This window comes from Xenopus tropicalis, chromosome 7 (genome assembly GCF_000004195.4).
Source record: "Xenopus tropicalis strain Nigerian chromosome 7, UCB_Xtro_10.0, whole genome shotgun sequence".
In the NCBI taxonomy this organism is placed as follows: domain Eukaryota; kingdom Metazoa; phylum Chordata; class Amphibia; order Anura; family Pipidae; genus Xenopus; species Xenopus tropicalis.
This window is the reverse complement of record NC_030683.2, coordinates 36,186,467-36,246,181: the sequence shown is the minus strand read 5'-3', so window position 1 is coordinate 36,246,181 and position 59,715 is coordinate 36,186,467. Positions and strand designations below refer to the sequence as shown.

At 39.9% G+C, this 59,715-nt stretch overlaps 4 protein-coding genes across 4 annotated transcripts; all 4 read right to left on the bottom strand.

Annotated features, from left to right (window-relative positions):
- Nucleotides 1-8,285: 8,285 nt before the first annotated feature.
- On the bottom strand, nucleotides 8,286-10,954 carry LOC100486481 (interferon-induced protein with tetratricopeptide repeats 5). Its single transcript, XM_002937189.5, has 2 exons — nucleotides 10,841-10,954; nucleotides 8,286-10,234 (listed from the first exon to the last, which is right to left on the bottom strand). The coding sequence occupies exons 1-2, from the start codon at nucleotides 10,951-10,953 to the stop codon at nucleotides 8,770-8,772; spliced, it is 1,578 nt and encodes a 525-aa protein (XP_002937235.3). The 5' UTR covers nucleotide 10,954; the 3' UTR covers nucleotides 8,286-8,769.
- A 14,983-nt stretch (nucleotides 10,955-25,937) lies between these two features.
- Nucleotides 25,938-38,772, bottom strand: LOC100489506 (interferon-induced protein with tetratricopeptide repeats 5-like). Its single transcript, XM_031905901.1, has 2 exons — nucleotides 38,725-38,772; nucleotides 25,938-27,681 (listed from the first exon to the last, which is right to left on the bottom strand). The coding sequence occupies exons 1-2, from the start codon at nucleotides 38,727-38,729 to the stop codon at nucleotides 26,217-26,219; spliced, it is 1,470 nt and encodes a 489-aa protein (XP_031761761.1). The 5' UTR covers nucleotides 38,730-38,772; the 3' UTR covers nucleotides 25,938-26,216.
- Nucleotides 38,773-42,995: 4,223 nt separating this feature from the next.
- LOC101735168 (interferon-induced protein with tetratricopeptide repeats 5) lies at nucleotides 42,996-45,674 on the bottom strand. The gene is made up of 2 exons (XM_031906492.1): nucleotides 45,670-45,674; nucleotides 42,996-44,825 (listed from the first exon to the last, which is right to left on the bottom strand). Exons 1-2 carry the CDS (start codon nucleotides 45,672-45,674, stop codon nucleotides 43,349-43,351), a joined length of 1,482 nt encoding a protein of 493 aa, XP_031762352.1. The 3' UTR covers nucleotides 42,996-43,348.
- A 5,679-nt stretch (nucleotides 45,675-51,353) lies between these two features.
- Nucleotides 51,354-58,973, bottom strand: LOC100486954 (interferon-induced protein with tetratricopeptide repeats 5). Its single transcript, XM_031906491.1, is given in 3 exon segments — nucleotides 51,354-52,903; nucleotides 55,794-55,895; nucleotides 58,924-58,973. Coding segments are annotated over 3 exon segments (1,629 nt in total). The 3' UTR covers nucleotides 51,354-51,426.
- Nucleotides 58,974-59,715: the final 742 nt, after the last annotated feature.

Sequence of the window (59,715 nt, the reverse complement as noted above, 5' to 3'; positions counted from 1 at the left end):
TGCCTGTCCACTAATGTGCCTTACCATGCTCCCCCCTCCTTGCCTGTCCACCAATGTGCCATACCATGCTCCTCCCTCCTTGCCTGCCCACCAATGTGCCTTACCATGTTCCCCCCCATTGCCTGGCCACCGCTGTGCCATACCATGCTCCACCCCTTGACTGCCCACCGCTGTGCTGTACCATGCTTCCCCCTCTCCTTGCCTGCCCACAGCTTCGCCGTGCCATGCTTCCCCCCCTGCCTGCCCACCGATGTTCCGTACCATGCTTCCCCCCCTTGCCTGCTCACTGCTGTGCCATGCTATACTTCATCCCCTCATTGCCTGCTCACTGCTGTGCCGTGCCATACTTCACCCCCTCCTTGCCTGCCCACTGCTGTGCCATACCATGCTACCGCCGCTGTCTGCTTACAAGGAATGGCACAGCAGTGGGTAGGCAAGGAGCGGGGGAAGCATGGGTTGGCACAGCAGTAAGCAGGCAAGGAGGGGATGAAGTATGGCACGGAACAGCAGTGAGCAGGCAAGGAGGGGATGAAGTATGGCACGGAACAGCAGTGAGCAGGCAAGGGGGGGGGAAGCATGCCCACTGCTGTGCCATGCAATGCTTCCCCCCCAGAGATGTTCTGTCCTGCTTCCCCCTGAGAGGCAGAAACGAAACTACAGCAGCAAATGTATTCACTTCAGATTGAGCCAGAGCATCGCTGAGAATGCCAATACATGACTTTATTCTTTTGTAACAAAACATGCTGTTTGGAAGGAAATTGAGGGTCAGATAGGGGAAACGGAGAAGCAAGAGAAGAGTTGCTAGCCCAAGGCATGCTGGGAACCCGAGCTATACAGCTGCAGAATCCGCCTTCAGTTCAGCATCTTTAATCAAACTGCATATGGTTTTCCAGGTTTATCCCTGCAATGCAATGTCATGGAATTGTCATACAATCATAGATTAGGGATCATTCTAGCCAGTACCAAGGTACAAACAAACCCGCATTACTGACTACAAGGGGTCGTCTGCACTTACCCATTATTAATATATGTAGGACATTAAGATTTTCTGCATAAAGCTACTACAAAATGCCCTCCCCTTTTTTTAGTCAACTTTTAATTAGTTATAGAATGGACAATTCTAAGCAACTTTTCACTTGTTCTCCATTGTTTATTTGTTTATATATATTTTTTAAACTCTTTCCAGTATTCAAATGGGGGTCACTGACCCCAGCAGCAAAAACTGTTGCAGTTTTACCGCTATTGTAACTTTTATTACTTATTTTTCTATTCAGTCCCTCTCAAATTCATATACCAGTCTGAGGGGAGGGAGGTGCTTTTATTGACATCAGTTGCCAGCCCTGATCACCACCTGCCAGCTTCCGCTGTGTCGTACCATGCTCCCCCCCTTGCCTGTCTACCAATGTGCCATACCATGCTCCCCCCCTTGCCTGTCTACTAATGTGCCATAGCATGCTCCCCCCCTTGCCTGTCTACCAATGTGCCATAGCATGCTCCCCCCCCTTGCCTGTCTACCAATGTGCCATAGCATGCTCCCCCCCTTGCCTGTCTACCAATGTGCCATAGCATGCTCCCCCCCTTGCCTGTCTACCAATGTGCCGTACCATGCTCCCCCCCTTGCCTGTCTACCAATGTGCCATACCATGCTCCCCCCCCTTGCCTGTCTACTAATGTGCCATAGCATGCTCCCCCCCTTGCCTGTCTACCAATGTGCCATACCATGCTCCCCCCCTTGCCTGTCTACCAATGTGCCATAGCATGCTCCCCCCCCTTGCCTGTCTACCAATGTGCCATACCATGCTCCCCCCCCTTGCCTGTCTACCAATGTGCCATACCATGCCCCCCCCCCTTGCCTGTCCACCATGTGCCTTACCATGCTCCCCCCCCTTGCCTGTCTACCAATGTGCCATACCATGCCCCCCCCCCTTGCCTGTCCACCATGTGCCTTACCATGCTCCCCCCCCTTGCCTGTCCACCAATGTGCCTTACCATGCCCCCCCCCTTGCCTGTCCACCATGTGCCTTACCATGCTCCCCCCCCCTTGCCTGTCCACCAATGTGCCATACCATGCCCCCCCCTTGCCTGTCCACCATGTGCCTTACCATGCTCCCCCCTCCTTGCCTGTCTACCAATGTGCCATACCATGCTCCCCCCCCCTTGCCTGTCTACCAATGTGCCTTACCATGCTCCCCCCCCTTGCCTGTCCACCAATGTGCCTTACCATGCTCCCCCCTCCTTGCCTGCCCACCAATGTGCCATACCATGTCTCCCCCCCTTGCCTGACCGCCGCTGTGCCATACCATGTCCTCCCCCCTTGCCTGGCCACTGCTGTGCCATACCATGCTCCCCCCCCTTGCCTGCCCACCAATGTGCCGTACCATGTCCCCCCCCCTTGCCTGGCTGCTGCTGTGCCATACCATGCTCCCCCCCCTTGCCTGCCCACCAATGTGCTGTACCATGTCCCCCCCCCCTTGCCTGGCCGCTGCTGTGCCATACCATGCCCCCCCCCCTTGCCTGCCCACCGCTGTTCTGTACCATGCTTCTCCCTCTCCTTGCCTGCCCACTGCTTCGCCGTGCCATACTTTCCCCCCCGCCTGCCCACCAATATGCCGTACCATGCTTCCCCCTCTCCTTGCCTGCCCACTGTTGTGCCATACCATGCTACCGCCACTGTCTGCTTACAAGGAATGGCACAGCCGTGGGTAGGCAAGGAGCGGGGGAAGCATGGGTTGGCACAGCAGTGAGCAAGCAAGGAGGGGGTGAAGTATGGCACGGAACAGCAGTGAGCAGGCAAGGGGGGGGGGGAAGCATGCCCACTGCTGTGCCATGCAATGCTTCCCCCCCAGAGCTGTTCTGTCCTGCTTCCCCCTGAGAGCTGTTCATAACTTCTGACAGCAGCCGCTGTGCTGCTTATAAGGAATGTTTGGCTCTGTGCTTCTCTATACGAAATGAGGGTGGGAGAGGAATGGAACGGTTCTTGGGGGAGGAGGGGAGGAGGTAACGACAAACTTCTTTCATTTATGGACAAAATGATGAACTGCCATCAGAAAGCTATAGTGTTTATAATAGTTTGCAGGGAGTTTTATATCACTGCTGGTGGCTGAATTGTGCAGCTGTGATAGGGGGCCCTCCAGCAGGCATATGAATGAATCTAAATAGCAAAACTAATACTGAGTTTGTGAAGCAAAATGAATACTGGGGTGGAACTGCTTCTGTTCTGATGCAATATGTCTCCTTTAAATACCTTGAATTAAAAGGAATGCAAAAATATTGCATAGGACAGCTGCCATTGACTTCTACATGACCTCAACAGTGTTTAGATGGCAGTATTCACATTTTTTGAGGTTTATATCTGTACTTGACAAAAGAGCAGAAGTTGTGGTTCTGCCAAACATTTCCTTAATTCTTTGTACTCCTCTTCTCACTCTCACTAGCCAAATTGTTAGAAGCAGAGGGGCTTATTGACACCTGGGCCTACCGGGAGTTTCCTAGTTTCCTGGTGAGCCTGTTGGACACTCCATTTGCGACTGATTAAACAAATTAGTTGTCAAACAAATATACTTGGGACGTTAAATAAACAAAAAATAAAACAAGCTAAAACAGAAATAAATAAGCTAATAGAATACTAAAGTAATATCTGCTGAAAATGATATATGATATTTGAAGTCTCCTTGGAGTACTTTATATAGGCTCACTGCCTGCAGCCATGTGCTTGCGTGGGCCCACCAAGCTAGAATTGTGTATCTATGGCCCCAGCTTATTACCGTTGCCCCTACATTTCTCCCATACCTCTGCATTAGATAGAAATAGGCCAGTCAGTTTAATATGCACCCTGCTGAATCAAGGAGGGCTCTTTTTTTACCCTGTCCAATTTTCCAAGAGTTAAGAATTTTGGGGCAATGAATTAAACTATCTAATGAGGAATATGGACAGGGGTGCCACCTGCAGGGTAAGAATCTCGCCTCAGGCGGCAGTGAGTGGCCAGTTAACAGGGGTGGCACAAAGCTGCTTCTGGTATCTTTAAGATTGCGCACTCTGCACTAGTGATGCGGCCCCCTCTGGACCTGCCCGATTCTAAAATTGTAAGCATGGAGCGGGAGAGAGGGGGTGGCATCAGGCCACACTATGCTCTGGGAACCATTGTTGTAGGCAGAAGAACCTGCCAGGTACCCCGTATCTATTTACGGTAACTGGGTTTTAATTAGATATTTATCTTAGAACCTAATAGGGATATCTGACATATTTTATCACTGGAAATTCTTTTCCTGATATCTAAAAAATAATGTACTAGTTTATAAGGAAACATAGCTGAATCCTCAGTACAACTATGGGATCCTTTGTCCGGACACTTGTTATCCAGAAAGCTCTATGGCAATCTCCCATAGAGTCCATTTTAATCACATAATTCAGACTTTAAAAAAATATATTTTCTTTATCGTTGTAATAATAAAACAGTACATTTTACTTGATTTTAACTAAGAAATAATTAATTATTGTAGAAAAAGAGATCCTGTTGGGTCTATTTGATATTTAAATGTTTTTTTAGTAGGATGAAGATCCAAATTACAGAAAGACCTCTTACCCAGAAAACCCCAGGTCCCACACATTCTGGACAACAGGTCTAGTACCTGTATTACATTTAGTTGTAATACACTGGAAAATGATATTGGCTATATCTTGTGTATTTCAATAAGTAATATACATCTGTGTTGAACACAGGCTTACTGAATAGGACTTGTTTTGCCAGTTGTTTTAATTTAACACTAAAATGTTTTTTTTACTTGTGATAAATAGTGCAGAATAGTACAAATAAAAGTGGTTGCATTTTGCACAAAACACTGTCTTGTGTATATCAAATCAGTTTTTAGGAAGAGAAGCTATTAATCAGGTTCTTCCCATTTTAACTGCCTTAATAAATGCCTTTCTTTTATATATTCATCCTATGGGTGCAGAGTTTATTCTCTATGTCTAAACTAATTGCTCATGTATGGTAAGGCAAAAAAGTAAGTGTTCTGAGTAAGTTAAATTCTGATTTATTATATATATATATATATATATATATATGATTAAATTAATAGGTCAGAAAACATGTTAATCTCTTCTTGAACATCTGTATATTTTACTTCAAATGTTTCTTTTTCTATTAAGGCTTAGCTTAAAAAGCACTCTTCATTATAGAGAGTTGTAACAGAAATATTATATACTGTATATGTGCCTTATGGAACATTACATACACATAACACAGATGACATTAATGCTTTGCAATAACATACATTTACATCGTGGTAACAACCTTTGGTCTCTTTTTAATCCTGTGCTTTTAAAACAATGGATCTGGGTAATTATTATAGCAAGCAGTTAATACCTAAAATATGTAGACAAGCCTATGTCCTAAAGGGTTAAATTTGAGCATTTTAAGGGTCACTAATGGTTAGTCGATAATGGAACTATCCATGTGTAGTAAACAAGAGCTGGCCTGAAAAGCTGTAGGGGGGTGACTGGTCTACACTATGGGGCTGATTTACTAACCCACGAATCCGACCCGAATTGGAAAAGTTCCGACTTGAAAACGAACATTTTGCGACTTTTTCGTATGTTTTGCGATTTTTTCGGATTCTGTACGAATTTTTCGTTACCAATACGATTTTTGCGTAAAAACGCGAGTTTTTCGTATCCATTACGAAAGTTGCGTAAAAAGTTGCGCATTTTTCGTAGCGTTAAAACTTACACGAAAAGTTGCGCATTTTTCGTAGCGTTAAAACTTAACGCTACGAAAAATGCGCAACTTTTCGCGTAAGTTTTAACGCTACGCAAGATGCGCAACTTTTTACGCAACTTTCGTAATGGATAGGAAAACTCGCGTTTTTACGCAAAAATCGTATTGGATCCGAAAAATTCGTAAAGAATCCGAAAAAATCGCAAAACATAAGAAAAAATCGCAAAGTACCGATCATTACGAAAAAAACGCAATCGGACTCCATTCGACCCGTTCGTGGGTAAGTAAATCAGCCCCTATGTGTTTCCTGATGTATTTCAGTGAGGTTTAATCTGTCCTTGAGTAAAAATTTTTTTTTCAGAAAAAACATTTTACTTAAATTAAAAAAAAAGTCACTTTAGTGTTTGGAAAGAGAAGTGTAACAAATGGTTAAGTTTTTTCCTACATACTGTAAGTAGTTCTGTCATGTTTTTTGAGTTTATGTGGACTGAGTTGTCTGAGAATCTATATTAAACCCATTGTTTACATCACCGTAGGGGAAGTTCATGCTATAATTTGCTGAGGTAGAAATTGTAAATTAATGTGGGCTGAAACTCCCTCATCATCCAGCAAACCAGCTGCCTAGGTCCCTTAGTGCTGATGCATGATATCATGGCCACAACTGGGCCAAGTAGTGCAGGCACCCAAGGCAATACTACTCAGGCCAGCACCCTGCTTAAACACCTCCCCACTTATGGAGTGCTTTTCACAAAATGTAAAGTCAAAATGGATAGCTGAAGTGATTTAAATAAGTCTATGTGCTGTGTAAACTCCTGCAGACATATAGAGGCTTTGATACCGAAGGCAACCTAAGGTTAAAAACAAAATGATTTAACCAAAGAAATGAACACAACAGAGATTATATATGTAAGACAAGCAGCAGGCAAAGAAAGTCAGAGTATAGGCAAAGGTCTGGGCAGGCAGCAGGCAAAATGAATTAAGGCTTTTCTTCTTTAAAGGCTCAATATTTGCTTAAGGTCCCCATAACCATTAGCTATTTAACTGTAATTTCAAAAATACCAGAACTGATCATAACAAATCTTAATAAATTACCTTCCAGTTGGACTTCCAGGAGCTTTTAGGAGAGCATATACACAGTCACACCAAATCTCACCTTAACAGATGTTCAGACTGGGTCTAAATCCAATGCTCCAGGATACTGGTACTGGATCTCCATATGGGGGGCAGCCCCATAATTTGGAAACCACTGATAAAAGGCTACTTTGGGGCACATTTACTAACCCACAAATCCGAACCGAATTGGAAAAATTCCGATTAGAAAACGAACATTTTGCGACTTTTTCGTATTTTTTGCGTTTTTTTTCGGCGCCTTTACGACTTTTCGGAAATTGTCGCGAATTTTTCGTTACCAATACGATTTGCGCGAAAAAACGCGAGTTTTTTGTAGCCATTACGATGCGCTCGTATCTTGTCGCGACTTTTTCGTATTGAGCGCTCGTAAGCGGCGGGCGAAACTTTCAGACTTAGCATGATTTTGGAAGCCTCCCATAGGACTCAATGGCACCCTGCAGCTCCAACCTGGCCCAAGAAAAGTCACCATACTGAAGCTTGAATGAATCCGAATGTTTCGTACTCGGCGCGAACGCTACGAAAAAATCGCAACATTTTGCTCAACTTTCGGAATGGCTACGAAAAAGGCGCAACTTTTCGCGCAAGTTTTAACGCTATGAAAAAAATCGCCAGATTTTGCGCAACATTCGGAATGGCAACGAAAAAGTCGCGTCAATTTTCCGAAAAATCGCAAAATACCGATCATTACGAAAAAAACGCAATCGGACGCATTCGGCCCGTTCGTGGGTAAGTAAATGTGCCCCTTAGTGTATTGAAGTTAACAGTAGAGGCTTATAGTTGTGAAAAAGAGGTGGAGGTGTGAGTACTGCAGCCATCTGTAGTCCTGACCCCAAACCGTTCTAATAAATGGGTAAATGGCTTAATTTTCCAGGGCCCACTAGGACTAGCAGGCCTTCCACCAGAACCTTTATCTGGTATAACTTTTGCAAAACCCCATATTTTAAGGAACTGGAAGAGTTTTTCAACTATTTAACTTTTCATTGGAACAAATGTTTCTGAGGGATACTTCTTCAAAATGTTTCTTATTGGAGACTTTGTCTTGTGGTGTCCCACACAGAGGTAGTTTGTGAGGTTCTGCTCCTTTTTCCTCCAGCAAAGAGCACAGTTGATCTCTGGGTTGCCTTCCTTGAGGGTAGTATTACTAAATATTTATTGGGGCAGCTACAGGTGTCCACCATAACTGGATGCCATTATCTTTGCCCTGAGCCCACCAGTACCTTAAAGCAACCCTGCTTGATTAATAATTTTCTGGAGCAAATCTTTCATACAATTTCAGCCTACTTTGTAGGATGGCCAAAAATATAGCAAATATTTGCTACAAATGTCACACATTGTACATTAAGCTCAAACAAATTGACAGTTGTACATTTTCTACTGATTAGAAACATTTGATGCAATTTCATGATGTAATATCTCAAATGATTGCAGTTAGTCAAACCAAATGGATAAATACAGCTTTAATTAGATGTACAATATTCACTACAGCTGATAGACAACAATAAAAATACACAAATCTACTAATTGTTTCTTGTTATGAATATGAATAATTGACAACAATGTAAATAAAATCAAAACACATGAAGAAAGAAAATATTCACATAACTTGCTAATGCCTTGCTAATAAACAGCCCTATTTAACGTGATATTTAAATTGAATTCATTTGTTTTAATACTGTATAGAGCAAATTATATAAGTATTTCCTGTATCAAATTAAGAGTTTGTAGCCTGTTGCTATTATGTTTGTGTTTATAACATGGTTAGTCAAGTTCTTGACAGAAAAAAATAGCATTTATTTTCAACATTATTTTTCCTTCTATAGTTCCATGCAAAGGGCTGTGCCAGAGACATGTGCAAGCTCAGCAAGGCATTTTGCCATTGAAGGAAAAAAAAAACACCTATAAGCAGCTAATCTGTTGAGTTGTTACTCACTGAGTCTCATGCAACACAAAGCACTCAAATAATCCTCATTATCTGGATCGCGTTCCAGTGCTTTCTTATAGTAATCAGTTGCTTGTTTAATCTCTCCATCCTGCTGGTAAATGAACCCTAACAGTCCAAATCCAGTTGCGTCTGATGGTTCAGTGATTATTTTCCTTTCTGCCAACTTTTCCAAATTACTTTTGGAAAAGCGTCTTGCATTTGTGTTATTCAGAATAAGCAAAGCTTCTTTGTAATGCCTTATGGCTTCTGATTCAGATCTCATTTGAAATTGCTTAAAAACTGCATAACTCAAGTGAATCTCTTGTTTCTCTTCACATGTTAGATCTCCCAGATTTAGCGCTTTTTGAAACATGTCATCAGCTTTTTCAAACTGACTTGCTTTACCATAAATGTAACCTAAATCGATGTAGGCATCAACAAATATTTTTTTAAATTCAATAGCTTTTTCAAAATGAAAGATAGCAGAAGAAATTGCATCACTTATGTCCCGTGTATAGGCATTGGTAGGCTGGTTTAATGACTTTGCAATCTTAGCAGATTTTATTAACATATTCATCTTCTTTTTGTAACAAATCCCAATCTGGTGGTGAAGAGAACTTGAAGTGGGAGTTTGGTTTAGGGCTTTTTTCAGAATGGTAATAGCATCACCAGTCTTTCCTACAATTCTGTAAAATTTGGCAGCATATCGTAGTAAATATGGGGAGTCTGGAGTTTGTATGAGAGCCTCCTCCATAATCTTTCCTCCCTCCTCAGCTTGGCCCAAATATACATATTTCAAAGCTAGAAGAGCCTTAATCACAGTATCATTTTCATTTAATGTCACAGCACGTTTCAGCAACTCTAATGATGTACCTTCATCTGTCCCATAATCTCTGTAATGTTGACTTTCTAAGCGATATATCACTATGGCATATCCTGAGCTGAGCTCGGGATTGTCAGGATCTAGCACTAGCGCTTTCTCAAAACACTCTTTAGCTCTTTCACAGTACTTCCCATATAATGTTAACAAAGCCCAGGCCTGTTCTCCATATCTCTCAGTAAGAAGAATATCATGTTCTGGAGAAGACTCACATTTCTTGCAAATGGCTTCTACTTTTTCTAAATAAAACTGAGTTTTGCTAAACTGGTTGGAATGGTAGTACAGCCAGGCATAATTACTGTAGGTCACGGCTCTTTTGATATCCAGATGAGCAGTCTGTGTTCCTTGCAGGTGCTCTTCAGCTTTTTGAAGCTGTCTGATTGCTTCTTGGTTGTCTCCTTTCAAATAACTTGTATAGGCCAATAAATTATGAAGCCTATGTCTGTGTGTAGAAGGTAAAAATGCAATTTGATCATGAAGCCTTTCTTCTATATTGTCAACATCAGCTTCTTCTTTGAAAAAAGCCCATGTGAAGTGGCACTCCAGTTTAAGCAGATGGTTCTTTAATGATTCCACTGACAGGTCACTGGAAAAATATTGATTGTTAATTAAATATATGCATATTTTGTGTATTAATTTGGCAATTGTATTATTACATACAGAAAGTACAACATTGTTAGTGGAGCACTTAATAGCAGGCTAAGTTAATATTAGAATCAGCCCCTATCATTAAGTTCTGTATCTGCTGTATTTATTAACTTTACTAAGTTTGCCCAGGAGCAGTAACCCATAGCAACCAATCAGCAGGAAGCATTTACTGGTCACCTGTTTAAAAGCAAACATCTTATTAGTTACTATAGGTTATTGCTATTAGTATGTTATAACAACTATTCAGATCTCTGCTGTCATAAAGGCTACTTACTGACTGGGTTACTAGAACTAAAGCAAATTAACTCATTTTTCATACATATTGCACCATTTCTCTCAGAATCTGTCAGGTTTGAAAGCATTTAATATGTTGATCTAATAAAGTGAAACAATTCAGCCTAGAGCCCTGCATCCCACTACTTGTTTTCCTAGCTCCATCATTATACTTTATTCCTCTCTTCAAGTACAACATGCACAGTTACATGTTTTTCCAATCAATTAGATACATATGAAATTCCTTAGTTGATTAGCTAAATATATTTACCTCATGGTGCCTGTAAGAATGTTTCTGAGAGATCTCCCTTTCCCACGGCTGTGAGTTCCTATCTCTGGTCCTTTGGCTGCAGCTGCAGCATTATAAGCATGCACTGCCATCATGTGATCTCTCAGTGTCTTAGTAAACAGGGGAAAACGAAACTAGACAATAAAATGTCTTCCAATCGAAACTAAATTGTGGTTTTATTTGGAAAATGCTCAAGGACACTATTAAGAGAAAGCTCATAATTTCTAACTTGCAAAGCAGAATTGAAATGATGCAATGACCATATATGACCATTTCATTATTGAAATACCCTTTAAATAAAACAGGGATAATTTGTCCATATATTAAGTGACTGCAGAGGTTCTGAGGATTTATTCAGCTTACTATTTTTACTTGTGGGACAAGACATAGACTGGCAACATTTCTCAACAATGGTCCCTTGTTCCACAATTGGCAGCCTTGCCTGCTCCCTTGCACGGCACCCCTTCTTAACCAATACATAGGATTAAAGAATGCCATGCACAGACGCCAATCAAAGCATCTGGCCAATGACAAGTTTGCATTTGCTTATGAAAATGAACATCTGAAGGAGAAAATCAACAGACCCCACAAATTAGAAAACATTCGCAAACTGGCACAAAGTGGGAAAATATTTACAAAACTTAGCTAATCATCTAGAATGACCCCATATTCCCATGTTTTCTCCATATACAATAATTTTAATAACAATATTTGTTTAAGAGATTTCTAAATATAAACTGGTTATACCCTACTGGCTAGCCTCAGAATCGCTGGTAGAGTTCTTTTTATTAATATGTCAGTAGTTCATCCTCTCCATAGATTTGTTTTGATGCTACTGAAATCTATGAGTCTTAAATGTTTTCAATGCACAATTTAATTCATATTCTTCTCTAAAGATTTTATATGATATTGCATATAGGTAAAAAAAAACAGGTCTTGTAAAAAGACCTTAAGAAAACAGCTACCATTGTTACTATCCCATTTTTCAACTCTATCTCTAAAAAAATAAAGAATGTTTGCTAATGATACATTTATTATTAAATTTAGATTTAAAAAGTCTAAAAAAAGTTTAGATCTAAAAAAAGTTTAGATTTTAAAAAAAGTAGGCTGGTCACAGGAACCATAAGGAAATCACAATGGTGTATGCAAACAGAAGCAAAGTTGAATTGCACCAATTCTAGCCCTTGGCACCAAAATTATCTTTGCAGGTGATTCTTTTGCCGTAAATCTGCTAAAACTATTAAAGCAATTCGTTGTGGGAACCCTGGATTTACCCCCATAATCAGGGAGGCAGGTAGCTCTAGGGTTCCACAGCACTAATCGGTGCACCTATGCATGATTCAACAGACAAGGCATACATTTTGGATACTGCATAAACAGCACACTACTTGTAAATGCCTGTAAAAGTAAGTTGATCCCAGAAAACCAGATACTTTTGGATTTTTCTGATTCAGAATGGGTAGATGAATCTTTCTAGTCCAAGCTATTAAACTGAAAATCTATGCTAAATGTAACTTTATTTATAGCATTTCTGAAAATGACCTCAAAGCTTACACTGTTCAGAATCACATCACCCACATGTTCAAGGTGGACAAGGTACAAAGATAAAACATTATAAATAGGGGGGCTTATGAACTTATGAACTCCCAATATGGATTATCCAACTATGTGGCATGTAGGCACCCTAAAATATACCTTGCATACACATCTTCATGTTATAATACTATGCCTGTGTTTTATCATAAAGCCAGGGCCCTATTTATATACTGTATAGGCAGCTTTTAGGGGCAGCCCTTAGGGTAGGTGCAGATTTAAAGTGACCCTCTGTTTCCATTATCTTTTCCACAGCCTCCTTTAACACATTCCTCTCAGATATCATCCTTCCCTCTCGTCTGTTTTTATCATCTGCTTACAGTCTCCTTACCAGCTGCAATACCATTATACCATCAGTAACAATACTCCCTTGGGACTTAATGATTGCCTGAGCATACTGTATCTTGTTTTCTTGCCACTCCAGGGCAGTACCAGTAGGGCAGTCCCAAAAGACAGCACTATATTTTGCTGTGTGAAGGTGTTTTCTCTGCAGGGAAAGTGACAATTTATATAATTCTATATTGAGGGCATCTAACTCCTGGTAGCTTTTAGCTTTTTCTGGCAAGCTATTTAAAAACAGACATCTAATTGGTTCTTATGGGCTGGGTAAATGTGTGCCTCTTATTATAGTACCATGATAATCTTCTATAGATTTTTTTATAGATTTATTTTATAAATAAGAAATATAATAAAAACAAAAATTGTAAATAAAATATTATAATATACTTTACTCTTTGGAATAAATTGAATAATATAATATTTTACTGATTAAATACAAACCGGATTCCAAAAAAGTTGGGACACTAAACAAATTGTGAATAAAAACGCAATGATGTGGAGGTGCCAACTTCTAATATTTTATTCAGAATAGAACATAAATCACAGAACAAAAGTTTAAACTGAGAAAATGTACCATTTTAAGGGAAAATATGTTGATTCAGAATTTCATGGTGTCAACAAATCCCAAAAAAGTTGGGACAAGGCCATTTTCACCACTGTGTGGCATCTCCCCTTCTTCTTACAACACTCAACAGACGTCTGGGGACCGAGGAGACCAGTTTCTCAAGTTTAGGAATAGGAATGCTCTCCCATTCTTGTCTAATACAGGCCTCTAACTGTTCAATCCTCTTGGGCCTTCTTTGTCGCACCTTCCTCTTTATGATGCGCCAAATGTTCTCTATAGGTGAAAGATCTGGACTGCAGACTGGCCATTTCAGTACCCGGATCCTTCTCCTATGCAGCCATGATGTTGTGATTGATGCAGAATGTGGTCTGGCATTATCTTGTTGAAAAATGCAGGGTCTTCCCTGAAAGAGATGACGTCTGGATGGGAGCATATGTTGTTCTAGAACAGGGGTGGGCAAACTACGGCCCGCGGGCCACATCCGGCCCCTTGGCCTTTTTAATCCGGCCCGACGACGACGCCAAGTCTCATCACGCGAGACTTGGTGTCATTGGCGGGCCGGAATTAAACAGACTAAGGGGGCGTAACGCTGGCCTGGCCCTGCCCGCCCTGGCCCGCCCTGGCCTGGGGGTAAGTAAATGTGGCCCGTGAGCCAAAAAGTTTGCCCACCCCTGTTCTAGAACCTGAATATATTTTTCTGCATTGATGCTGCCTTTCCAGACATGCAAGCTGCCCATGCCACACGCACTCATGCAACCCCATACCATCAGAGATGCAGGCTTCTGAACTGAGCGTTGATAACAACTTGGGTTGTCCTTGTCCTCTTTGGTCCGGATGACATGGCGTCCCAGATTTCCAAAAAGAACTTCGAATCGTGACTCGTATGACCACAGAACAGTCTTCCATTTTGCCACACTCCATTTTAAATGATCCCTGGCCCAGTGAAAACGCCTGAGCTTGTGGATCTTGCTTAGAAATGGCTTCTTCTTTGCACTGTAGAGTTTCAGCTGGCAACGGTGGATGGCACGGTGGATTGTGTTCACTGACAATGGTTTCTGGAAGTATTCCTGAGCCCATTCTGTGATTTTCTTTAAAGTAGCATTCCTGTTTGTGGTGCAGTGTCGTTTAAGGGCCCGGAGATCACGGGCATCCAGTATGGTTTTACGGCCTTGACCCTTACGCACAGAGATTGTTCCAGATTCTCTGAATCTTCGGATGATGTTATGCACAGTTGATGATGATAGATGCAAAATCTTTGCAATTTTTCGCTGGGTAACACATTTCTGATATTGCTCCACTATCTTTCTGCGCAACATTGAGGGAATTGGTGATCCTCTACCCATCTTGGCTTCTGAGAGACACTGCCACTCTGAGAAGCTCTTTTTATACCCAATCATGTTGCCAATTGACCTAATTAGTGTTATTTGGTCTTCCAGCTCTTCGTTATGCTCAAATTTACTTTTTCCAGCCTCTTATTGCTACTTGTCCCAACTTTTTTGGGATTTGTTGACACCATGAAATTCTGAATCAACATATTTTTCCCTTAAAATTGTACATTTTCTCAGTTTAAACTTTTGTTCCGTGATTTATGTTCTATTCTGAATAAAATATTAGAAGTTGGCACCTCCACATCATTGCGTTCAGTTTTTATTCACAATTTGTTTAGTGTCCCAACTTTTTTGGAATCCGGTTTGTACAATATTAAGGAAAATTGTTTAAAATTGCCTAATCTACAGCATATATTAAAGAGAATATATTCCATACGTTCAACAAGGCAAGCATGTGAATAGAAAGATTCATTCATGTTCAGCAACTCCCCACAGATACTCCCTTCATCCCCTCGTGCCTGCCTACACCTGAACACACCACCATCTGCCTGCCCTGATCGCCACCCACATCTCCCCTATGGCAGCCTATATTGCTGTCTGCCCTGCACTCTTTAGGGGTTGATTTTTTTCTCAAGTTTTTTTCTTTGCTTCACAAACTCGATTTGAAAGCTTGAATGTCTGGTATTTATTAAGTGTGCAAATAACTAAATCCGCGCCTTTAAATAATGTATAAAAAAACCAAATATAGTGAATCCTGTGTATAGAACTAATATAATTAACTTAGAGTTCACAAACCATGATTATATGATTATATATTAAAAACACATATCACTTTATTTTTCATAAAACACATGTATTGCGTTGGTTACGTTCTAGATACAGCATTTATATTTCAACGACATAGATCCTTCTATTCTCCTACATAATAGAGATACACCTCAGACACAGTGTATTTAACCCTTTAGGTGAGAAACCACACAGATATGTATAGATACAAATTTAATTCACCAGGGATATGGGGTTTCTTATTTGGACCGTAGCCTCATGTACACCCAATGAGAGCCCCCGTGGGTCTAGTAACCAGATACCCTTTATCAAGTTACTGGATCCACTTTGGCTCTAACACATATCCTAGTTACCTTAGATCCAAATAGGGTAAAATCAGATAAAATTACGATGGAGATAACTCTAACAAATTTCTAGCAACACCTATTTAAAATTAACAATTATGTCCCGGCCGGGAACTTTCTCGGACTAGGTAGGTCTCCTTCACTTCTACCGCTCCCTCTCCGCGAATGTTCTTTTGGTGTCTGATGTCACAATCCTTCTGGAACTACGAGTGCCTACTCTAGCCACAAAAATTTGACGCATTTCGCTCACATGTGCTTTTTCAGGAACTGCTATCAGGCATTTGATCGCTTCCTTTTATACCCATTACTGATCTCTGTTTCACTAACTCTTTTCATTATTAAAATATGATTTACGTGGTTTCTATCTGTAAATATATACTGTTCTTATATTCACTCAGACTACATATCGGAGGAAAAAAAGGGGGGGTAAAACTATACATAGGAATGGGGATACCTCACATGATTTACTACCACCATCCACCCAAAAGGCGGATAGTGTGTTATCCTATACATTCATAGCTCTTATTCTGTACATATCACCTTTTAATGAATAGTTTGATGTTCCAATTTTCATTAAACCCATTGGGGTCAATGGTATTCAGGGTGAACATACAGAATGTTTCCCTTTTATCCAATGTTTCTATACTGTTTCTATTTGTTCAATCGCCCATGCCATCAGATGTGTCACATCCGAACCAGGGGTAATGTCTATATAACATCTCATTTGAACGCAATCTGATCTTACGTAAGTGTTCATAAAGCCTAGTGCGAAATGACCGTGAGGCCTATATACCTCCCTCCACAACTGCATTCAATCACGTATATTACATATTGTGACCTGCATGAGATATGATTACTAATATTGTACTTGTTCTGGTTGTCGCCAATTTCCATTGATAGAATCTTTTTTGGGCAAAAATTGCACTGAGAGCACTTCCCACATGTGTGCCAGCCTTTAGATATTCCTCTTTTCCTCTTTGTATTATTATTACACAAATTGATTATACTATTTTTATGTTTCTATTTTTATTCCTATGTTGTTTCAAAACTGTAGGTGCTAGTATCTCTTTTACTATTCTATTCTTTTTGTATATTCTTGGTAATTTTCCCAGTACTATGCTTTTTAAGTGGGGGTCGTGGAGTACTTTTGGCCAAAATGTTTCTATTATTCTAAATACCTCCTCTGATCTGTAGTGATATCTCACAACCATACCAACTTGCCATGCTCAAAGGACAGTTCATTGGCAGTGGCCTGTCTAATTTCTATTACCCCAAGTCTATTAATGTAATATCTTTTGTAGTTTGACTTGTTTCTATTCTTCTCTAAACTATTTCCTTCTTTTTTATAGTTTGTCCTTTTTCTCATCCTATATATTTTCTTAATACCCCCTTTTAATCTCTAGAGACAAACACTGGTTTTCAACTCATTTTCTTCATTCAGGAAATTGGCTAGACAATCATCTCCCAACATTTCTTGGCCTAATAACTGTGAAACCATACCAATCTGGTTGGCTCTATATATTTTTCATAATTTAGGTATATAGGTGCAGAAATCTTTCCCTACTGTCTTTAGAAACTCATTCATAAGATGAGGGATATTATCTAGCCATATTTCTTTATGGTGACTACCCTTCAGAATATAGGTATTTCTATCCACCCCTTTAAAAAAGCTTCTAGTACACAGTTCATCCTTTTCGACATAGACCTCTAAATCTAGAAATTCTATGTTTCAGTCACTCCTTGTTTTCATTGATTTTATCAAAAAAGGGAGCTACAGGAGACATTTGTGTATCCCAAATAATAAATAAATCATCTATATAGCAACAATACACCCTCAGGCCCGGGGGCGGCCAGGGCCCCATATATTCCGATCTTCCCAGTTTCCCAAATAGAGGTTTGCAAAACGGGTACCCATGGCTGTCCCCCGGGTCTGGAGGTAAAAGTTGTCACCAAACTTAAAATAGTTATGCTGTAAAATATACATCATACTCTCTCCCAAAAATTCCCTTTGTTTGGATTCTGGGAAATTGTACTTTTTTAACATCTCCATTAACCCTTTCACTCCCTTGGTGTGTTCTATAGAGGTATAAAGTGCTGAAATATCTGCTGTCACTAATATAAGACCTGGTTCCCATTTAAACTCACGTACCAGTTGAATCACTGAGCCAGAAGTAAGAGTTTATACAAGGTACTACTGGTTGTAAAAATAAATCAACATACAAAGACATTCTAGAGGTTAGCAAATCTATGCCAGATATTATGGGGCAGCCTTCCGGATTTGATAAACTTTTATTGATCTTTGGCAGGTGATAAAATACTGCTATCCTCGGATGCCTTACCCATAACTAATCAAAATCCGTTTATTGTATTATGCCCTTACAGTAAGGTCTTCTTAATATTATAAATAGTTTTATTTTAAACGCTACTGTTGGGTCACTTTTCAATTTTGTCGACTCCCAATGGTCTATATGCCTCCTCCTAAATATTATTTCTGGCTCTAAATCACTACTCCTCCTCCCTTATCTGCAAGCCTGCTGCCCCAGGATCCCCACTGAATATGGAGATGAATTCACTTGGGGTGGGGGGCAGAGATGCTGGCCACACTACACTCTGGGAACCATTATTGTAGGCAGAAGAACCTCCCAGGTACCCCATATCTATTTATGGTAAATGGGTTTTAATTGGATATTCATCTTAGAACCTAATAAGGATATCTGACATATTTTTCCACTGGAAATTCTTTTCCTTGTATCTAAAAAATAATGTACTAGTTTAAAAGGAAACATAGCTGAATCCTCAGTACAACTATTGGATCCTTTATCCAGAAACATATTATCCAGAAAGTTCTAAGGCAATCTCCCATAGAGTCCATTTTAATCAAATAATTCAGACTTGGCTAAATCTTCTGTATTTCTATAATATACATCTGAACATGGGCTTACTGAATAATACTTGTTTTGTCAGATGTTTTAATTTAGTACTAAAAAAATTTTTGGGTTGTGATAAGTATTGCAGAACAGTACAACTAAAATTGGTTGTATTTTGCACAAAGCACTGCCTTGTGTATATCAAATCAGTTTTTAGGAGGAAAATTAATTAGGTTCTTACCATTTTATCTGATAAATGCCTTTCTTTTATATATTCAGCCTATGGGTGCAGAGTTTATTCTCTATGTCTAAACTAATTGCTTAAGACAGGGTTAAGTTAAATTCTGATTTATTATATATATATATATAGTACACAGGGAGGAGCAGACCCTATACAAGTCCAAATGCCCTTGGTGCAGGTCAAAAACAAAAATATAATAGAAAGAGTGCTGAAAACACCGGGGCTTGATACAAAAGAAAAAGTATCATATCCCAACACCCACAGTAAATACCCCCACCCCATAAAATGGCGCCAAAAAAATGGCCATAGTTACCATGGCAACCAGTGTAACCAAGCCCCACATCCACCAGAGCAAGGTAAATTCAAATGTCAACATATACAGGCAAATAGAATGGGAGTGCAGTGCTAGAAAACAAGGTTAAGTTTAATCATGTAGTTAGTAGGCAAATGGATACATGTTGCAAATGATATGTGTTGCAAAAAAATGTTGCAAAAAAACTATACAGAGAATGTTCCCAGTCAGAGACGTCAAGCATTTCATTGTGCTAAGTGATGAATGGCCTTGGTTGCTAGGAGCAAAAGAGCAAAAGATTATAGAGGATAATTATTTATTGAAGATGACAGGCATCGGGTATTAAACCCAGGACCCATGTCCGGGCGCACCAGAGAAGCTAGGAGTATAAAGGAACGCACAGAGAGTAGAGCCACCACCTGTCACCTGTACCCAGCGATCCCTGAACCTCAGTGTGTGAATGTGATCATGTGGGGCAGATCATATCGCCCACGGAGGCAATGCCCAGTCAAATATTGCGGACGCTGGTCGGGCGTATTCAATTAGTGTGCTGAATTGTAGGGAGCGTGGGGCACACTGTTGCCTAGTTACCATGTATACAAGGCACCCCGGCTGGCACCAGGGGCACAAGTTAGACGTGCCCAATAGGCAACCAACGCAAATATCTAGGTTCGGCTGGCAGACAGTGAGGAGTGCAAGGGTCCAGCTTCAGTCCCTGGCGATCTGCAGGAAATGAAGTGCAGCAAGTGACGCCAACGGGCTACACTGAGTGGTGGAGAGTGCATCCGGGTACAACTACAACTCTCACATGTCCAATTCTAGTTAATGCAAACCGCCTTCAAAAAGGACCTGGACTTATAGGGCCAATTGGAAAGGCCCGCAGTAACACTCCAGGGATATTCATAAGAACAATTAGGACAAGAATGCCGAACCACCAGATCTACTGTATATAAAATGGTAACATCACCAGCACCCGCTCCTACAAAGATTGACGGCCCATAAATAGATAGTGACAGTTGACATGTCCCCTCGTTTACTCCATTAGAATATATATTACAAACACTGGTGTATATTGTTCAGCAGTGGTGGATGGTTCAATAGCCACCTGGTGCGAGCCTCTCGTGTAATGTGGTCCTAGATTTGGGTTTACAGGTAGACTAGTCGATACCCATTAACTGAAAAATAAAAAAATGAAAAGTAAAAATAAAAATTACATGCAACTACGTCTCAGAAAATGAATCATACAAGCACAACACGTCCATTAAGGACCTTGAGGGGGGAACACTCAGGGTGTGTCAAGCACAGCATACATGTATAGAATGCCTGGTAACATGAATGTGTTATATATAACAATAGGTTCTTTAGGGTTGAGCCAATACCTCACAAAGTGAGTTAACAAAAGGATTACAGAGACCTTGTGTATAGTATCCATGTAAGAATAAAAGGAGTGCAAATCATACTAGCAGAGGGTACATGTATTATATGCCCACAGCACAACAGTGTATAGGGCAACTAGAATCAAATAAATGGATCATGAAAATTATAAAGGTATTGTACAGAAGGTTACTTTGTGAACAATTAATGTGATAGAAATGGGTGAGTGTGAAGTGCACATAACCAGGTGAGCAAGAAGGACTAAGGGACCCAAAAAGTGAAATAAAAGGAAAAAATGAAAATAATTAAAAAAGGCAATAACCAAAACATAGAGACCATAAATCTGGACATAAACCATTAATACTTGGAGGATGGAAACACCAATACTGATTATTAAGGATTAGAAATTAAGAAATCCCAACAGAGAAAAACATTTTTTAGTCATATAAAATAAATAATTATCCTCTATAATCTTTTGCTCCTAGCAACCAAGGCCATTCATCACTACAGTGAAATGCTTGACATCTCTGACTAGGAACATTCTCTGTATAGTTTTTTGCAACCATTTGCCTACTAACTACATGATTAAACTTAACCTTGTTTTCTAGCACTGCACTCCCATTCTATTTGCCTGTATATGTTGACATTTGAATTTACCTTGCTCTGGTGGGTGTGGGGCTTGTTTACATTGATTGCCATAGTAACTATGGAGGGTTTTTGGCGCCATTTTATGGGGTGGGGGTGGGGGTATTTACTGTGGGTGTTGGGATATGGTCTGTTGGTTTGTCCCTGAGGAAGAGCACTGGTTGGGCTCGAAAAGTTGGAATTTTTTCAATAAAAACACTTTTTCTTTTGTATCAAGTCCCTGTGTGTGCGGCACTCTTTCTATTATATATATATATATATAAGTCTGAAAGTTCAAGCACACCAAACAAATAGGCAAAAAAGTATTAAACCTGAGTGCTATCCAAGCTCAGCAATACACAAAATCAAAAATACAGATGCACACCAGGTATTTTTAGTAAGAAAAAATTTAATTTTTAATTAGCATCCTTAGAAAGAAAACAGGTCGACGTTTCGGTCCCCATCTCGGACCTATCTTAAGACTTGAGATCTGTATATTTTACTTCAAACGTTTCTTTTTCTATTAAGGCTTCTATTGTACTGAACTTAAAACAATCTGAGGCTTTGATACCGAAGGCAACCTATGGTTGAAAACAAAACGATTTATCCCTGGAAATGAAGACAACAGAGATTATATATGTTCAAGACAAGCAGCAGGCAAACAAAGTGCGAGTATAGGCAAAGGAAAAGGCAAAGGCAAAATGTATAAAAGAACAGCCACAAGGTCAGGGAAGGCAGCAGTCAAGTAAACAGGTCAGGGAAAATGGACTTGGAGAAAAGTCATCATCTTCTGTCAATGGTGTTGAGAGATCTGGGTATATGATCCTGTTGTCTTTACTTTATGGTAACTCCATCAAGCTTTGGCCTCTGTGAGGTTGCAAACAAGTAAACTGTCCCTAACTATGTCAATAATAATCAATTAAATTGACACTTCACTTTCTAAGGCCTCCCTTCTTAATTTTGTTGGTGTAGTATGCCCCCTTCTCCGATAAAGCTTCAGGAGAAAAATGGACCTTGACCCCAGGTTAGAGGGGACCAACGTATTTCCTTAACGCCCAATAAAATACTATATATAGTTCTGCAGGTCTGTATAGATTGAACAAAATAATTAACATCACAAATAATAACTGCTTTTCTAATTATCAGGCTAGCACACTGACATATTCAAAAAAAGAGAAGCGAACCATACTTTCATTACTTCACCTTCACCTCTTGTATCGGTTATTGATTGCTTTATATGTTACTCTGTATGTCCAATGTATGAAACCCACTTATTGTACAGCGCTGCGGAATATGTTGGCGCTTTATAAATAAATGTTAATAATAATAATTGTGCATAACACCCAGGGTTTGGGTTCCCAAACTTTGCACAGTCAGTCAGTGGCTGACTACGTATTCAGGGTTAGAAAAAGCCACCAACTGCCAATCCATTTCCACCGATTAAATTTCATTGGTTTATATTGAAACTGATGCCATTATTTAAGTATTAATTCCAGGGTTGTTAGTCACTGGGTATTTGCCGTTCAAAGTTACAAAAAGCAGGTAGAGCCACCAACAGCCAATCACAATTCACCTATTTATTTTCAATGGTAAAGTGTAAAATGCTGTCAGTCCCACAATTTTTATGCCTGAGTCCCCAAACTTTGCAGAGTTGGTCACTGGGGGACTGCAGTTCAAAAATAGGAAAAGTGAGTTGAATTTTATTGATTTAAATTTAAACTGCTGCCGTTCTTAACTATTAACTATTAATCCTAGGGTCCCTAAACTTAGAGTTAGTCACTGGGTAACTGCAGTTCCAGTTAGAAAAAGTGTGGAAATTTAAGTTGCTGCCATTCAGACACTATTAAAACCAGGGTCCCCAAACTTTGCACAGTGGTTTTTACTATATAACTGTGCTCCAAGGTTAGAAAAAGTGGGCGGGGTCAACAACAGATCAGATTTCATTCAGTGACTTTACGTTTTTCAAACCAACATGAAGTTTGTCCTCAAACTTCCCTTTCTAGTTATTCATTATTACTCATCACAGAAGAGAAAGGCTTTTCTCATTTAAAGGCCCAATATTTGCTTAAGGTCCCCATAACCATTAGCTATTTAACTGTAGTTTAAAAAATATCGGGACTGATCATAACAAATATTACTAAAGTATATTATCAAGTTGGAATTCCAAGAGTTTTTAGGAGAGTATATACACAGTCACACCAAATCTCACCTTAACAGATGTTCAGACTGGGTCTAAATCCAATGGATACTGGTACTGGATCTCCATATGGGGGTCAGCCCCATAATTTGGAAACCACTGATAAAAGGCTACTTAGTGTAGTGAAGTTAACAGTAGAGCCTTATAGTCTTGAAAAAGAGGTGGAGGTGTGAGTACTGTCTGCGGCCATCTGTAGTCCTGACCCCAAACCGTTCTAATAAATGGGTAAATGGCTTAATTTTCCAGGACTAGGACTAGCAGGCCTTCCACCAGAACCTTTATCTGGTATAACTTTTGCAAAACCCCATATTTTAAGGAACTGGAAGAGTTTTTCAACTATTTAACTTTAAATTGGAACAAATGTTTCTGAGGGATACTTCTTCAAAATGTTTCTTATTGGAGACTTTGTCTTGTGGTGTCGCACACAGAGGTAGTTTGTGAGGTTCTGCTCCTTTTTCCTCCAGCAAAGAGCACACAATGAGTTGATCTCTGGGTTGCCTTCCTTGAGGGCAGTATTACTAAATATTTATTGGGGCAGCTGTGGGTGTCCACCATAACTGAATGACATTATCTTTGCCCTGAGCCCACCAGTATCATAAAGTGATACTGGCATGAAAAAAATACTTTTCAAAATTTGAATGTTCATTAAAAGTTCCCTATAGGTCATGTTGGTCAATTTCTCTGATAGGGCTGCTTTTGTAAGTAATTGTTACTTGAAGTTCATAAACCTGACTGTTTTGGTTACCTGACTGTCCCTTCTCAGCCTGTCAGTTATAGCTTTTAATGCTAATGGACTCCTGCTGCACAAATATGGCCGCCCCCTCATAGAAGAACATGTGGATTGGATGTATAATGCAAACGCATTGGGCAAATAGTTTTTTGGCAAAATTCTAAAGCTCATGCAAAGACAGAATAATGATATATTTATAAAACTGTTTAGTTGCAGGTGTCCGTATCTCTTTAAAGCAACCCTGCTGGATTAATAACTGTCTGGAGCAAATCTGTCATACAATTTCAGCCTACCTTGTAGGATGGCCAAAAATATAGCAAATAATTGCTACAAATGTCACACATTGTACATTTAAGTCATTTTGGCATTTTACTGCCAATAGATTTGCCACATTTGTGCCATCTAGAAACCTATAGTTAGATTGTAAGCTCTACGGGGCAGGGACCTCCATCATCTTGTGTTTTTGACTCTTATTGCACTGTACTTATTTGTATTTATTGTTATACTTTGTATTTATCTATTATCTTATTAACCCCCTGTTTGTATTAATGTATTCTACTGTACAGCACTGCGTACATAAGTAGCGCTTTATAAATAAAGATATACATACATACATACAGCTGAAAGCTGAGTAACAGCCCTAGAAGCTCCCTCTGATAGCAGCTGCCATTTTAGCTTGGTCTTGGTAGCTTGCTGCTGCAGCTCTAGCCATTGGAAGCTCAGATCACACATTCCTATGGGGGGTTAGTTCATATGCATTCTTATGGGAGGGGGTAGCAGGAGAAAGTAGGGGCAGAGAGGAGAGAACTGAGCAGACTCTAGCCCCAAACCTGAATGAGCCCTAAAAGAGAGGAAGTCTGACGCAGAAGAACATGTTCCCAAAAAAGGAGACAAGAAATCCTGTGTTTCTTTTGAAAGAGGACTCAGTGCAGCGTTTCTGTGAGTGCTTATGGCTGTATTTCCATAGACCTTTCTGATAAAGCTTACTTAGCTTTCCTTCTCCTTTAAAGGACAATGAAAGGTTAATATAAATTAAAAGTAAGTCTAAAGGCATTCTTTTTAAGTACTTACTGCATATCTAAATTCCCAGATCCCTGCTTGCTTCTCTGAGATATGGTGCTGGCAGCCTACAGCAGTGTGAAGACTACAGTGACATCACTGAAATCTCTCTCCCCTTCCTGTAGGTGCCAGCGGCAGCCTTCCTATTCTCTGAGCATGTGTGTAACTTGATCCTGTCTCCTGTTCTGAGCTACACATGCCCACCAGCCAATCAGAAGCGCATCTGGCAGAGGGAATGAAACACATGTGCAGTATGAAGCAAGGAGGGAAAGGAAGGGAGAATACCTTTTTAGAGATGGCTGCCTGTTCTAGAAAATGTGAAGTAAGTGTGACTGAGTAAATATTTGATTAGGTGAGCCAAAAGTGTGGCGTTTTTACTAAACAATAGGAGGACTATTGGGCAGTATGCTTTTTAAATTTTGACTTGCATTCTCCTTTAAGCTTAAACAAATTGAGAGTTGTACTTTTTTTTTATTGATTTTTAGAAACATTTGATGCAATTTCATGATGTATTACATCTCAAATGATTGCAGTTAGTCAAACCAAATGGATAAATACAGCTTTAATTAAATGTGCAATATTCACTACAGCTGATAAACAACAATAAAAATACACAAATCTACTAATTGTTTCTTGTTATGAATATGAATAATTGAAAACAATTTTAATAAAATCAAAACACATGGAGAAAGAAAATATTCACATAACTTGCTAATGCCTTGCTAATAAACAGCCCTGTGATATTAAAATCGTATTCATTTTTTTTTTCTACTGTATAGAGCAAATTATATAAGTATTTCCTGTATTAAATTAAGAGTTTGTAGCCTGTTGCTATTATGTTTGTGTTTATAACATGGTTAGTCAAGTTCTTGACAGAAAAAAATAGTATTTATTTTCAACATTATTTTTCCTTCTATAGTTCCATGCAAAGGGCTGTGCCAGAGACATGTGCAAGCTCAGCAAGGCATTTTGCCATTGAAGGAAAAAAGACACCTATAAGCAGCTAATCTGTTGAGTTGTTACTCACTGAGTCTCATGCAACGCAATGCACTCAAATAATCCTCATTATCTGGATCGCGTTCCAGTGCTTTCTTATAGTAATCAGTTGCTTGTTTAATCTCTCCATCCTGCTGGTAAATGAACCCTAACAGTCCAAATCCAGTTGCGTCTGAAGGTGCAGTGCTTATTTTCTTTTCTGCCAACTTTTCCAAATCACTTTTGGAAAAGCGTCTTGCCTTTGTGTTATTCGGAATAAGCAAAGCTTCTTTGTAATGCCTTATGGCTTCTGATTCAGATCTCATTTGAAATTGCTTAAAAACTGCATAACTCAAGTGAATCTCTTGTTTCTCTTCACATGTTATATTTTCCAGATTTAGCGCTCTTTGAAACATATCTTCAGCTTTTTCAAACTGACTTGCTTTAGCATACATGTAACCTAAATTGATGTAGGCATCAACAAATATTTTTTTAAGTTCAATAGCTTTTTCAAAATGAAAGATAGCAGAAGCAATTGCATCACCTTTGTCCCGTGTATAGGCATTGGTAGGCTGGTTTAATGACTTTGCAGTCCTTGCAGATTTTATTAACATTTTTGTCTTCTCTTTGTAACAAATCCCAATCTGGTGGTGAAGAGAACATGAAGTGGGAGTTTGGTTTATGGCTTTTTTCAGAATGGTAATAGCATCATCAGTCTTTTTTACAATTCTGTAAAACTTGGCAGCATATCGAAGTAAATATGGGGAGTCTGGAGTTTGTCTGAGAGCCTCCTCCATAACCTTTTCTCCCTCCTCAGCTTGAAACAAATATGCATATTTCAAAGCTAGAAGAGCCTTAATCACAGTATCATCTTCATTTAATGTCACAGCACGTTTCAGCAACTCTAATGATGTACAGTCAGCTGTCCCATAATCTCTGTTATGTTGACTTTCTATTCGATACATCACTGTGGCATATCCTGAGTTGAGCTCAGGATTGTCAGGATCTAGCACTAGCCCTTTCTCAAAACACTCTTTAGCTCTTTCACAGTACTTCCCATATAATGTTAACAAAGCCCAGGCCTGTTCTCCATATCTCTCAGTAAGAAGAATATCATGTTCTGGAGAAGACTCAAATTTCTTGCAAATGGCTTCTACTTTTTTTAAATAAAACTGAGTTTTGCTAAACTGGTTGGAATGGTAGTACAGCCAGGCATAATTACTGTAGGTCACGGCTCTTTTGATATCCAGATGAGCAGTCTGTGTTCCTTGCAGGTGCTCTTCAGCTTTTTGAAGCTGTCTGATTGCTTCTTGAGTGTCTCCTTTCAAATAACTTGTATAGGCCAATAAATTATGAAGCCTATCTCTGTGTGTAGAAGGTAAAAATGTAATTTGATCATGAAGCCTGTCTTCTATATTGTCAATATCAGTTTCATCTTTGAAAAAAGCCCATGTGAAGTGGCACTCCAGTTTAAGCAGATGGTTCTTTATTGATTCCGCTGGCAGGTCACTGGAAAAAAATTGACTGTTAATTAAATATATGCATATTTTGTGTATTAAATAAGTAATTGTATTATTAGATACAGAAACTACAACACTGTTAGTGGAGCATTTAATAGCTGACTAAGTTAATATAAGGATCAGCCTCTATCATTCAGTTCTGTATCTGCCATTAATTCAATTGTGGGTAACAGAAACCTGCACTTCTGTTCTGAAAATGTATTCATTCTTGACAAGACTTCCCTGATCCATTTGAGACAACATTGTAATATTTTTTAAAGCTAGTCAATTAAGCATTCAGACTTATTTTAAAGATACAAAGGGTTAACTTCCCCCAACCAACAATCAGCCACCCAATTTGCTTCTTTCTCCCCCAAAGATCTACCAGGAGACCAAGGGAGGCATTGCTTTATCCTTAATCTTATGAAGCAAATGAGCAGAATACAGCTTGGATGTTGGTGGTGGTTGGGAGTTAACTGTTAACCCTATGTTTAAAAGGGGTAATAATTTTACTGATTTTATTAAATTGCTCAATCTACAGCACACATTAATGTTGACATATTTCCAATACAGTCCCCCTTTAATATGGTGTTATGTAATAAAAGACATGTGGAGGTCATTTATAAAGACTGACCCAATTTGCACCTGGGCAGTAACCCATGCTAACCAATAAGATGGGCTGAAAACACTAAGCACTGATTGGTTGCTATGGGTTACTGCCCAAGTTTGCCCAGCAAATTTGTCCAGTGTTTGCCCAGTAACCCATAGTAACCAATCAGCATTTACTGGTCACCTGTTTAAAAGCAACATTTTATTGGTTGCTATGGGTTATTGCTATTAGTATGTTACAACAACTATTCAGATCTCTGCTGTCATAAAGGCTACTTACTGACTGGTTTCTAGAGGTTACTAGAACCAAAGCAAATTAACTCCTTTTTCATACTTTTTGCACCATTTCTTTCAGAATCTATCAGGTTTAAAAGCATTTAATATGTTGATTTAATAAAGCAGGGCTGTCCAACTGGCGGCCCGCAGGCCAGCCCTCTGTGTGGCCCTCCACTTGTCTGGCTGCCGCGACTGCTTAGCATTGTGTAAGATTTAAATGGTATCAGTACTGAGATTAACTGGCCCCCTGCATTGCTCACACCTCAGATTCATGCTGTAATCCCCCTGTACTGTTCACACCTTTTAATCCCCCCTGCATTGTTCACTCAGACTGTAAACCCCCTCTTGTTCTCCTGTTCACACCTCAGACTGTCGGAGCGGTGCCAGCATTGCGTCATTTTATGTACTGCCTGTCCTATGCTGCCTGTGTGTGCCATACTCTGCCTTCCCTATGCTGCCTGTGTGTGCCATACTCTGCCTGACCTACCCTGCCTGTGTGTGCCATACTCTGCCTGCCCTGTGCTGCCAGTGTGTGCCATACTCTGCTTGCCCTATGCTGCCTGTGTGTGCCATACTCTGCCTGACCTACCCTGCCTGTGTGTGCCATACTCGGCCTGCCCTATGCTGCCTGTGTGCCATGCTCTGCCTGCCCTATGCTGCCTGTGTGCCATACTCTCCCTGCCTAATTGTGCCTGGGTGTGCCATACTCTGCCTGCCCTATGCTGCCAGTGTGTGCCATACTCTGCTTGCCCTATGCTGCCTGTGTGCCATACTCTACCTGCCCTATGCTGCCTGTGTGTGAACACTCTGCCTGCCCTATGCTGCCTGTGTGTGCCATACTCTCCCTGCCCAATTGTGCCATACTCTGCCTCCCCTATGCTGCCAGTGTGTGCCATACTCTGCCTGCCCTATGCTACCTGTGTGTCATAGTCTACCTGCCCTATGCTGCCTGTGTGTGCCATACTCCACCTGCCCTACCCTTCCTGTGTGCCATACTCTGCCTGCCCTATGCTGCAAGTGTGTGCCATACTCCACCTGCCCTACCCTGCCTGTGTGCCATACTCTGTCTGCACTATGCTGCTTGTGTGTGCCATACTCTGCCTGCCCTATGCTGCCTGTGTGTGCCACACTCCACCTGCCCTATGCTGCCAGTGTGTGCCATACGCTGCCTGCCCTATGCTACCTGTGTGTCATAGTCTACCTGCCCTATGCTGCTTGTGTGTGCCATACTTTGCCTGCCCTATGCTGTCTGTGTGTGCCACACTCCGCCTGCCCTATGCTGCCTGTGTGTGCCATACTCCACCTGCCCTACCCTTCCTGTGTGCCATACTCTGCCTGCCCTATGCTGCAAGTGTGTGCCATACTCCACCTGCCCTACCCTGCCTGTGTGCCATACTCTGTCTGCACTATGCTGCTTGTGTGTGCCATACTCTGCTTGCCCTATGCTGCCTGTGTGTGCCACACTCCGCCTGCCCTATGCTGCCTGTGTGTGCCATACTCCGCCCTACCCTGCCTGTGTGCCATACTCTGCCTGCACTATACTGCCTGTGATGAAACTGGCAGGGGTTTGTTCTGGGAGTTTGTTAGCATTTGGAAATAGTCATTATATGGTCCCTAAGATGTGTAATTATGTGCTGGGGTTGCTGTTCTATCCACAGGGGAAGAGGAGGCTTATGGATTTTTAAGGTGTGTCTTAATATGACATATTATAATTCTTTCATATATGAATAAAGGGTAATATCCCTACAGTGAGCACCAACCATTTGGGTTTTTGCTGCACTGTCACCATTAGTGTGGGTAAAGACTTAGAAGCTCTTGTGATAACATGGGTGTGGTTTGAAGTGGGTGTGGTTTAAAAAAAGGGGAGTGGTCACACATATTAAATTCCTTAGTTGATAAGCTAAGTATATTTACCTCATGGTAAGAGGCAGGGCCGCCATCAGGGGGGCACAGGGGGTAGAGTCGTCCTGGGCCCGGACGATTTTAACTTTAAAAGGGGGCCCGGCTGTCCTAAAGTTTTCTTAGTAGCCCGGGCCCCCTTTAATGAATTCCGGGCCCTGTCATTGGTGGTCAGCAGGTGATCCTATTGGTTGCGCCCCGTGCGTACATGCACGCACGTCAGTACGCACGGGGCGCAACCTTATAAAAGGGCCTGTCTTCCTTCGGCACTCAGAAGTGCCAAGGTGTTGTGCAGGAAGGACGTCGCCAGAGTAGTCCGAAGCCGCCGCTGAAGATGCCGAAGACACCGGTGGAGCCGAAGGAGCCGAACAAGACGCGGGGGACCCTGCTGGCTACCAGTGTACTGGGGGGTGGGGCACAGCTGGCTACCAATGTACTAGGGGGGGCACTGCTGGCTACCAATGTACTAGGGGGGGCACTGCTGGCTACCAATGTACTAGGGGGGGCACTGCTGGCTACCAATGTACTAGGGGGGCACTGCTGGCTACCAATGTACTAGGGGGGGCACTGCTGGCTACCAATGTACTAGGGGGGGCACAGCTGGCTACCAATGTACTAGGGGGGCACAGCTGGCTACCAATGTACTAGGGGGGGCACAGCTGGCTACCAATGTACTAGGGGGGGCACTGCTGGCTACCAATGTACTAGGGGGGGCACTGCTGGCTACCAATGTACTAGGGGGGCACAGCTGGCTACCAATGTACTAGGGGGGGCACTGCTGGCTACCAATGTACTAGGGGGGGCACTGCTGGCTACCAGTGTACTAGGGGGGGCACAGCTGGCTACCAATGTACTAGGGGGGCACTGCTGGCTACCAGTATACTAGGGGGGGCACTGCAGGCTACCAGTGTACTAGGGGGGCACAGCTGGCTACCAATGTACTAGGGGGGCACAGCTGGCTACCAATGTACTAGGGGGGCACAGCTGGCTACCAGTGTACTAGGGGGGCACAGCTGGCTACCAATGTACTAGGGGGGCACTGCTGGCTACCAATGTACTAGGGGGGGCACTGCTGGCTACCAATGTACTAGGGGGGGCACAGCTGGCTACCAATGTACTAGGGGGGGCACTGCTGGCTACCAATGTACTAGGGGGGGCACAGCTGGCTACCAATGTACTAGGGGGGGCACTGCTGGCTACCAATGTACTAGGGGGGCACTGCTGGCTACCAATGTACTAGGGGGGGCACAGCTGGCTACCAATGTACTAGGGGGGCACTGCTGGCTACCAATGTACTAGGGGGGGCACTGCTGGCTACCAATGTACTAGGGGGGCACAGCTGGCTAGCAATGTCTCATGTCTGTGAGTCCATTTTACTGGTGGGAGAGGGGCCCTGAAAATTTTGTTGTGAGGGGCCCCGTGATTTCTGATGGCGGCCCTGGTAAGAGGTAAGAATGTTTCTGAGAGATCTCCTAATCTCTGGTCCTTTGGCTGCAGCTGCAGCATTATAAGCATGCACTGCCATCATGTGATCTCTCAGTGTCTTAGTAAACAGGGGAAAACGAAACTAGACAATAAAATGTCTTCCAATCGAAACTAAATTTTGGTTTTATTTGGAAAATGCTCAAGGACACTATTAAGAGAAAGCTCATAATTTCTAACTTGCAAAGCAGAATTGAAATGATGCAATGACCATATATGACCATTTTATTATTGGAATCCCCTTTAAATAAAACAGGGGTAATTTGTCCATATATTAAGTGACTGCAGAGGTTCTGAGGATTTATTCAGCTTACTATTTTTTCTTGTGGGACAAGACATAGACTGGCAACATTTCTCAACAATGGTCCCTTGTTCCACAATTGGCAGCCTTGCCTGCTCCCTTGCACAGCACCCCTTCTTACCCAATACATAGGATTAAAGAATGCCATGCACAGACGCCAATCAAAGCATCTGGCCAATGACAAGTTTGCATTTGCTTGTGAAAATGCACATATAAATTCTGTAAGGAGAAAATCAACAGACCCCACAAATTAGAAAACATTCACAAACTGGCACAAAGTGGGAAAATATTTACAAAACTTAGCTAATCATCTAGAATGACCCCATAGTCCCAGGTTTTCTCCATATACAATAATATTAATAACAATGTTTGTTTTAGAGATTTCTAAATATAAGCTGGTTATACCCTACTGGCTAGCCTCAGAATCGCTGGTAGAGTTCTTTTCATTAATATGTCAGTAGTTCATCCTCTCCATAGATTTGTTTTGGCGCTACTGAAATCTATGTGTCTTAAAAGTTTTCAAATACACAATTTAATTCATACCATTCTCCAAAATTTGTGTATGATATTGCATATATGTGTAACCCCTATTTGGCTATAAAATTGTCAAAACCAGGCTAGTATAAGGTACAGAGCATGGGGTACATGTGACTCTCTTAGACAGGATGGGCCTTCGCTATGTGGAAGTGACCAGTGGAGCTAAGGGTGTAGTGTAACTACAACTCACTGTAGCTGTGTGCAGTAAAGATGGACACCAGAAGATTCTTGCAGTTTAACTATAGACAGATTTATTGTCAGAGACAAGTAAAGATGCAGGGATATTGCAGATACTCACATTACAGATGGTATAGGATAGTAATACTAGACAACAAGAGAGAGAATGCACACTGGTTTATCCCACCTCCTTTAGAGTCTGGGCAGGGTAAATGCACCTGGTCAGCTTGGCACCCCTTTGGAAGCAGTCAGGTTGAATACAGCCGACTGTGGATCAGGGTTAAGGTACTGCCTGTCTCCTATGTTTTAACCATGGCCCTATGCTAAGGCAACATTGCCTGTATGGAAGCATACTTCCCAGCTACTTTCCTTGGTGGAGCCGAAACTGCTCTTGCTTCCTTCCCTCTCCATCTCACTTTCCTAGAAAGTGCTCTTACAAGAGTAACAATCTAACTGGTCCTCGTTCACGGTCCCTGTCCCCGACTTCACCAGAGTAGGTATTAATCTCTGGGGCAATAAGGCTTTTCTGGGGCCTATTCTGATCCCAGGCTTAGTGACCTGTTCCTGAGACACAGAGGCAGCCAAAGAGGAAGCCACACCTCCTGGGTAAACACTATGGGCCTGATTCACTAAAGTGCGATAAAAATTATCGCACGCTTTTTTGCGTTAAATTTGTCGCGATAATTAGCGGGCAATTCACCATTGTATTATCGCGTGCGATAAGTCGCCATATCGCATGCGTTATTTGCCGCACGACCGCATGCGCTAGTTTTAACGCATGCGATAATTTCCGTGCTGAAAAGAATACGATCGCATGATTCACTATCACTTAGGCACGCTAAATATCGCATTCGGCTATGCGAAAATTAACTCCTACTACAGGCAGGTGAAAAATTATAGAAAAGTACAGTAAATGAGTTTTTGGCAATAAAATATGGACTTACAGTGTTATTTATTCAAGTCTGTGTCTTTTTACTCAATTTTACTAAAGTCTTGGCATGTATGGAATTTCGCTACTAATATACAATCCTATAGCGGTAAAAATTTAGTCGTCAAAATATACAGTACAACAGCGGTGAATATTTTGTCGCGATATTATACAGTACAATAGCGGTGAATATTTAGCCGCGATATTATACAGTACAATAGCGGTTAATATTTAGTCGCGATATTATACAGTACTATAGCGGTGAATCTTTAGTCGCCAAAATATACTGTACTATAGAGGTAAATCTTTAGTCGCACAAAATACATTACTAGGTATAATAATTATAGAAAAGTACAGTTAATGAGCTTTTGCCAATAAAATATGGACTTTGCAGTGTTATTTATTCAAGTATGTGTTTCCCCTAGAGTGACGCAGCCGCCAGTTTGCAGGGAAATGGTCATTTTTAATACAGTAATTTTACGAAACATGGCGTGCGTTCATTTGCGCGACTATTTATATGTGGCTACAAGTGATGAAATGTTTCGCCAGGCATGGATTTGCAGTGAATTTTTGGATGTGCGGCGATTTTTTTCCGCTGCAATTTTTTTCATGCGTTTCGCAAAACAATCCTCCAATGGCAAAACGCATAAAAAAATTCGCCACGCGAAAATTCCCCGCACATCCAAAAATTGACACAGGCTTCAAAAAATAATAGTCGCGGGCAAAATTTTTTTGCCCGCACAACATTTTTGCCGTTTTGGGGATCTTTCCAAAGATTTGCTAAAATCTTGCTAAATTTGCTAAATCTTTAGTTGCACAAAATACATTACTAGGTATATTTTGGCGATTTCTTTGTTGCGACTTTGTCATCTGGCGACTTTTTGAAGCCTGTGTCAATTTTTGGATGTGCGGGGAATTTTTTTATGCGGTTTGCCATTGGCGGATGGTTTTGCGAAAAAATTCGCCACATGTCAAAAAATTCACTGCGAATCCATGCCTGGCGAAACATTTCATCACTTGTAGCCGCATATAAATAGTCGCGCAAATGAACGCACGCCATGTTTCGTAAAATTACTGTATGTTAGCCATACATGCCAATATATATTTTTATTGGTTTTTGGGGTTTTTTTTTGCAAATAAACATTTATACAGCACCTCTCTAGCACTCTGTGCTCTCCCAGGGCAAAATGTCGCCAGTTTTATGCTGCCGGTCGTCGCTTGCGTAACGTGGCGACAATTAGCGCATGCAATAAATAGCATGCATGTGGAAAATACCGCTCATGCTATTTATCGCGACAAACCTATCGCATGAAATACCGCGCGTAAAATTGCGCAAGTATGCTTATAGTGAATCGTTCGAAAAGTCGCGAAAATTAAGACGCAATAAAATTTTTAACGCACGCTATAAATAGCGCACGTTTTATCGCACTTTAGTGAATCGGGCCCTATATGAGTTTCCAAAAGGTGTGGTCAACCCAAATAACCAAAAGGCACATAATATAAGGGTGAACTAGATAGATGGGTCTTTGCCCAGTAAGAGCAGAAATAAGGAAGTAGTAGGGTTTAATGCTATAGGGGCAGATTAACCCTATGGGTCCCTACATATGTAAAAAATTACAGGCCTTGTAAAAAGACCTTAAGAAACCAACTACCATGGTTACAATCCCATTTTTCAATTTTTATATCTCTATGCTATAATACTATGCCTGTGTTTTATCATAAAGCCAGGGCCGTATTTATATATAGGCAGCTTTTAGGGGCAGCCTCTAGGTGCTTATATAATTGATTATTTATTTTTTTTAAAGGAAAATAAAAAAAAACTCCCCAGCCTCTGCCAGACACTACCTACATAAATCCACCGGTGAAGCTGGGGGGGTAAGGGGTCCGCAGGCAAGTTTCAACGGACCTGATGTCATTGGTCATGGCACTCAAAGTAACTTCCGCAGTCTTACGGCGCAGTTGGGTCCAAAGCCTATGGTAGCACTAGACCTAAATACAGTGCTGCATAATGCCCCTAAATAGTAAGTTAACCACAGAAAACCATACATTTTATTTGGAAAGTACATTTTCTGGCAGATTTAAAGTGAGCCTCTGTTTCCATTATCTTTTCCACAGCCTTTAACACCTTCCTCCCAGATATCATCCTTCCCTCTTGTCTGTTTTTATCATCTGCACACAGTCTCCTTACCAGCTGCAATACCATTATACCATCAGTAACAATACTCCCTTGGGACTTAATGATTGCCTGAGCATACTGTATCTTGTTTTCTTGACACTCCATATTCCCCTCTTTCCAGTTGGGATAATCAGATTATTTTACACAGAGGAGCTAAACATGTTGCTCAGAACCTGAACAGACTCATCTGTCGCTCTTAGGCTTTCTCAGTACCAGTAGGGCAGTCCCAAAAGACAGCACTATATTTTTCTGTGTGAAGGTGTTGTCTCTGCAGGGAAAGTGACCATTTATATAACATTTTTGAGGGCATCTAACTCTTGGTAGCTTTTAGCATTTAAAGTTATTTAAAAACAGACATCTAATTGGTTCCTTATGTGTGCCTCTTATTATAGTATCCTGTTAATCTTCTATAGATAATTTATTATATATTAGAAATATAATAACAACAACAAATATAAATAAAATATTGGAATAAATGGAATAATATTTTACTGATTATATACAATATTAAGGAAAATTGTTTAAAATTGCCTAATCTACAGCATATATTAAAGAGAATATATACCATACATTCAACAAAGCAGGGCAAGCATGTGAATAGAAAGATTCATTCATGTTCAGCAACTCCCCAAAGATACTCCCTTCATCCCCTCGTGCCTGCCTACACCTGAACACACCACCATCTGCCTGCCCTGATCGACTCCCACATCTCCTATATTGCTGTCTGCCCTGCACTCCTGGGCAACACTTAGGGGTTGATTTATCAATGGACATTTGATTTTTTTTCTCGATTCAAGTATGTTTTTTGCTTCATAAACTCGAATTTGAGTTATGCTTTGAAAACGTGAATGTCTGGTATTTATTAAGTGCAGAAAGTGTAGAAGTCAATAGCAGCTGTCATAGGCAAAGTCGAGATTTTCGAGCTCGTAATAAATAGGCGACCATTCGATATGCAAGTTTATTTGATTTAGGAAACCGAACTGGAATTCACAAACTCGATAACTGATAAATAAGCCCATTACTGTTAGAATGTCATTGTTAAAAAAAATTGCCTTTTTTTAAATAAAAAAGTTTAAGCACATATATATTAATCCTTTAGTTGAAGGCTTTTATTCTTTTATCTGTGCAATTTAAGGTGATAGCATGTGGCAGTTAAATTCACTAAGGGGCATATTTATTATGCTGTGTAAAAAACGGCGAGAAAATTTGCCACCCATCGCCAGGCTTTGCCACGTAAAAACAACATAGTTTTTTTATGCCTTTTTTCTTCCACCATAACTTCCGGAAAATAACAGCGTAATATCCGGCATTCAGATGGCAATCTTTTCCATTTATTTTACACAGCTTTTTACATCGTTTTTTTTGGTGAATTAGTTTTATACAGCATAATAAATACGCCCCTTAATGTATAGTTTCACGTATTATAACTGTCATCGGCATTTTCTGCACAATGATATTATCTAAATAGAAGTCATCATATTTTTGTGTTTTTTATATAACTCCCTGTATCAAACACTGCTGCACCTTAGTATGTATTGTTATATAGTTCATGTATGATATATATATATATAATGATATACTGTTTCTGCACTTTAGAATTAGATGCAGGGAGTTCCGGATAAACCAGGACCGCAGCTATCATTCTGGAATTGGATAGTAATACGTACTGTTGCAGAAACAGAAAAGTTGTGTAAAAAAAAAAGTGATGTCATGTCAAATAAATTACGGTCTCGTCAAATCGTGGTTGCATCAAACAAGTCGCTGCCACATAAAAAAAACGGACAGTGAGAAGCAGAAGCGCCCCAGTTACCAGGGGCGGCAAAAAGCCGCTCCTGGTAACTTTAAGAGCCGAATTTCCGGTTTTTAAACCGGAAATTCGGCTCTTCTAGTGCAGAGAGCGCAATTGCGCTCTCTGCTCTAGCAATCTCACCGCACCCGGACCCGCTCCTGTGCTCAGAAGGTAAGCGCTAGGGGGGGCGGGGGGGGGGGGGCGGCGATATGTCCAGAATCGCCCCTGACAGTGAGGAACATAAGTATTTGAACTCCTACTTAGAAATCACGGTTGGTGCGTTCCCACTGTGAGAGGCAGCATTTAAAAAAAAAATCAGGAAATCACATTGTATGATTTTTAAAGAATGTATTTGTATTGCACTGTATTTTTTAGAATTTTTTTTTCATTGTGCATATTGGGCTATTTTTGGGCTACTTTCAAAGTGGCTTTTGGCTAGTTTTGGGCTGGTTTTAGAACTGGCTTTGACTGGTTTGGAAAAATAAATCTGGCAACCCTGCGTCCCCCCTCATTTCAGCCTATACTGAAGGAAAAGGATCTCTCAGCAGCTCTGATATAATTACATTTTTAGGAAGTAAAATGCTTTCAAAACATTTTTTTAGCTTCAATACATATCGTAAGGATGAATAGTACAGAAAGTATTAAACTTTAAAGGAAGTAAATCCAGTCAGCAGGCACCATTTACTATATACCTATATACCTACTGTATATAGCTATATACCTATATCTCTGCATCCCACTACTTATGTCCCTAATCCCATCACTATTCTTTATTCCTAGCTTCCAGCATACCATACACAGTTACAAGGTTTTACCAATAAGCTACATACATAATATAAATAATACATTCCTAAAGTGTTATAAGCAAAATATATTTACCTCATGGTGTTGGTTAGATTGTTTGTACCACAGTTGTGAATCTCAAATCCTGGCACTATGGCACCATGGCTGCAGCACATCTCTTATAAGGATGCACTGCCATCACGTGATCAGTTTTGGTAATCAGGGAAACAAAAGTACATAATATATCCCTATAGAAACTAACTTTTGGTTTGATTTGGAACATGTCCACAGGTATGACAGAGAGAAACAGAGAATGGGATAGTTTTGTTTACAACTAAACATTTCTTTGTAAAGCAGAGGTGAACTGAGGCTGTGACCGTATAATTCAAACAAAATATAAATCTTCTGCACACATCCATATTATGCAATTTGTGCAAAAAATGGCAACCCCTTTAAACAAAATAATGGATCTGAATAATGGTCCCTAAGTCATAAAGTTGGCAGCCTTGCCCACTGTCTGTTCTTTTGCAATGCACCCTTACCTACACAATTCAAAGCATAAAGGGGTGCCATGCACAGAAGCAAATTAAAGCAACTTGTAAATGACAGATTTGGATATGGTATGGGATCCCTTACCTGGAAACCTGTTATTCGGAAAGCTCTAAATTACAGGAAGGCCATCGCCCTCAGAGTCAATTTAAAACAAATAATTCTAATTCTTAAGAATTGCTTCCTTTTTCTCTGTAGTAGTAATAATGAAATAGTGCCTTGTACTGCTGCACTGACCCATATAGGTGGCAAAATAGTCCCTTGGGGTTTATTTAATGCTGAAATGATTTTGCGCAGGCTTTAAGGTATGCATATATCCAAATTTTGGAAAGATTCCCTATTTGAAAATATTTCCCCTTAACTTTAACTAAAATTGCTGAGCTGCTGCCACTGTATCTCAGTGAACCTCTGCTTGCTGCCCCAGCATTTCTAAAATGTGCCACTCTTTGATTCAGCAGGGCATTGCACCCAAATAGGGTCAAATTATATGGCAGCCATTGGTCATATATGGCAAAGAACTGTAATGTAATGACTAGTGTGAGTGGTAGGAGTAGATGGGAATTTTAATAACAAAGAGTAGGGTCACTAATGTAGTATTCTTACTGATAAATAGCAGAAAATATTTTAGAAAAGTTAATTAGGAAAAAGCACCCTGTCTTCACGTTTCCTCCATATAAAATTTTAAGCTGACATAAAAACTTTCCTCTGACAGATTTCTAAATAATAATCCAATATACACTTTTTAATGTGAAAATGATTTTTTTTTTTCTTTTCATTAGTTCTTTAGTTGTACATCATTTCCCTAGATTTATTTTGACCCTACTGAAATCTGTCCCCCATATGTAAGAACAGACACTAAGGGGCTGATTTACTAACCCACGAATCCGACCCGAATTGGAAAAGTTCCGACTTGAAAACGAATATTTTGCGACTTTTTCGTATGTTTTGCGATTTTTTCGGATTCTGTACGAATTTTTCGGATCCAATACGATTTTTGCGTAAAAACGCGAGTTTTTCGTATCCATTACGAAAGTTGCGTAAAAAGTTGCGCATTTTGCGTAGCGTTAAAACTTACGCGAAAAGTTGCGCATTTTTCGTAGCGTTAAAACTTAACGCTACGAAAAATGCGCAACTTTTCGCGTAAGTTTTAACGCTACGCAAAATGCGCAACTTTTTACGCAACTTTCGTAATGGATAGGAAAACTCGCGTTTTTACGCAAAAATCGTATTGGATCCGAAAAATTCGTAAAGAATCCGAAAAAATCGCAAAACATACGAAAAAATCGCAAAGTACCGATCATTACGAAAAAAACGCAATCGGACTCCATTCGACCCGTTCGTGGGTAAGTAAATCAGCCCCTAAGGGGCCCATTTACTTACTCACGAACGGGCCGAATGCGTCCGATTGCGTTTTTTTCGTAATGATCGGTATTTTGTGATTTTTTCGGAAAATTATCGCAACTTTTCGTTACCAATACGATTTTTGCGGAAAAACGCGAGTTTTTCGTAGCCATTCCGAAAGTTGCGATTTTTTCGTAGCGTTAAAACTTGCGCAAAAAGTTGCGATTTTTTCGTAGTGCTAAAACTTGCGCAAAACATCGCGCCTTTTAAGTTTTAACGCTACGAAAAAAGCGCAACTTTTCGCGCAAGTTTTAACGCTACGAAAAAATCGCAACTTTCGGAATGGCTACGAAAAACTTGCGTTTTTTCGCGCAAATCGTATTGATAACGAAAAAGTCGCGATAATTTCCGAAAAGTTGTAAAGGCGCCGAAAAAATCGCAAAAAATACGAAAAAGTCGCAAAATGTTCGTTTTCCAATCAGAATTTTTCAAATTCGGATTCGAATTCATGGGTTAGTAAATCAGCCCCTAAGTTTTCAAAGGAGCAGTGACCCATAGCAACCAATAATATGTTTGCTTTTAAACCGGTGACCAGTAAATGATACCTGCTGATTGGTTGCTGCACCAGGGCAAATTAAGTCACAAAAAAAAGTTGGGACTTTTCTGAGATTTACTATGCATTGAAACAGCTAATAATCCGAATCCCATTATTCACCAGCTATTAGCAAAATTACTTTAAGGAAGGGTTAAAATTCCCTTAATCACGCAACATAAAGTTATGTGACTTTAAGGGTTCAGATTCAGTTTGGCTGGGTACTTGAATTCATCCTGCTGAAGAAGGATTTCGCTGATTCTGGAGTTTGGTGAATACCTATCTGTATCCATTTACTGCATAGAACAGCCAGGAATAAAGCTAAGTTTCTACCCTGCAGCATGGCAGCCATGTCTGAATTTCTCTATGCTGTAATTCTGCTATATCCCACACTAGGTTATCACCTATCTGTAACAGTGTCTTGGCCCAAAACTAGGCTTCTAGCTACTATGAAGTAAAGCATGGTTACACTATGACCCCCTCTCTTAGTGGGACCCTTACAGTGGTGTGTTGAGGAAAGGAGGTATATTGTTTAACTACACCCCTCACAGAGCAAAATCAAGAAATTAGGACACCAGAGATTCTTAACCATGAGCACAGGTTTGACACACAGGGATAATACTAATGTAGTACATGAAGTCTAATAGAGGTAGATGCGTTGCAATTATATTAATTAACAGAGCAGAGTGTGGATGTGCCCGTTAGTGGTCTGAATCCTTTCTGGTTGAAACGTCAAGGAGTAGCTTCTTGTTCATGGGACCCCATGTTCCCTGACATTACTAAGGGCTTGGTTCCCTTAGGGCACTATCCTGGGGTCTTGTACTCGAGGCTCTCTTACATCCACCCTAATGTCCAAAGAGAAAAAAACATATGCTCCCACCTGTTTTGTTAAACATAGACAGGTCAGTGCATCCATGGGTCAATGTGGAAAACATCCCACCCAAACTAATAGGGTCATCCTACCCCACCACTTCTCCTGGTAACCCTAAAAGGCCAGCTCTGTTGTTTTGAGCCCACTGATTAAAGGGTAATGTAAGTTAACAGCAGACACCTACTGTATATGCTTGAAATGGAGTGGGTGGGCACACTGGGCAACATTACATTTAAATTCAGTTTATTCAGTTCAATACATTCAGTTTCTGTTCCCCAATACCTCTTTTCTCATAAGTCCTTACTAAATGTATCCTACTGCCCATTAAACAGAAACCTGTTCCATCAATGTACAGAACAACCAGGCCTTATGGGAACAACCTTGAGTTAATAGTTTATAGTTTAAAGTGTTTATAAATAGATGTACTTAGGCTTTGATGGCAGGAATTCATTTATTTATTTTAATACATGTTAAAGCAAATGCTTATCTTAAAATTGAAGAATTATAGAATTTTATCAAAGTGTATGTCTGATCTTTGGACAGGATAGCAGTTACAAAATGTAGAGAATATTTTATAAATAATTATTATTTAATCTGAGGAGGTGATTTGGGGAGTAAGAGTTTTTTGAGTTTCATCCATTCCATCAACTTTGTTGTTTTTACTTTTTAAACAATCACAATAGCATCACAACAGTAGAATGCAAAAGAAAACTGCATATCCTATCTAAAAAGATCACATTCAACAACTAAAATCATGTTAGCTTTACTCCCCTAAATTATACAGGTGTAGGACCTATTATTCAGAATGCTTTGTACCTGGGGTTTCCCGGATTAATAATCTTTTCATATTTTGGGTCTCCATGCCTTAAAGGAGAAGGAAAGGTATAATCCCCCTTACCTGGTACCCCGGGCTGGTGCTCCTGTTAGCATAAATCAATCAGTTGCTCAATGCACACCTATTTAAACCTCAGAAAAATAGAGCAGCAAATGGTATGTTTAAAATATAATGCTCTTTATATAGTAGATGTTCACAAAACAATTAGCACAATTACAATGCATATAATATGTACCACCAATTGGCCTAAATACAATGAAGCAGAAAAAGCAGACACGTGTGGATTGAGTAAACCATCCTTTTCATGTTACTGTGCATACATTGGCCCCAGGATCATGGAGAAAGCAGACAGAAGGAAGAGGATCGCTTACAGGGCCAGTAAAAAAAAATCTCTAAAAACTAACAAATGCACTGACAAGCTTTCTACATACTGTGATTACTAAATAAAACATTGTGCTGTTTATGATACATGCAAACTACTGCACATGGCCTGGGAGGAGCTCATAAGGGTATTCTAAATATATTTTTAACTTTACTCCTTACTCAAACTGAGCCTCATGCAACACAATGCACTCAAATAATCCTCATTATCTGGATCCAGTTCCAGTGCTTTCTCATAGGAATCAATTGCTTCTCTGATTTTTCCATCCTGCTGATTAATGAACCCTAACAGTTCAAATCCAGTTGCATCTGATGGGTTTTTGCTTATTTTACAATTTGCCAAATGGGCTAAATTTTGTTCAGCATAAGCTCTATACCTTGTTTTATTCGGTATCAATAATGCTTCCTTGTAATGCCTTATGGCTTTAGATTCAGATTTTATTGTGTGTTGCTTAAAAACTGCATAGCTAAAGTGAATCTGCTGTTTCTCTCCCCATGTTAAATATCCTAAATGTAACACTTTTTGAAACAAATCTTCAGCTTTATCAATCTGAGTTCCTTTAGTGTACATATCAGCCAAATCAATATATGCAATAATAAATGTTTCTTCCAATGCAATAGTTTTTTCAAAATGAAAGACAGCAGAGGAAATTGCTTCCTTTATGTCCCGTGTATAGGCATTGGTAGGCTGACACAATGACTTTGCAATCTTTGCAGAGCTGATTAACTTGTTGACCTTCATTTTGTAACAAAGTCCAATCTGGTGGTGAAGAGAACATGAAGTGGGAGTTTGGTTTAGAGCTTTTTTCAGAATGGTAATAGCATCATCAATCTTTCCTACAATTCTGTAAAATTTGCCAGCATGGCGAAGTAAATATGGGGAGTCTGGAGTTTGTCTGAGAGCCTCCTCCATAATCTTTCCTCCCTCCTCAGCTTGACCCAAATATACATATTTCAAAGCTAGAAGAGCCTTAATCACAGTATCATTTTCATTCAATGTTACAGCACGTTTCAAAATCTCTAAAGATTTATATTTACTGGTCTCATAAAGTATTAAATCTTGACTTTCTAAGCGATACATCACTGTGGCATATCCTGAGTTGAGCTCGGGATTGTCAGGATCTAGCACTAGCGCTTTCTCAAAACACTCTTTAGCTCTTTCACAGTACTTCCCATATAATGTTAACAAAGCCCAGGCCTGTTCTCCATATCTCTCAGTAAGAAGAATATCATGTTCTGGAGAAGACTCACATTTTTGGTAAATGGCTTCCACCCTTTCTAAGTAAGACTGAGCTTTGCTAAACTGGTTGGAATGGTAGTACAGCCAGGCATAATTACTGTAGGTCACGGCTCTTTTGATATCCAGATGAGCAGTCTGTGTTCCTTGCAGGTGCTCTTCTGCTTTCTGAAGCTGTCTGATTGCTTCTTGGTTGTCTCCTTTCAAATAACTTGTATAGGCCAATAAATTATGAAGCCTATGTTTGGGTGTTGAAGGTGAAAATGCAATTTGATCATGAAGCCTGTCTTTCATATTGTCAATATCAGTCACTTCTTCCATATCCACAGTCCATGTGAAATGGCATTCCAGTTGAAGCAGATGACTCTTCAATGATTCCTCTAGTAGGTCACTAAATAAATAGCAAATCATAATAAAAACATTTACATTCTTTTACCTTAATTCTGCAACTGTATTATTAGATACAGATAATACACATAAGATAGCTTTAATAGAAATAGAGTTAAATAATATATTGCACTTCTAAAACTAAGTCTTTTTCACCCTGTCCTGTACCTGCTGCTGATTCAAAAACTCTGCTCAATCCATACCAGCCCTTAACTCATTCACATTTAGGCATTTTTGTCACTCTAACCAGAATGATTGCAAGAGGTATTTGGCCACTCCTATGATTTGCTGTGGAAGAATGCAAGAGAGTTGACATCTCATAAGAAAAAATTAAGCCTTTTTTTGCGGCAAAGCCTGGCGACGTGGGGTGAATTTTTTTGCTGTTTTTTTTTTTACACCACATAATAAATCTGCCCCTAAATGTAGTGAAGACATGTAAATTCTCATACATTTTTAAAGAGTCACCCTAATTTAACTCTCTCTCTCACCCAGTCACCAGGCCTGACATACACTTTCAGTAATTTGCACCACGTCCTTACTTATCTGCTCAATTGAATTCCATGGAAACATCACATCATGCACAATTTGACAGAAGATCAGAAAAGTGGGTAACACATTGTATATACTTCTAAAGCAAAACATTTTCCCACCCACCAAACCCTTCATCCTCAGAAATTAACAAGCATTACATTTCCAGTGCAAAAGATCTTGGTAACTCTGACAGTATTAGTTTATTTTTACCAAGAGGGGAGCTTTGTAACTGCTTGTTAAAAAATACCAATATTTAATAAATTTGCCCCATAATGAATGTTAGATTCCTTAAGGTATATCGGCAAATAAATATTTACCTCATGGTGTCAGCAGGTTTCTCTTTTCCACGACTGTGAATGAGAATGCGCTCTTTGGCTGCAGCCAGTTCTTAAAATATATACTGCGATCACGTGACCGCTATAAGTTTCAGCAAACCAAGAAATAGAAAGTAGACAACAAAACTTGTTTGTCAACTAACTGACAAGGGTAAAGTGCAAACATCTGCATGCAGTATATGCACTGATAATAGTACCAACCAGCATATAACAGGTTTGCAGGTAATTTCAAAAACAAAGGGGGCAGTTGCGCCAATCACAGCGCAAACTGATGATGTCACTGTACTTGTGCCACACTTGGCAGCCAATGAGTGAAGATGAATTTGATATAAAAAGACCTGCAGGAATAGGTTTAATAATTGATTTTAACTTTAATTTCAAGTCCCTATGTGCATGGAGTTTTGAATAACACCAGAGCTTGTGTCACTAGGAATGCCCCTTGGGAACAGTAATGTAGTACTCATGCCAATAGATTTTGTACACAGGGAACCTGCCAGAATGCATTATTTCCTTACTTAACAGCTATTGCTTTATTTTTTCCAGGATGAGGAACCAAGTGTTTGTGTTTCTATGAAGGCAGAACAGTGATAAAGCAGGGATGGGAAGGCAGGAAAGTGAAAGGCAGTCGGCGCTATTACTCAGTAAGAAACGAAACTGGAAACTGCACAGAGAGCCCAGGGAGGGAACGGCTTGTTTATCTCATACATCAGCAGCCTCCCATGCAAACTGTGCTTCAGTCCTGTGAGGGACAAACACATAGAGCAAAATAAAAGACAGAGTAAAAATACAAAGAAGCAACTAATAAATATATTTACTTTGTGATTTCTTGAAACGTGTTTATCAAAGTTAAACTACCTGTTCTTATCTTTATTGACTAGAGTATTTGCTGATGAATTATTGATTCCCCTTTTTTAGAGATTAGATTCTGATGCCAAACAGTCACTCTATGGCATGAACACAAATACAACTCCCATTGCGCTTCCACCCCTCTATTGCTAGAGAAAAGACACCTTTGTCATGGAGCACGACAGTCAGAGGAGGCAAAGCTGATATACAAACTGTAAAGAATTGCAGAAATGAGTCCAATTTGCATTTGAAGGTACAGGGAGCTGCTGAATTCAGGTGTGGGCAGTGGGTGGCACATGGGCATGTCCTTGGATGTTCCCAAACTTACTGGGGAGCACCAGTTGGTGCAAGCTGCATGGAAGCCCTGAGGGGCCATTTATTACATAGAAATGTGTTTTACCCCTTGCCCCATGGGTGAGAATCCAAATGTCCCCCCCATTATTTGCACATCCTTCAAACATGTGAAATATTCTTTAATTAATTAATTTTTATGCCAGCTTTGCAATTTGCAGACTGCACTGCATTCATAAATGAGCCCTAATATCTTAGAAATTGCATTTGCAGTTTTTCTGATTTCTAATTATCAGCCATAAGTGCTCTAATAATAAAACTATACAATGTACTTGATCCCATCTATATATAATTAATCCTATTAAGTTTATTTAATGTTTAAATGATTGTTAAGTACCCTTAAGGTATTGGAACCCTCAGGTCTCCAGGATTCTGAATAACAGATCCCATACTTGTATTTCTTTAAGTCATCAGTAAAAAGATTCTTGAGCCAGGGAAAATTTTCATTATTGCAGTGGTTGGATGATGTGCTGATTTTCATGCCTACATATCCCTCCTCTCTGATTTAGTATGGGGTCCCTGAAGCAGATCTATTGTGATGATAATTACATAATCTACAAACCTGCTGATTTCCTGTTCCCCCAAATAACAGGCCAATTTCCTTGGCATTTCAGGTGAGATACTGCATGCAAGGTGTTCCATTCAAATATTAAGAGGACTCCTCAGACCCTACACTGGCATCAGCCTCCTTCCTTGCCTGCTCCCGGAAGTATGATGACGGTCATATTTTTGCTGATATCTGCTGTGTGTGCCACAAATGGGTGGAGACAATGCTTTTGGGTGCAGGCAAGGAAGGAGGCTGATGCATTTTTCCACAGGCTGAGAATCAGCCCTTTCTGGCATCAGCCTAAATTTTTAATGGTTTTAGGGATGTCAAATTACAGATGAAACCCTTTTCTGAAAAATCGCAAGTCCCCAGAATTGTGGATAATTGCCCATAACTGTTGTGACAGTTGTGAGAGTTTGTTAGAACAAAAATGCCCACTTTAGATGGTCAAGCCCCAAATTTATGTTTGCCAGGGGGTCAAAAATGTTTTATTTTTTTGCTAGCTCCCATGGAAGACTCTTGATATGGGTAGGGACTGAAGGACTTGCATTGGACTTTGAACTTGGGTTAAACTACTTGCTTTTGTTCAGTAGCAATGTCTATGGACTGGTTCGATCCAATGAACACAGGGTGTTGGAGGTTTCCTTTCTATATGGTTGGCTTGTGAGAAAGGTCATATTAATCCAAAACATTAAGGGAATGTTGTGTATACCCTTTGGTTTTATTTTCCATTCTGAAATGATTTGTTATAGAACAGATGATAACTGTCTGAATCCATTCTTCCTACTACTGAGCTGCGCCATAAGAATATGGTTCTGCCGCTCAGTGCAGTTATATACATTCTGATGATCTGACACATTGATCTGCTTTGATAAATGTGTCAGATATATGTTGCTAATAGTCACATAATAGTGATGCACAGTCTGCATACATGCACCAACAAATCCCACCACCCTGACAAAACACAAGCAATATTGAGCAGGAGTAGAGATTGCAGCCTCCTATTCTGAATTGCTGCATTGCTAGATAGATGTGCTATTATCTACTACAGTGCTGTCCAACTGGCAGCCCCCTTCTGTGTGGCCCCCCACCTGTCTGGCTGCTTTGATGGCTTACCTTTGGGTAAGCTTTAAATGGTATCAGTACTGAGAATAACTGGCCCCCTGTGTTGTTCACACCTTTTAATATATGGCACACACAGGCAGCATAGGGCAGGGAGGGTATAGCACACACAGGCAGCATAGGGTAGGCAGAGTGCTGCCTGTGTGTGCCATACTCTGCCTGCCCTATGCTGCCTGTGTGTCCTATACCCTCTCTGCCCTATGCTGCCTGTGTGTGCCATACTCTGCCTGCCCTATGCTGCCTGTGGGAGGTGAACCTGGCAGGGGTTTGTTCTGTAAATTTGTTAGAAGTTGGAAATAGCCATTAAATGGTCCCTAAGGTGTGTAATTATGTGCTGGGGGTTGCTGTGCTATCCAAAGGGGAGGTGGAGGCATCTGGATTTAAGGGTATGTCTTAATATGACATAATATAATTCTTTTACATATGAATGATGGTTGCACTACCACCATTGTGATAAAATGGGTGTGGTTTGAAGTGGGTGTAATTTTAAAAGGGGGAGTGGTCAAAACTGGCTTCCATTAGTGGCCCTCCACCATGAATGCTAGAGAAATTCTGGCCCTCTGCACAGCAGAAGTTGAACAGCACTGATTTACTAAATAGGTAGTAGCTAGAAACTAGATTAATATGAAGTAAAACATGGTTCCACTATGACCCCCTCTCTTAATGGGACCCTTACGGTGGTGTGTTGAGGAAAGGAGGTATATTGTTAAACTACACCCCTCACAGAGCAAACTCAAGATATTAGGACACCAGAGATTCTTAACCATGAGCACAGGTTTGATACACAGGGATAATACTAATGTAGTACATGAAGTCTAATAGAGGTAGATGCGTTGCAATTATATTAATTAGCAGAGCAGAGTGTGAATGTGCCCATTAGTGGTCTGAATCCCCTCCGGTTAAAACGTCAAGGAGAAGCTTCTTGTTCATGGGGCCCCTTGTTCCCTGACATTACTAAGGGCTTGGTTCACTTAGGGCACTTTCCTGGGGCCTTGTGTTCCAGGCTCTCTAGCATCCACCCTACTGTCCAAAGAGTCCAAAGCGAAAATGTGCTCCCACCTGTTTTGTTAAACATAGACAGGTCAGTGCATCCATGGGTCAATGTGGAAAACATCCCACCCAAACTAATAGGGTCATCCTACCCCACCACTTCTCCTGGTAACCCTAAAAGGCTCCACTGTTTCAAGCCCACTATACTCAAATACTGTCTGAAGTTATGGGCAGTTATAATCCATTACTGTCTGGGTCACATCTCTCAGACCTTTCTTTCACATCTTGTATGTAGCTATAAGTGTCACACTGGGCAACATTACATTTAAACTACTATAAGGCTCTCTTATAGCAACAACAGGAGCACACAACTAGCAGAATGACTGTAAATTCAGTTTATTCAGTTTTATACATTCAGTTTCTGTTTCCCAGTAGCTATTTTCTCATAAGTCCTTACTAAATGTATCCTACTGCCCATTAAACAGAAACCGAACAATGTACCGAACAACCGGAAACAATCTTGAGTTTTATATATATATATAAAAGTGTTTATAAATAGTTGTACTTAACCTTTCATAGCAGTAATTAATTTATTTATTTTAATACATGACAAAGCAAATGCTTATCTGAATTTGTAGCTCTTAAAATTGTAGACTTCTATCACAGTTCTCAACTGAAAAAAATTAAGTGTTTGTCTGATATTTGGACAGGATTCCATCAAATAACTTTGTTCTTTGTAGTTTTTAAACAATAGCATCACAACAGTAGAATGCAACAGAAAACTGCATTTCCCAGCCTGTCTAAAATGATCACATTTAACTTTTATAACTAAAATCATGTTAGCTTTACTCCCCTAAATTATACAGGTTTAGGACCGATTATTCAGAATGCTTTGGACCTGGGGTTTTCTGGATTAGTAATCTTTCCATATTTTGGGTCTCCATGCCTTAAAGGAGAAGGAAAGGTATAATCCCCCCAGTGATTGCAATCACTTACCTGGTACCCCAGGCTGGTGCTCCTGTTAGTATAAATCAATCAATTGCTCAATGCACACCTATTTAAACCTTGGAAAAAAGAACAGCAAATGGTATGTTTAACATATAATGCTCTTTATATAGTAGATGTTCACAAAACAATTAGCACAATTACAATGCATAATATACATACCACCAAATTGTCTAAATACAATGAAGCAGAAAAAGCAGACACATATGGATTGAGAAAACCCCAACGTTTCGGAACCAAGTCCTTTGTCAAGGGGATTCTGATGTATGTGTATTATGCATTATGCATTGTAATTGTGCTAAATGTTTTTGTAACATCTACGATATAAAGAGCATTACATATTAAACATACCATTTGCTTTTTCTGAGGTTCAAATAGGTGTGCATTGAGCAATTGATTGATTTGTACTGATATTCTATTGCCCCTATGTGGGTTTGGGAAGCAGATTCTCATTTGCACCCTTTTTTCTGTTTTCTTTTTAAGAAAACTTTATGGTATGCCCTCCAAAACTGCATGGTTCCTGTTAGAATAAAACAGCACCGGCCCGGGGTACCTGCAAGCGATCCTTTCTCTTCTTCCTTCTTCATGCTGCTTGCACATGTGCAGTAGAGTGAAAAGCCGAACTTTAGCAAAAAAAACCCATCCTTTTCATGTTACTGTGCATACATTGGCCCCAGGATCATGGAGAAAGCAGACAGAAGGAAGAGGATCGCTTACAGGGCCAGTAAAAAAAAATCTCTAAAAACTAACAAATGCACTGACAAGCTTTCTACATACTGTGATTACTACATAAAACATTGCGCTGTTTATGATACATGCAATCTACTGCACATGGCCTGGGAGGAGCTCATAAGGGTATTCTAAATATATTTTTAACTTTACTCCTTACTCAAACTGAGCCTCATGCAACACAATGCACTCAAATAATCCTCATTATCTGGATCCAGTTCCAGTGCTTTCTCATAGGAATCAATTGCTTCTCTGATTTTTCCATCCTGCTGATAAATGAACCCTAACAGTTCAAATCCAGTTGCATCTGATGGGTTTTTGCTCATTTTACTTTTTGCTAACAGGGCTAAATTTTTTTTGGAATAAGCTCTATACCTTGTTTTATTCGGTATCAATAATGCTTCCTTGTAATGCCTTATGGCTTCAGATTCAGATCTAATTGTGTGTTGCTTAAAAACTGCATAACTCAAGTGAATCTGCTGTTTCTCTCCCCATGTTAAATCTCCTAAATGTAACACTTTTTGAAACAAATCTTCAGCTTTATCAATCTGAGTTCCTTTAGTGTACATATCAGCCAAATCAATATATGCAGTAATAAATGTTTTTTCCAATTCAATTGTTTTTTCAAAATGAAAGACAGCAGAGGAAATTGCTTCCTTTATGTCCCGTGTATAGGCATTGGTAGGCTGATACAATGACTTTGCAATCTTTGCAGAGCTGATTAACTTGTTGACCTTCATTTTGTAACAAAGTCCACTCTGGTGGTGAAGAGAACTTGAAGTGGGAGTTTGGTTTAGAGCTTTTTTCAGAATGGTAATAGCATCATCAGTCTTTCCTACAATTCTGTAAAATTTGGCAGCATGGCGAAGTAAATATGGGGAGTCTGGAGTTTGTCTGAGAGCCTCCTCAATAATCTTTCCTCCCTCCTCAGCTTGACCCAAATACACATATTTCAAAGCAAGAAGAGCCTTAATCACAGTATCATTTTCATTCAATGTCACAGCACGTTTCAAAATCTCTAAAGATTTATATTTACTCGTCTGATAAAGTATTAAATCTTGACTTTCTAAGCGAAACATCACTATGGCATATCCTGAGTTGAGCTCAGGATTGTCAGGATCTAGCACTAGCGCTTTCTCAAAACACTCTTTAGCTCTTTCACAGTATTTCCCATATAATGTTAACAAAGCCCAGGCCTGTTCTCCATATCTCTCAGTAAGAAGAATATCATGTTCTGGAGAAGACTCACATTTTTTGTACATGGCTTCCACCCTTTCTAAGTAAGACTGAGCTTTGCTAAACTGGTTGGAATGGTAGTACAGCCAGGCATAATTACTGTAGGTCACGGCTCTTTTGATATCCAGATCAGCAGTCTGTGTTCCTTGCAGGTGCTCTTCTGCTTTCTAAAGCTGTCTGATTGCTTCTTGGTTGTCTCCATTTAAATAACTTGTATAGGCCAATAAATTATGAAGCCTATGTTTGGGCGTTGAAGGTGAAAATGCAATTTGATCATGAAGCCTGTCTTTTTTATTGTCAATATCAGTCACTTCTTCCATATCCACAGTCCATGTGAAATGGCATTCCAGTTGAAGCAGATGACTCTTCAATGATTCCTCTAGTAGGTCACTAAATAAACAGCAAATCATAATAAAAACATTTACATTCCTTTACCTTAAATCTGCAGTTGTATTATTGAATACAGATAATACACATAAGATAGAGTTGATAGAAATAGAGTTAAATAATATATTGCACTTCTAAAACTAAGTCTTTTTCACCCTGTCCTGTACCTGCTGCTGATTCAAAAACTCTGCTCAATCCATACCGGCCCTTAACTCATTCACATTTAGGCATTTTTGTCACTTTAACCAGAATGATTGCAAGAGGTATTTGGCCACTCCTATGATTTGCTGTGGAAGAATGCAAGAGAGTTGACATCTCATAAGAAAAAATTAAGCCTTTTTTTGCGGCAAAGCCTGGCGACGTGGGGGGAATTTTTTTGCTGTTTTTTTACACCACATAATAAATCTGCCCCTAAATGTAGTGAAGACGTGAATTCTCCCACATTTTTTAAGAGTCACCCTAATTTAACTCTCTCTCTCACCCAGTCACCAGGCCTGACATACACTTTCAGTAATTTGCACCACATCCTTACTTATCTGCTCAATTCAATTCCATGGAAACATCACCCCAAATTCTTAAAAGCAGCTGACCCAGCAACATGATGGGAGGCAGGTCTGGGGTAAACACTAAAGTTTTGGGCTATAAAATGTGCAGCTGAAGTGCTGTAAACAAGCCAGTGTGTTCTCATATTTAAGGTCAGCTCTATACTGACACAATAAGTAAAAATAGGGTTGACATTTCCTACAAGTCTGTTACAAAATCATTTAAACATTTAGGGGAATATTTATAATGCTGTGTAAAAAAGTGGAGTGAAACATTACCGGTGATGTTGCTCATAGCAGCCAATCAGATGCTTTGCTTTGGTTTTCTAACTGTTGAAATCTAATTGTTGATTGCCCTGGGCAACATCATCAGTAATATTTACTACACTTTTTACACAGCATGATAAATATACCCAGAAATAAATCCAATAGGATTGTTTTGCCTCTAATGAGGATTAATTATATCAGGTACAAGGTACTGTCTTATTATTGTAGAAAAAAAGGAAATTGTTTTTAAAAATGTGAATTATTTGATTAAAATGGAGTCTATGGGAGATGACCTTCCCATACTTTAAAGCTTTCTGGATAATGGGTTTCCGTATAACAGATGCCATAGCTGTATATACTTTTTTATTTATGTTAAAGGGCATGTCAACCTCAAAAATAATTTTTGCATAATGAAAGAACACATAATTCTAAGCAACTTTCCAATATGAAATAATTAAAAATTTGTATCGCTTTAAACGTTATTTGTAAATGTAACTGCTATTGAAAGCAGCATTTGCTGAACTCCTGGTTGTTACATTTTAAACAATGTTGCAAAGGTCAGTCTCCTCCAGCAATACAGGTCTGTCAGGCTGCTGCCCTGTGTTACATTGTTTCAACAGTCTGAGCCCCCAGGGCAGAGAATAGAAAAGGACAGGTAAAAACTGCTTCTAATAGCAATGATAAATACAAATAACTCAAAAACCATTACAAACTTGTAATAAATGTATATTGCAAAGCTGCTTAGAATTTTGGTTTCTTTTATTAGGCAAAAAAAAATATATTTTGAGTTGCCCTTTAAAGGAGAAGCAAAGGCTAATAAAGAGTTAATCTCAAGCTGCAGGCATACCTTCAGTTGTCTCAATAGTGCCCTTAAGTCTCCCCATATTTCTCCTGCTCAGATGATTAGTCAAACAGAAAAAACGCTGAGCTGTGTAAAGAAAGTTCCCATAATGCCTCGCTCCTGCACAGACACCCAGACCAAGTGTACATGCTCAGTTAGTAAGACTATGAGTCAGCTTCCTGCTGATTGGCTCAGATCCACATTCCTACGGGCGGGAGTGAGTTCTTAGCATTCTTGAGGGAGGGGGGAGCAGGAGAGGGGAGAGAGGAGAGAGCTGCGTGTCTCTGGCATAGGAAAACAGACACAACAAATCTTTTGACAGAGAAGTCAGTGCAGCGTTTCTGTGAGTGCTTATGGCTGCATTTACATAGACCTTTCTGATAAAGCTTACTTAGTTTTTACCTTTCTTTCTCCTTTAAATGGGGAAAAAAGCAAATCCTCACAACAGTATTATTATTAATGCACAAATGCAACGCCCCTCAGCCTCCCCCCGAAGTGCTACAACATACTGTACCTGCGGTCCTTTAACACCAAGCCTCTTGTCCCCAAGCAGAAACACAGAAGCTGGGAAATTAAGTTCTGAAATTAAAAGTCCCAATGCACAGCTCTGTGAGACTGTGGGGCTCATTTATCAGCATTGGGCTAATTGGCACCTGGGCAGCAACCCATGGCCACAAATCAATTACTTGTTTCAATGTTTTTCCTGAAAAAAGCCAATTACTGATTCGTTACTATGAGTTACTAGAAGTAAAGCTAATGTAACAGTAAGGATGTGTTAAATTTGAAATCTTATAAGATGTTGGTCTAATAAAAGAATTCCTTTAGCCTAGAGACCTACATCTCTCTACTTGTGTCTTGGACCCTACTCTATATATAATCTGCTCTTTAAGAGTACAGTAACTATCATGCACAGTTTGACAGAAGATCAGAAGTATATTGTATATATTGTATATACTTCTAAAGCAAAACATTTGCCAGTTTGTCAGAATGTGTTTGAGCAGGTGACCCCTGTCCTATGCTCAGCAACAACACTGAGCTCTAACACCCACCAAACCCTTCATCCTCAGAAATTAACAAGCATTACATTTCCAGTGCAAAAGATCTTGGTAACTCTGACAGTATTAGTTTATTTTTACCAAGAGGGGAGCTTTGTAACTGCTTTGTAAAAAATTCCAATATCTAATAAATTTGCCCCATAATGAATGTTACAATCCTTAAGGTATATTGGCAAATAAATATTTACCTCATGGTGTCAGCAGGTTTCTCTTTTCCACAGCTGTGAATGAGAATGCGCTCTTTGGCTGCAGCCAGTTCCTTTAAAACATATACTGCGATCACGTGACCGCTATAAATTTCAGAAAACCAAGAAATAGAAAGTAGATAACAAAACTTGATGTCACCTAACTGACAAGGGCAAAGTGCAAACATCTGCATGCAGTATATGCACTGATACTAGTACCAACCAACATATAACAGGTTTGCAAGTAATTTAAAAAACAAAGGGGGCAGTTGCGCCAATCGCAGCGCAAACTGATGATGTCACTGTACTTGTGCCACACTTGGCCGCCAATGAGTGATGATGAATTTGATATAAAAAGACCTGCAGGAATAGCTTTAATATTGATGATTTTAACTTTCATTTTTATAAGTCCCTGGGTGCATGTAGTTTTGAATAATATTCCAGTTCCTGACTAATGGCCTATTATTACTCACCCAGGCCTGTATTTGATATTGTGTCTCTGCTAGACCCTTCTTATACCACATCATTGGCCTTTGGCCAGTTCATAAATCCCCAGTTCCATACCTTCTTCAAAGTCTTTTCTTACTTACATGTAAAAATTTAATATCAAGAATTGTTCCAGGAACTCCAGATGGCATAAAATTCTTCCTATCTACTCCTTTCTAGATGGCACAATATTCTGGACTCAGTATTATTTGGATAGTGCAAGGGCCCTTTCTAATTATTCCTTAACTCTCTCGCAGTACTTTTTATGGATATTAATTAGCTGCAATTTGGGCAACAGGGTCCAACACTGGGTCATAGTCTTTCTGGAAAGATACTGCATATATATTTAGTTATTTATTATTAGTAGTAATTAATCTAGGGCGCAATGTTTTGCCATTTTGGGTTGTAGACCAAAAATGAATGTAAGGATAAATCAGTGGCCTTTCAGTTGGAAACTCTACTTGATGATCCCTGAAATCTGGAACAGCTTAAAGTCATATCACCTCTCTACTCTCTCTATTATTAAGCCAGTTATTTAAGAAAGATCCCTTTGCCTTAGTCCAAGTGCCCAAATTTTATGCTTAAACCTGTTATGTGAAATGGTTTGAAATGCGTTAGCAAAATCATATATACATCAGTCAGTTTCCTGAACCAGTTTCCCTACTGCTAGCCTGTCTATTATTTGATTATATTCCCTCACCTCCCTTGGGAGGTGTATTCTACTGTACAGCGCTGCGTACATAAGTAGCGCTTTATAAATAAAGATATACAGACATACATACATACATTGGGAGGAATCCATAAAGATCAGGTACATTACAAATCCTGTGTAATCTTTATTGGACCTTGTGCTGTGGTAGATGACTTTCAAAATTATATGTGCACTTAAACTATGCCAAATATTTTCTGAAATAAATTTCATATAGAGAAATAGAATTATTTAAAATATCAGCTCCATTTATTATTTTGACTAACTGGTCTTTCACTGTCTTTTTGCTTTCCTTTGCTCTAGTCCTGTTCATTCCAGTGGTGTTGGAAAATGCCTATATTGATAGAATTGATGGGCTACAGAGATATTTGAATAACTGATATCCTTTTTATTGCTTTCTGATTAACAATATAACTTCAATCAATATAAATTCAATCAATCTTATTTGTATTGATCTACTTATTCGACCCGCATATGAAAGCCTATGTGGACATTTCAGAAGTGACCCTGGCTCTAGAGTTTAAGGAGGAGTTTACCTTTAAGTGAACCTTTAATATGTTATAGAATGGTCAGTTCCTAGCAACTCTTTAACTGGTCTGCATCTTTAATCTTTTTTATGTTTTTTTAATTATATGCTTTATATGCCTCTTCTGCCCCTTTCCAATCTTTAAATGGGGTCTCTGACCCCAGCAGTAAAAAACTATTGCTCTTTGAGGCTTCAATTTTATTGCTATAGTTACTTGTTATTCCTTCTCTTTCTATTCAGGCCCTCTTCTATTCATATTAAAGTTTCTCATACAAAGCACTGGTTGCTGGGGTAATTTGGTCCCTAGGAACTACATAACTGCTAAAATCCCAAACTGGGAGCTGCTGAACAAAAAGCTAAATAATTTGAAAACCACAAATAAGAAATGAAGACCAAATGCAAATTGTCTGAAAATAGCACCCCCTGCACCATACTAAAAGTTTGTTTAAAGGTGAAAGTAACCTATAATTGGCCTTACTAGTCACTCATTTTTTTGTGATGTTAGATCAGTGAGTGCTATAGAGTCTCCCATCAAACAATATCACTTGATTTGTATATTTTCAATTTAGTTTCTCTGCAAGCTTAAGATGCATTTTATGTACAGGTTTCTAAGGCTCCCAGAGCTTGTGTCACTAGGAATGCCCCTTGGGAACAGTAATGTAATGCTCATGCCAACAGATTTTGTACAAAGGGAACCTGCCAGAATGCATTATTTTTCCAGGATGAGAAAGGGGGGGATTTGTCCTGAACTGAGTGTTTCAGTTTCTATGAAGGCAGAACAGTGATAAAGCAGGGATGGGAAGGCAGGAAAGTGAAAGGCAGTCGGCGCTATTACTCAGTAAGAAACGAAACTGGAAACTGCACAGAGAGCCCAGGAAGGGAACGGCTTGTTTATCTCATACATCAGCAGCCTCCCATGCAAACTGTGCTTCAGTCCTGTGAGGGACAAACACATAGGGCAAAACAAAAGACAGAGCAAAAATACAAAGAAGCAACTAATAAATATATTCACTTTGTGATTTCTTGAAATGTGTTTATCAAAGTTAAATTACCTGTTCCTATCTCTATTGAGTGGAGTATTTGCTGTTGAATTAAAGTAGCTTCTTGCACCTTGTGCCCATATTCCCAGGTTCAGCAGATTCCCCTTTTTTAGAGATTGGATTCTGATTCCAAACAGTCACTCTATGGCATGAACACAAATACAACTCTCATTGCTCTTCCACCCCTCTATTGCTAGAGAAAAGACACCTTTGTCATGGAGCACGACAGTCAGAGGAGGCAAAGCTGATATACAAACTGTAAAGAATTACAGAAATGAGTCCAATTTGTATTTGAAGGTACAGGGAGCTGCTGAATTCAAGTGTGGGCAGTGGGTGGCAAATGGGCATGTCCTTGGATGTTCCCAAACTTACTGGGGAGCACCAGGTGGTGCAAGCTGCATGGAAGCCCTGAGGGTTTCCATGCAGAAATGTGTTTTTGTGTTTTAGAAATGTGTTTTTTTGTTTTACCCCTTGCCCCATGGGTGAGAATCCAAATGGAGTCCCCCCCTATCATTTGCACATCCTTCAAACATTCGAAATAGAGACCACTGTCTTCAAAGATACCCTCTACACACACTCTGTGCACCCAATGCTATTGAATGATTGAAGATCAGCTCAGCACATTTGAAAAGAAAAGTTAATTAATGTTTTACCATCAACATGGCTTTGTCAAGAGGCCTTTTGTGGCAAAAAATACAGCTATTATTATTATGCTAGTTAAAATCTCATTTGCGGTTTTTCTGATTTCAGCTATAAGTGCTCTAATAATAAAACAATACAATGTACTTGATCCCATCTATATACAATTAATCCTTATTAGAGGTACAACAATCCTATTTTATGCTATTCTATTTAAGTTTATTTAATGTTTAAATGATTTTTAAGTAGCCTTAAAGGAACAGTAACACCAAAAAATGAAAGTGTTTTAAAGTAATTAAAATATAATGTACTGTTGCCCTGTGCTCGTAAAGCTGGTAAGTTTGCAACAGAAACGCTACTATAGTTTATATAAATGAGCTGCTATGTCAACACGGGGGCAGCCATTGAAGCTGGGAAAAAAGAGAAAAGGCACAGGCACATAGCACATAAGCTTTGTAGAGTATAATGGGGTTTTATCTGTTTTCTGCTAAGTAACCTGTGCCTTTTCTCCTGTAAATGGCTGCC

Coding starts and splice junctions, on each gene's coding strand:
- LOC100486481 (XM_002937189.5), bottom strand. CDS start 10,953: ATGATGGCAGTGCATGCTTATAATGCTGCAGCTGCAGCCAAAGGACCA. Junction 10,235..10,840: donor ATTCTTACAGGCACCATGAG/GTAAATATATTT, acceptor ATATTTTTCCAG/TGACCTGTCAGTGGAATCAT.